The 57,880-nt window shown below is 39.3% G+C and overlaps 1 protein-coding gene across 1 annotated transcript; it reads left to right on the forward strand.

The window, feature by feature from the left end:
* The first annotated feature begins 28,192 nt into the window (after positions 1 to 28,192).
* Positions 28,193 to 41,147, forward strand: NXPE4 (neurexophilin and PC-esterase domain family member 4). Its single transcript, XM_065944152.1, has 5 exons — positions 28,193 to 28,514; positions 34,213 to 34,943; positions 35,459 to 35,520; positions 37,259 to 37,468; positions 40,315 to 41,147. The coding sequence occupies exons 1-5, from the start codon at positions 28,422 to 28,424 to the stop codon at positions 40,848 to 40,850; spliced, it is 1,632 nt and encodes a 543-aa protein (XP_065800224.1). The 5' UTR covers positions 28,193 to 28,421; the 3' UTR covers positions 40,851 to 41,147.
* Positions 41,148 to 57,880: the final 16,733 nt, after the last annotated feature.

Here is a 57,880-nt window from a genome sequence, read left to right on the forward strand (position 1 = left end):
TATTCCTATCATTATCCAGAATATCTTATAAACCTTTTTAGTCTAGGTTCTTTTTCTTAGCATAGTACATTTTAGATTCATACACTGTGTATCTCTCAGAAGTTTGTTCCTTTTTTACTGTTGAGTAGTATTCCATTATATAGATGTATCTCAGCTTGTTAACACAATTGAAGGATGTTTGAATTATTTCCAGTTTTTTGGCAGTTGTAAATAAACCTTCTATATACATTCACGTACAGATTTTTGTGTGAGTATCAGTTTTCATTTCTCTTGGATAGTGGTCATTCTGAGTAATATGAGAGGTCTATTTTAACATTATAAGGCATTTTCAAACTTTTTCACAGTGTCTTCACCACTTTTGCATACCCTATTAGTAATGTATGAAAGTTTCAGTTGCTCTACATTCTTGTCAGCACTTGGTACTCTCAGGGTGTTTTTTAGACATTCTAATAGAGGTCTAGTCATATACCATTATACTGGGATTGGCCAAAAAGTTTGTTTGGGTTTTCCATAAGAGGGTATAGAAAAAAAAAAAAAACCCGAGTGAACTTTTTGGTCAACCCAATAATTTTAACTTTCACTTCCTAATATTTGGTGATGCTGAACATCTTTTTATATGTTCATTTATTTTCTGTGTATGTTCTTTGGTGAAATGTTTAAACTTTTGCCAATTTTCAATTGAGTTGTTTATTTTCTTGTCATTGAGTTTTGGGAGACAGATTTATATACAAGTTCTGGTCCAAGTCCAAAGGCTGGAGAATAAGAAGCACTGATGTCTAGGCGAAGAAAAATATAGGTGTCCTGTCTAAATTAGAAAGACTAAATTCACCCTCCCTCCATTTTTTTATTCTCTTCCAGTCCTCAGTGAATTAGATGATGCCCACCCACATTGGTTAGGGATGAGGGCAATCTTCTTTACTCAGCCTGCCTTGAATCAGTAATCTCTACTGGAAAAATCCTCATAAAATACATCCAGAAATAATGTTTTACCAGTTATCTGGGCATCCTTTAACTCAGTCAAATTAACACAAAATTAACCATCACAGCCATCAAAAACATACCTCATCTCTGTCACTACCCCTGTCATTTAACTCCAATATCTGGGTTATCTCTGAATCTGATTCTGTTGATTGCTTTGCTCTTTACCATGGATTATTTTTTCTCACTTTTTCTGTATTTCCCTCATATTTTATTCATTGTCATAAACAACATTTAGAAGAGTATAGACTGAAACAAATAGTATTTGTGCATAGAAATGATACACGTTTCTAAGTCCTTATGGTGTGTTGGAGGCCAGGGTTGTCTTAGGTTTAGTCAGTAGTTGAGCTGAGTTTTGGCTTTTTGTTGCCATGGTGACCTTGGGTTCACCATCAGCTTCAAATATCCCTGGAAATTTAGGGTGGTGGGTATCATTTATTTTATTTTTTTACTCAATGAAACATTATGACTTTATTTTTAATTAATTTTTTAAAAAATTTTATTTTATTAGTTGGAGGCCAATTACTTCACAACATTTCAGTAGGTTTTGACATACATTGACACGAATCAGCCATAGAGTTACACGAATTCCCCATCCCGATCCCCCCTCCCACCTCCCTCTCCACCCGACTCCTCTGGGTCTTCCCAGTGCACCAGGCCCGAGCACTCGTCTCATGCATCCCACCTGGGCTAGTGATCTGTTTCACCATAGATAATATACATGCTGTTCTTTTGAAACATCCCACCCTCACCTTCTCCCACAGAGTTCAAAAGTCTGTTCTGTACTTCTGTGTCTCTTTTTCTGTTTTGCATATAGGGTTATCATTACCATCTTTCTAAATTCCATATATATGTGTTAGTATGCTGTAATGTTCTTTATCTTTCTGGCTTACTTCACCCTGTATAATGGGCTCCAGTTTCATCCATCTCATTAGAACTGATTCAAATGCAATCTTTTTAACGGCTGAGTAATATTCCATGGTGTATATGTACCACAGCTTCCTTATCCATTCATCTGCTGATGGGCATCTAGGCTGCTTCCATGTCCTGGCTATTATAAAGTCTACAAGCAATAAATGCTGGAGAGGGTGTGGAGAAAAGGGAACCCTCTTACACTGTTGGTGGGAATGCAAACTAGTACAGCCACTATGGAAAACAGTGTGGAGATTCCTTAAAAAACTGGAAATAGAACTGCCATATGACCCAGCAATCCCACTTCTGGGCATACACACTGAGGAAACCAGATCTGAAAGAGACACGTGCACCCCAATATTCATCGCAGCACTGTTTATTTTTAATTAATTTTTATTGGAACACGGTTGCTTTTCAATGTTGTGTTATCTTCTGCTCTATAGCAGAGCGAGTCAGCTCTACATACACATATATCTGCTCATTTGGGATTTCCTTCCCATTTAGGTCACCACAGAGCACTGATTAGCACTCCTTGAGCTATGTGCACATGCTCAGTCACTCAGTTGTGTCCAACTCTTTGAGACTCCATGGACTGTGGCCCACCAGGGTCTTCTGTTCATGGGATTATCTGAGCAAGAATACTGGAAGGGGTTGCTATTTTCTCCTTCAGGGTTTCTTCTTGACTCAGGGAAGGAACCTGTGCAACCCATGGCTCCTGCATTGCCGGCTGATTCTTTACTGTTGAGCCACCAGGGAAGACCCCCTGAGCTATGCAGTAGGTTCTCATTGTTCATCTATTTCATACACAGTAGGGTGTATATATGTCAACCCCAATCTCCCAGTTCATGGTGGGATGAATTGGGTGTTGCTTAGACAGAGGACTTTTCCTGGTGTCCCTACTTCACTCTTAGCTTCGCCCTTCGCTTTGGGCCTGTGTCTCCACGTTACACTCTTCACCTGGCCCCTTCTCCTGTGGCCCACGGTGGTTGCCTCTCCGTTGGCCCTGCCCAGCCTGGGAGGGGAGAAGAAATGGCACTTTCCGTTGGTCTGGCTCAGCTTCTATCTTAAGCAGGCCCTGTGCTCCTGAATCGGTCCAGGGGTTGGAGGGCACATTCTCAGTGATCCTGGCCCCTCCCCACAGCAGCCCTTGCATGTATGCTGAGTCACTTCAGTTGTGTCTGACTCTGTGTGACCCTATGGACTCTAGCCCACCAGGTTCCTCTGTCCATGGGACTCTCCAGGCAAGAATACTGGAGTGGGTTGCCATTTCCTTCTCCAGGAGATCTGCCCAACCCAGGGATCGAACCCGTGTCTCTTATGTCTGCTGCGTTGGCAGGCGGGTTCTTTACCACTAGTGCCACCTGGGGAGATCACAGCATTAGGAAATCTCCAGTGGCCTGTGTCCTTCCCTCCACACTCCCCACAGGAGTCTACGGTTTTCTTTCTTCTCCGCTTCCCCAGCCAGAGTCAGTCTGCACATGTGCTCTGGGAAAGGGTTCACTGTCCTCCCCCAAGGCACAGGCTTTTGTTCTTAGGAGAGGAGGATGCAGGGGAGACTTTCCCATCAAGAGGCTGCCTTCTCCTCCGGGCCTGCGCCACCAAGAGAGACTTCATCCAGCCTCCTGCCCTGACCCTCATCTTTCTCATGAGTACTTGGGGGAGGCCCACAGAGAAGAGCTGGCAAGTAGGTACAAACTCTCCTGTTTGTACAAACTCTCCTGTGTCTTCAGCCCCAGAAACTCTCTACCCTTACACTAGCTCATACTCAGCTTTCAGCAATTTGTTTAAAAATAAATTTTAATTCTTAACCCATCCTTCACCCCACCACCCAGCCACCAAAAGTGAATCACTGTTTGTGTCCCTTCTGCTCTTGGACTACTTTGCTTTTCTTAGATTTTTAAGTTAGAAAATTGACCCGTGGCCCTTGTTTCTGAGAGTTATGCAAAAGTCATCTTTCTGTAGATGATCTGGAATTTCCTATCACTGTGGGAATGATGATGTTCCTGGTGGTCAACTCCACTGCAAGCTGATATTGTAAGTCTTCTGGGATTTATTTCAAAGGGGAAAAAAATGGCTTTAGGAAGACAAAGATCTTTGGATCAGGAAAGAAAGCCTTAATTTAAGAAAAGCACATGTTCAGTGTGCTGACTGAACATTAACTTTCTACAACTAAAAGTAGTTGTGTGTTATACTCCCTTTTGATTGAGAAAGATATTAAAAGAAACTAAGAAGTTTTGCTCAGAATGCAAATTTGAGATGGTATTTTAACTGAAAATAGTATATTTATCTAAGTGTGAGTCACTCAGTCGTGTCCAACTCCTTGTGACCCTAAGGACTGTGGCCTGCCAGGCTCCTTGGTACATGGGATTTTCCAGGCAAGAATATTAGAGTGCATCACCATTCTCTTCTCCAAGGGATTTTCCTGACCCAGGGATTAAAGCTAGTCTCCTGCACTGCAGGCAGATTCTTCACCGTCTGAGCCACCAGCGAAGCCCATATTTATCTAAATTAGTGGGAAGATATACTATAGAAAGTATAAGGACAGTTGTTCTTAAGCTTATTTTTTTAATGCCATAGAAAGCTTTTAAAATCAATGAACCTTTTCTCAAAACAATGTTAAGTGCATGAGTTAAAAGATACAGGATTAAAAAGAAATTAATTACACCAAATTTTAGTGTTCAGAGCATTTTAAAATATGATACAGAAGTTTATACCCTTCAAAGTTACCACATTAAACAACAACAGTTTATAATAATTTAAAAGTAGTAGTGTGAATAACTGCTGTTTTCTGAAATTTGCAACAACTGGGACACAATATGAAATATTTGTGACTTTTAATAGCTTCAATATCAGATATTACTCATTCTATTGAGCTTTATTATCTACATACAAAATTCTTTAAATGCAGACTTTCAGTGAGATGTTAGTGAAAATAAAGATGCAATTTCTTCCCATATAAATTCACAGATGCCTCTGATTTCCATCTATAGTTCCCCCAAGGGGACCCTTGGATTAAGAAACATCTGTGCTGGAAACAGAAACCCATCAAAAACAATCAGAGATAGAGGGAGGAAAGTCAGAGAAAGCTTTTGGGAAACTCCAGGTAGAGATCACAGTATCTTCAAAAACATGTAGATGAGGATGAATGTAGTACATTCAGAGAACTGAAAGTAAATCAGTATTTTGGGACACAACCCTATTACTACTCCTAGTTACCACTTACTGAGGACTCTTTAGGTGCCAAATACATACTGTATTACGTATGTTATAAACATTTTTCATGTAATTAGGTCCTCACAACATCTCTTTGAGATAAACATACTTTATTGTCTTTTTAGAGGTGAGGAAATTTGGGTCCAAAGATTTTAAGCAACTTTCCAAAGATCAAGTAGCTTGTATATTGCAAAGCATGTATATAAACCCAGATCTATATTATTCAGAGCTCGTGAGGGGCTTTGGATGTGCCTTCATCTGTGTGAGAGGGAAACATTTCAGTCTGCAAATTCTCCTGGGTAAAAAGTCTTGAATGCCAAACTAAGGAGAAGGACTGTACCCTGAAAGCCAGTGGGGGCTGAAGAGTGGCCTCTTCTTTCAAGCTTCATCTTCTACCTCTTCACATGCACCTTAGTCACCTTGTACCACCGCCATGCCCGAACATAATTTAATCTTCGCATCTTTTTGCTTTGTCCATGCTTTCCCCTCTGCCTGGTACGCCCTCTTTCCGGGTATGCCTTTGTCTCCTGGGTAACTAGGACTCATCTTTCAAGACTTCATGGGGATTTCCTCTCTAGTTCACAGACATAGATACCATCCTTATTTAAGAAAGCTAGAATCATAAGCTTTCTAGAGACGGGTGGAAAGAGAACCAGGATAAGGGCAACCCTATTAAGAAAAGAGAATGCAATACAGTGTCATGAGCAGCAAAGGGTAAAACATGTTGAAAGATATTTTCTAGGTCAGGGAAAAAATGTGACATCAAATGAAGAATCATGAGGAAAATTAGATGGTTTATTGCCGGTGTAAAAAGACTGTTGAGCTTACAGGGACATAAAAGTAGCATATGCTGACTGAAGAGACTACCATTTCTTTGAACAACCCTGTCTGGACTCAGTCCTACATAATATGTTTATAATGTTTGCTTAAGATTCCTTTTGCGTCTCTAATCTTCAAATGTTAAATCTTGAACAGCAGTGTTCTGTTTTAGTATCCATTTCTCTCAATTATTTTACAAATTTATAAAACCAGGAAGCATTGGTATACAAGCTTCCTAGAAAATCTTTTATCAAAAACGCATTCATTTCACCAGCACTTAATGAGAACCTAAAAATACGCAGAGCATGGGACAGGCATTGATGAGTTCTACAACAGAGGAGCCTCTGAGATCCTACACAGAAGTTGCAAATTTGTACCTCATGGTGATGCTTTATTTGCTCTAGATATTTAAGAATATAAAAATTCAGAAGATTTCACATAATCATCTGGATTTCTGGCTTCAGCTGAAAAATTGGTGAATTGACATCACTAGGCTTGCAGTCCTAAATGGAAGAGGCTGGAGCTGGATGGTCCACCTTTTACAGAAGAGGCACATGGTTTGCAGTGTACCATGGACACCACCATACTGCCAGCCTTGGGGGTCTCAAAATGGAGCACCTTTCTTGACATTGCCCTCTCTCTTTCAACCATCACATTTAATGAGGAAATAAGTCAATTCAGTCTCTACAATATCCTTTGCTTCCAGTCTTCCTTTTCACTCTAACATCAGAGATTTTATTACCCACCTAATGAGAATTATAATAATAGCAGCTAACAAACTTAGACAGCATATTAAAAAGCAGAGATATTACTTTTCCTACAAAGGTCCATATAGTCAAATCTATGGTTTTTCCAGTAGTCACATAGGAAGAATTGATGCCTTCAGATTGTGGTGCTGGAGAAGACTCTACAAATACTGTAAACCATGAATATAGCTTCAAGCTTGGGTACAAGGCGCCCTGGTACCTTGAAGCCTTTCCAAGATGTAGAAAGAAACAGAATGCTTTAAAGGGATCGTTTGCTATTCCAGATCCTCAACTGCCATAAATATTCTTTCTTAAAATAGGTCTCCTTGGTAGAAAAGCTATGACCAACCTAGACAGAATATTAAAAAGCAGAGACATTACTTTGCCAACAAAGGTCCATCTAGTCAAAGTTTTGGTTTTTCCAGTAGTCTTGTACAGATGTGAGAGTTGGACTATAAAGAAAGCTGAGCACTGAAGAATTGATGCTTTGAACTGTAGTGTTGGGGAAGACTCTTGAGAGTAACTTGGACTGCAAGGAGATCAAGCCAGTCGATCCTAAAGGAAATCAGTCCTGAATATTCATTTGAAGGACTGATGCGGAACCTGAAGCTCCAACACTTTGGCCACTTGATGCAAAGAACTGACTCATTTGAAAAGACCCTGATGCTGGGAAAGATTGAAGGCAGGAGGAGAAGGGGAGAACAGAGTATGAGATGGTTGGATGGCATCACCGACTTGATGGACACTGAGTTTGAACAAGCTCCAGAAATTGGTGAAACACAGGGAAGCCTGGCATGCTGCAATCCATGGGGTCACAAAGAGTCAGACACGACTGAGTGACTGAAGCTGAACTGAACTGAAAATGGGTGTGCCTGGTAACTCAAGTGATGTCTCAGCATTCGCCTTGACCATCACCTTTGTCTCACAGACTATCACCCATCCTCAATCTGATGAGGGCACATGGCCCCACAGTATAAAACACTCTAGGAAGTAAACAAAAGGACAATTTGAAATATTGGTGCAGGCACTGGGAACAGTCAATAGCTCTTTCAGCTGGGTAACAAACATTTTGAGGCCCAACCCAGTTCCAAGTTCCATTCCAAACGACATAAAGATGGAGTGCCATTGCTGTCTAACAGCACCTTAATAACTTTCCCTTACTGTTGTAATTAATCTGCAGTGTACCACAGGCTTCAATTTCTTTGTTGCCCTGTACTTAGGCTGGGGGCCAAGATGCAGGAGGGTTTTTCCTCAGTGTCCCTTCCGCCCTCTCTGCTGTCGGCAATCTCTGAGGCCAAGGTGACCGTGCTTCCCCGCCACTGGTTGTAGATGCCGCTGTGCCCTTGTTCCTGAGGACTAAGCCTGGGGGGGACTAAGCACAGGAGAGAGTCTGTTCTCCTAGTATAGGTTCTGTCTTAGGCAGGTCCTCTGTGCCTGGGTCTTTGAGAGAGCCTTTCTCAGAGTTCCTGCTCTTCCTTCCTGTAGCAACCACTCTCGGCCGTGTAACCAGGATTGGTCTCACAGGGGTTCCTTCCCTGTTCCGGGTGGTAGCAGACTTCTACCTACTGTCAGTATAAGTCCTGAGTCCATGATGGTTTCTTTTACCTTCCCTAGATGTAGGGGTCTTATTCTCCTGTCTCCTGTCTTTGCATGATTGGATCTTTGCTTGTGTTCTAGGAATGTGAACGTTACATATTCTACTCTCAAGGCAGAACAGTTTGAATTTCTAACCTGTTTGTGGCTTCTCCTCAAGTGATGGAAAGCTTCTGCTGAAGAGCCTGGGGAAGTCTGCAGGGCTTATTGCCAATCCCTTAGTGGCTGCCAATCCCTCCCTTCATGCCTGCACCAAGTAAGGGTACTCTCTCATCTCCTACCTTGCCCCCAGTCTTCCTCATGAGCACTAGTGATGAGCCACGAGGAATGGTTTATAGGCGACTGTCCCCACTGTTTTCTGGAATGCTTATCTATTTCAAACCAGCACATAAGCCCCCATTTGTGTGTGTGTGTGTGTGTGTGTGTGTGTGTGTGTGTGTGTATGTGTGTGTGCGCACGCGCGCACTCAGTCGCTCAGTCATGTCTGACTCTTTGCAACCCTATGGATTATCCTGCCAGTCTCTTCTGTCCATGGAGTTTTCTAGGCAAGAGTACTGGAGCAGGTTGCCAATTCCTCCTCCAGGCGATCTTCCCAACTCTGAGACTGAACCCACCTCTCCTGCATCTCCTGCATTGGCAGGCGGATTCTTTACCACTGAGCCACCTGGGAAGCCCAAACCCACACTTCGCCTGTAACATTTCATTTACATTTTTTCTGGCTTCTTCTTTCCTTTTACTAATGCTCTCTTCTCTTTTTCCTGTATGAAACCAAATATGAAAGGGTCTGTGTATCTCATCTCTTCTTGATGGAGATTGTCCCTCCTTGGAAGTTGGATCATTTGGTTGTCTTGCTACTTGAGTTCTCTGATGTACTCAAGAAAATTACACTTTTGTAGATTATCTGATCTTTTCCCATTGTGAAGATAAGAGTGTGTTTTTTGCAGCTTACAACATTTTCTGTAGAAACAGATGTCTTTGTTGACTTTTAAAAATAGTACTTTATTGAGGCATAAAAACATTACACATAATATAGTTCACTCATTTCGAGTGTCCAGTTGAATCCTCTTTCCAAATGCACACACCCATTCACTGCCCCACCTCAACTGCTGTAACTGAGACAGTGTCATGACCCTCAGAATTGCGTGAGAACATGGACATGACTCGGTAAACATTAGCCAGGGACAAAAGGTGTTGTGTGCACCTGGATTCACCTCTCCCTTCAGTCAGTTCAGTCACTCAGTCATGTCCGACTCTTTGCGACCCCAAGGACTACAGCATGCCAGGCTTTCCTGTCCATCACCAACTCCCGGAGCTTGCTCAAACTCACATCCATCAAGTCGGTGATGCCATCCAACCATCTCATCCTTTGTCATCCCCTTCTCCTCCTGCCTTCAATCTTTCCCAGAATCCGGGTCTTTTCAAATGAGTCAGTTCTTTGCATCAGGTGGCCAAAGTATTGGAGCTTCAGGTTCAGCATCAGTCCTTCCAATGAAAATTCAGGATTGATTTCCTTTAAGATTGACTGGTTTGATCTCCTTGCAGTCCAAGGGACTCTCAAGAGTCTTCTCCAATACCACAGCTCAAAAGCATCAATTCTTTGGTACTCAACTTTCCTTTTAGTCCAACTCTCACATCCATACATGACTACTGGAAAAACCATATCCTTGACTAGACGGACCTTTGTCAGTTAAGTAATGTCTCTGCTTTTTGATATGCTGTCTAGGTTGATCATACCTTTTCTTCCAAGGAGCAAGGGTCTTTTAATTTCATGACTACAGTCACCATCTGCAGTCATTTTGGAGTCCCCCCAAAATAAAGTCTGTCACTGTTTTCATTGTATCTCCATCTATTTGCCATGAAGTGATGGGACTGGATGCCATGATCTTCATTTTTTGAATGTTGAGTTTTAAGTCAACTTTTTCACTCTCCTCTTTCGTCTTTATCAAGAGACTCTTTAGTTCTTTTTAACTTTACTTTGTCCCTCCCTTGGGATCCTCTAATTGTTTCCTCCTAGCTGCTTCCCTGCCTCTGTTTCAACCTATTTTGCATTTCATAGCTGTGTGCAACCATCATCATAAATCAGTTTTAGAATATGTTCATCACCCCAAGATGGGCTTCCCTGATAGCTCAGTTGGTAAAGAACCCTCCTGCAATGCAGGAGACCCATGTTCAAATTCCTGAGTCAGAAAGATCTGCTGGAGAAGGGATAGGCTCCCCACTCCAGTATTCTTGGGCTTCCCTTGTGGCTCAGCTGGTAAAGAATCCACCTGCAATGTGGGAGACCTGGCTTTGATCCCTGGATTGGGAAGATCCTCTGGAGAAGGGAAAGGCTACCCACTCTGGTATTCTAGCCTGGAGAATTCCATGGACTATAGTCCATGGGGTCACAAAGTGTCAGACATGACTGAGCGACTTTCATACATCACCCCAAAATGATCCTTCATGCTGATTTACTCTTAATCCCTATTCTTGTCTCATCTTCATCCCAACCCTGAGCAACTATGGATCTAGTTTCTATCTCTACAGCCTTGCCTTTTTTGAACATTTCAAATTTCATATTGCAAATAGAATCAAGAAATACATGGTTTCTTGTGTCCGAGTCTTTTATTGAGCATACTAGTTTTGAAATCATGTGGAAACTGGCATGTATTAATAGTTCATTCCTTTTTACTGCTAAATTCTGTTTCATTTTGTCTGTTTCATATTCACCAGTTAAAAGACAATCAGGTGTCTCCAATTTGGAAGCCACTATGAATAACATCACTATGAATATTTTTTTCACTATGAATATTTATGTGCAAATCTCTGTGAATTTCATTGAATTTTTTAGCTATAACTCTTTGTTTTATTATCAGTGGTTGCTCAGCTCTAGTAAGCTATGGTTGGGCCCAAAATGATCCATAGCTTGTAATTTCTAAACAAAATTTTTTTGAACACAGCCCTTCATAGGTTTACATGTGGTTTATGGCCAATTTCACATTGCACCACAACAGCGGAGTTGAGCACCTTTGACAAGGACACTCTGGCCTACAAAGCCTTAAATATTTACCATATGGCCCTCTACTGGAGAAAAAAAAAAAAACCCCAACCTGCTCTTGAGTTTATAAGGTACGTATTTAACTTATGATTCAAATAATATAGTGCTCCAAAGCTAATATAGGAACTATACAACAGTATAATTCTATTTACACTCTGCTACCCTTTGTACTCTTGTTATCTCATAGTTTTATTTCTATCTCTGCTACAAACTCAGTACTGTATAATAGATACACAACCTACAGCTTATGTTCCTCTGGAGAATCTTGACTAATACATCATTTTTGTCATGTGTCTTTTTGTTAGGTTTCTTACAAGAGTTCTCATCTTTGATTCTTGTCAGTTTAATCAAGATATGAATAGCTGAGGAAGTCTGTTTTATTGCTTTAGGGATTCATTAAGCTTCGTAAATCTGTGAGCTGATATCTTCTCTCAGTTTGGGAATGGTTAGTCATTATCTCTTCAGATATATCTACTACCCTGTTATCTCTCTTTTCCTTTTATGTCTCTAATTACTTATATATTGGTCCAGTTGATATTGTCTCACATATTATAGATATTCTGGCCTTGGATTTTTGCCTTTTTTCTTTCGGTTCTTCATTTCATACAAATGCTACTGGCCTGTTTTTCAGTTTGTTGTTCCCTTCTTCTGAGTCCAAGTCTGTCATAATACAAATAAATTTTTCAGGTCTGCATTATTTTTTGTTTCATTTTTAACACTTTCATCTTAAGCTCCATCAAAAGAGCTCTTTGAGTTTTTTAAATAATTTTTATCTCTGGTAAAATTCCTCTATTACATTGTCCATTTTTTTCCCCTAGAGCCTTTAATATGTTTGCCAAAGTTATGTTAAAGTCTCTATCTAATAACACCAGTAACAGGACCATCCTTGAGTCTTCCTTATGTGACTTGCAATTTTTGACTCTGTGTCAGACATTCCATATAAACAACTAGTAGATATTGAAGGAAATACTACTCCCCTGTCAAAGGGCATACTCCTTCTTTCAAGATAGCAGAATGCAGGATTGAGTCAACTTAATCTCTCACTGAGGTGTGTCTAGACTTCGTACAGTTTTAGCTTGATTCAGTTCGTCACTGGCTTTAAACATTTTGAAGACAGATTTGCAGCAACATGGATGGACCTGGAGATGGACCAGAGAAAGACAGATATCATGACATCACTTACATGCAGAATCAAAAAATATGATACGAACGAACTTATTCACAAAACAGAAATAGACTCACAGACTTAGAGAACGAGCTTATGGTTACCAGGGTAAGGGTAGAGGGAGGGATAAATTGGGTGACTGGGATTGATATATACACATTGCTGTATTTAAAATATAACCAGCAAGGACTTACTGTATAACACAGGGAACACTGCTCAGTATTCTGTAATAACTCAAATGGGGAAAGAATTTGGAAAAGAGCAGATACATATATACAATGGAATCACTCTGCAGCACACCTGAAACGAACGCAGCATCATTAATCAGCTGTGTGCTAGGTCGCTTCAGTCGCGACCAACCTGTGTGACCCCATGGACTGTAGCGCCCCACGCTCCTCTGTCCATGGGACTCTCCAGGCAAGAGTACTGAAGTGTGTACTAACGCATATATATGGAATTTAAAAAGATGATAACAATAACCTTATATGCAAAACAGAAAAAGAGACACATGTACAGAACAGACTTTGGGACTCTGTGGGAGAAGGCGAGGGTGGGATGTTCTGAGAGAACAGCATTGAAACAAGTATACTATCAAGGGTGGAACAGATCACCAGCCCAGGTTGGATGCTTGAGACAAGTGCTCAGGGCAGGTGCACTGGGATGACCCAGAGGGATGGGATGGAGAGGGAGGTGGGAGGGGGGATTGGGAAGGGGAACACATGTAAATCCATGGCTGACTCATGTCAATGTATGGCAAAAACCACTACAATATTGTAAAGTAATTAGCCTCCAACTAATAAAAATAAATTTAAAAAAAGAGTACTGAAGTGGGTTGCCATGCCCTCCTGCAGGGGATCTTCCCAACCCAGGGATCAAACTCACATCTCTTATGTCTCCTTCCTTGGTAGGCAGGCTCTTTACCACTAGCACCACCTGGGAAGCCTAAATCAACAATGTTCCAATATTAAATAAAACTTAAAAAAAAATTTTGGAAGGCAGGATCAGAGAGTCCCTCCAGTAGAGCTTAAGTCTGATCAAACATAAGACTCCATAGATCTTTTTAAGCTTACGAGGCAGGCACCAGCTTTCCAACTCATGATGATAGCTTCTTCGGGTTTTGAGAGATTTTTATTTGCTCTCCAGTCTCACTTTCCACCTCAGTAGATTCCTTGTCTCTAACCTTTGGAAAGTGCTGTAGTACACCAGAGGAAGGCAGCCCAAATGCTTTGGAAAGATTTCTGTTAGGTCTCCCCTGTTTCCTCCCCTCTGGCCGGCCACTTCAGTAAATGGTGAGAGCTCAGACTGCTTCAGAGTCACGTGGCACAGCTCTCCTATTCTGTCCCCGGCTTCAGCCGTACACTGCCTTTCACCTGAAAGACGCTGCTTATCTCAAGAGAATTCTCTTAGCCTTACCCTGAAACCTCAACTGTAATGTAAGTAAGTGTGATAAAAGCAGATATCCTTGACTTGCTCCTGATCTTAGAGTGAATGCATTCTATCTTGCTCCACTAAGTATGGTGTTAATATTGTTTAGTACAGTCAGACAGAGAAGGAGAAATATTATATGACATCCCTTATGTGTGAAATCCAAAAATAAATGATACAAATGAACTTACTTACAAAACAGAAACAGGCTCACAGACTTAGAGAATGCAATTATGGTTGCTGGGGGAAGGGTGAGGGGAAGGGATAGTTAGGGAGTTTGGGATGGACACTCCTATATTTAAAATGAATAACCAACAAGGACCTACTGTATAACACATGGAACTCTACTCAATGTAATGTGGCAGCCTGGATGGGAGGGGGGTTTGGGGGAGAATGGATACATGTACATGGATGGCTGAGTCCCTTTGTTGTCCACCTGAAACTATCACAACATTATTAAGTGGCTATACTCCAATATGAAATAAAAAGTTTAAAAAAATATTGCTTAGTGTAGATGACAGCAACCTTATTACATGTCAAAATTTGTAACATACATCTAAACAGAACTTGGGAAGAAATTCACTTTGAATGCATTTATTAAAACAATAAAGTTTTAATTAGGTAACTCCCCATCTTAAGAAACCAAAAGAGACAATCTCAACAAACAAATCAACAAAGGAATCAAAAACTTTGAAAATCAAACAGCAATAGGAAGTGTGTGGTTTCATCCTGACACCAACAGGATGGTGGCTATCCACATACCAATCTATTCTCCAACACCAACTAGTTGTCCAACAATTCAGTTCAAGTCTATCATTAATTGTCCAGAGGTAGCACAGACCCCACAGGTTAAAATTTCAGTCTCACAAGACAGCCCCCATATCACACACTAGTTGAAAGTCCCAGAGGCCACTTGTACTTCTGATCAACCAGCTAGAAATATGGATTCCCACAACCCTTTCTTCAGGCTTGATCACTTACTAGAATGACTCACAGAATTCAGGAGAGCATTTGATTTAGTATTGCCTATTTATTATAAAGGATGCATCTAAGAAACAGTCAAATGATAGAGATACAACGGACAAGATATGGGTGGGCGGGGGGGCACGGAGTTTCTGTGTCTGTTCTGGGCATATCATCCTCCCAGCACCCTGATGTGTTCACCAACCCAGAAGGTCTTCAAATCTTGTTGGTAAATCTCCAGCCACACTTGCCTCCCCAGGGGTTGGGAGATAGGGCTAGAAGTTCCCACGCTTTAATCATGTATTTGGTCTTTATGGTGACCAGACCCCAGTCTAAGTCAAGTCACCTCATCAGCTTAAACTCAGCTGAGGTCTAAAGGGGCTCATTGTGAATAACAAAAGACACTCCTATCACTCAAAAATAATTTAAGAGTTTTAAGAGCTTTGTGTCAAAAACCAGGGACAAAAGCCAAATATACTTTTTATTACACCACAAGGAGTATTGACACAACTAAAATCTAGTCTTTGAAAAGACTAAAAAGGAAGACAAGTCTCTTAAAGATTGATTGAGAGAAAATTAATGGACAAAATAGAGGATGAGAATAAGTGTATATACTCCAGAAGCTAAAAGAAAGAATGATATAAAGCTGATGAACCAACAAATTCAAAAACTAAAAGAAATGAAGCATTTCTGAAAATATAAAATGCCAAATTAGCTTAATAAGAAAAAGGAAACTCAGAGTGGTAAGAATTAAGGAAATAGAAATGATCATTAAAGACTTCTCCTTGAAATCAGCACTGGATTTAGACGGTTTTACAAGAGTCGGTGGTTGAACTTTTATGGAAGAGATACCCTATGTTATATAAGTTTTTCCATAAAACAAAGGGATAGGCTGCAATTCATTCTATGAAATATTATGCCAAAGCTGATAAAGATAACACAATCAGAAAAAATTACAGGCTCATTTAACTTAGGAATATAGATATGAAAGTCCTAAGTGGAACATTAGTTACCTAAATCTAACTGTGTATAAGGTAAATAAAATACCCATTTTAGTGATCAGTAACCATTCAGATTATGAGAATCCAATTAAAACAAGAGTTTATTTAATATCAGTGCTTCAACTTACATGGCCTCATGTTTGTTTTATAAGGGTCATTTTTGACTTAGGACATCTTGCCAGCGGGTGCTCCCTATGAAATGAGATCCATCATGTAGCCTACATTTGCAGGAGTGCTGTTGCTACCTTTCCTCTTAGGGAACATCAGCTGGTTTACAACACTAATAGTCTAAGATTCAATGCCCCCTTTTATCAACTGTTGCAATGAGTGTGGTATAAATTTGCTTTGTCTTCATCAAGTTCTTTTGCTCTATTTTTTCTCCCTGAATTTTGTTCTCTTTATCCTAAAGACTGAATCACACAAGCATCATATATAACACATCTTTGTGAGCATAGTCTTAGAGTAAGATGTGTCATTGCTTAAAAAGAAAACTCTTTAATGAGAGAAGATAAGACTTATCATACAGTGTGATTAACAAAGAAAAATGCTTTGGCAGGTTGTGTTCTCAAAAATCATTTTAACTATTGAAGTAATTGTGCTTATTTTGGTGGTATTTGGGGTTGTTATAGTAGAAATAGATGTTATTTTGATGCTGAGATTACTTAAAATATTTTCCTATTGAAATTAATAATAACCATACTTCATAAGAATTCACTTTTATAATTCAGGTTTTTTCAAAAACAGGTATATTACTCTTATAAGGTGAAGTAATCTTAACCTTATGATCAAATTAGATTTATCTAAGGAGTGCCATTACCCTTTTAAAATAGAAAATCTGTAAATGTAATTAATGAAATCCCATTAAGAAGAAAAATTAATGTTTATTTCCATAGGTGCACAAAAGTATTTGATAAAGTCATTTAGATTCATATAATAGATATCTCTTTTTAAACTCCAAAAAAATGAGAAATAGAAGGGAGCATTCACTTTAAAAAAAGACTCTAATGGAGTATAGTTGATTTACAATGTCGTGTTAGTTTCAGGTGTATAGCAAAGTAAATCAGTTATACATATATGTACATCCACTTTTTTTTAGATCTTTTCCCATGAAAGCCATTCAGTTCAGTTCAGTAGCTCAGTCGTGTCCAACTCTTTACGACCCCATTAATCACAACATGCCAGGCCTCCCTGTCCATCACCAACTCCCGGAGTTTACTCAAACCCATGGCCATCAAGTCAGTGATGCCATCCAGCCATCTCATCCTCTGTCGTCCCCTTCTCCTCCTGCCCCCAATCCCTCCCATCATCAGGGTCTTTTCCAATGAGTTAACTCTTCGCATGAGGTGGCCAAAGTACTGGAGTTTGAGCGTCAGCGTCAATCCTCAGTACCGAATAGCGTTACTGTGCTATTACAGCAGGTTCTTGTTTGTCATCTATTTTATATACAGTAGGATGTGTATGTCCATCCCAATCTCCCGACTTATCCCTCCCCCTCGTATCCCCTGGTAACCATTAGATTGTTTAAATGATTATCTGGAGTCTGCACAACGTAGGGTAGGAATCTTATTTTATAACGTTTTCCTTTGTTTTCAGGACAAGAAGTTGTTCATTAAACTGTGTATCATGTTCATCAACTTCTAATGACAACTCTGCTATTTTTCAAGATTTCTTAGCAGGTTGATTTATGGGCTTTTTATTCTATCTCTGTGATCAATCTGTTTAGATGTGCAAATACCAGACTATCTTAATTTCAATTGCTTTTGGTCCTTTATTTTGAGCTGCTTCTGCAGATTTGGTTACTTACTTTTGGGCTGTTGCTCTTCCATATAATAATTAGAGTCAGCTGATAGGGATCTGACAGAACCTGGGGGAGAGTTGCAATTGACATGATATTAAACTTTTGTATTCATAAACATGACATGCATTTCATTTATTCAGACCTTCTTTGATGTCCTTCAGTATTTTATAATGTTGCCATAAAAATGTTTTATGTCCCATGTTAATTTTAGATGTTACTGCAAATAGAAATTTTTACTATTATATATTTAATTGGTCATTATTACTGCTTAGAAAGAAATTGATTTTTTATGTTGATTAGTTTCCTAGGGGCTGCCATAACAATGTATAATAAACTATATAGCTAAAACCATATGCATTTATTCTGTCACAGAGGCAGGAAGTCTGAAATCAAGGTGTGAGCACAATGACACCCCCCCCCGCCCCCGAAGACTCCAGGAAAGAATCCTGGCTCGCCTGTCACGGTTCCTAGCGAGCCCAGGCTCGCTTGTGCCAGGCTTGGCTTGTACCAGCGTAACTGCAGTCTCTGCCTCCATCTCCACCTGGCATTTTTGCCTCTGTGTCCTCTTTATTTTCACAAGGACATCAGTCACTGAATCTAGGGTCTAACCTAAATTGAGAATGACTCCATCTAGAGATCCTTACATAGTTATATTTACAAAGACTCTCCTTCCAGATAAGGTCACAATCTGAGGTGCCAGGTGGACTTGAATTTTGGGTGGGCACTATTCAACTCACAATCTTACATCAAACAACTTGATCAAAGTTTCTTATTATGTCTAATAGTCTGCAGCTTGTCTATGTGGTCTTATATGTCATCAAACAGGAAATTTTCTCATCTTCTGTCACTCCCCACCGAATACCCATCCCCAGTTCAGGTCTTCTGACTTTCATTATAACTCTAGGACAGTATTGAACAAAAGTTGTAGTGATAAGCAACTTTAATTTGTTCCTAACTTTAGCAAGAATTCCTCTAAGATTTCACAGATAAGTGTAATGTACTCGATGAAGGGCTTTAATAAGTATCCTGTATTATACTAATTGTTTCCTTCAATTCCTAGTTTGCTGAGAAGTTGCTTTTATATTGTGTTGTTTTTAAGTTGTGAATGAGTGTTGCATTTTTTTGGCTTTTCTTTTTGACGTCAGCTGAAATGATCACATTTCTTTTATCTAAATGTTAATGTGGTTATAGGGAGGAAAAAAGTGGTCCTCTGTCCTCCCATGTTCAGTAGCTGGAGAGTCCTATATAGTTTATCTTTTCCTCTTGATCAATTTACTAGAAAGTTGCTTGTTTCTAGTTTCGTTCTAAGAATTAGCTTTTTATTTTGTTGATTATTTCTATCACTTCTTTGTTTCATTTCCTATAGTATCTGCATATATTTATTATTTCCTTGCTTCTACTTTTTTTAGGTTTACTATGCTCTTCTCTTCTGTTCTTGACTTGGACCTCTAACTCATTTAGTGTTCATTCTTACTGCTATTTAATAGTTGCATCTACAGTTAGATATTTCCCCCTGAGTACAACTTGGAGGCTTTCTATAACGTTTGATATAAAGTATCCTCATTGTTATTCACTGTCAAATATTTTGTGATTTCATTATGCTTTATATATAAATGATGAATTTAAACATTATTGAGATTTCCCTTGTGACCAGTAATTTTTATTTTCATATGTACTTAAAAATAATGTAGTGTTTCTGTTTCCTTAATTTTTACCCTACCTTTCTGGGATTCTTATTAAGTATGGACATTGACATTTTTACTTCTTTGCTCCATATCTTTTAACTTGTCTTTCACATTCTTTCAACTCCTTCTTGATGATTTCTGGAGAATTCTTCAACCTGATCTTCAAACTCACCTGCCAGGTTACTAATTTGATTTTTGTATACATTTTGCTCTTTCACTCAATTGTTATTTATTTTGGTTATTATATATTTTAATTAAAACATCAATATATTTCAGATCAAGACTCTTCCACTCGTTCTTCTTAATGACTGCTCATTTCTGTTTTACAATCAGGCAACTGGTATCTCTTCTCTCTCTCGAATGATATTTGTTTTGCTTAATTCTAATTCTTGGCTTATGTGGCTCATTACTTTTCTCCTGTTTTATATAGGGATTGTGCTCTTCAGATGTCTCATTATTTTTTCCTGTGAGGTCACATTTCCCTGGGATTAGTGGAATCAACAATCATGTCTTCCTAGGAGAATAGACCAAATTCCAGGCCTTAGCTTGCACCACTGGCAGGGAATTTGCAGGGGTTCTTAAAAGGGTTCTTTGGTGCTAAGAGCTTGTTTTGCTCTGTCCTTATCAATTTCTCTTTCTGTTACTCACACATCCAACCCGCCGTGGCTTTTCTGTAACTCCACCCAAGTGCCGCTTTCCCAAGTGCCGCTTTCCCAAGCGCTGGAATCCTCTTGTGATCTAGTCAGGTATCGGGACACATGTGAGGGAAATTCAGGGGCTGCTCTAATGACGCTTGTTGCCACAGGTATTTAAGGCAAGGGACTGGGGATACTAAGCATGCATTATTATAATATATAGGGAAATCCCATACAATGAAGTACTACCTGAAACAAAAGGACAGGCGTGCCCCCACAGCGACGGAAGAGGTTAAAGTTTAGCACTAGCTCGTTCCCTTGCACAAGCAGGGTTCACCTCTCTACAGACCTCAGGGTCCCCTAGCGGTGCCGGATGTTACTACACCGCCTCCCTATTAGGTGCCGGGAGAAGTTGCGCTGCAGAGGCAATCTATGTTCTAAGCACGGCCTTGTAAGGAAATTAAAAGGGGTCAGAGTGCTCATCTGAATCTTTACCCTGTCCATAGCTTCCAGGTTTTTTCTGCCCTAGGTTTCCTTCCTCTCCCTAGACCTTCACCTCCATCAGGCACATCAGAACCCAAAACCTAGGGCTATCTCACAGTTTTCATTAATATCTGAAATAGACCACCTCTTCTCACTTCTGTGGCATCTCCAGCGCTGAATCAAGAGAGAGACTCAAAATTCTCTGTTAGTATCCCATCTTCCTAACTCACAGGAACACTGATTATTAACAATGGGGGGGGGGGGGGAGGAGTACCTGGAAACCTAATTTTGAAAAATGAGAGCAACAAAAGGAGAGTTATTCCAGCAGATAAGATGTCTGTATCTTTATATTTGTATAGAACCATATTTTTCTACAAGGAAAAAAAAAGCAAAATAAACCCTCAAACAGTAACATTTACAGATGAAAAATAGACCAAACAGGATGAAGAGCCCAGAAATATACCAGGTATAGGTGGCAATGTGAAATGATAGAAGTGGCAGCAACAATCTGTGTGAACATGATAGACTATTTGGCAAGTTATTTAGTAGATGACATGGCAGGGAATGAACCATTTCATGGAAAAATATATTATTTTCTCCACTTGAAAAAGTTTTTAAGCTTTTAATTTTGAAATAATTTTATAATTACAGAAAAGTTTAAAAATAATACAGAGAGTTTTCATATACCCTTCAGCCAGATTCTCTCAATGATAACATCTGGTATAATCGTTATAAAATGTTTAAAATCAAGAAATTAACTTTGGTACATGAGTGGCTAAACTAGGCACTTTATTTGAATTTCACCAGTGTTTCCACAAAAGTCCTTTTTCTGTTTCAGAACCCAATTTAAGAATCCCACATTGCATTCAGTCATCATGTCTCCTTAGTGTCCTCCAATCTCTGAAAACTGCTTAATTTCACATTATTTTTCATGATCATGACACTTCTGGAGAGTATTTGTGAGTTATTTTCTCAATTGTCCCTCCATTTTGCTCTATCTGATATTTTCTCATAATTAGATTGGGGTCATGCATTTTTCTCAAGAATAATATAGAAGTGGTATGTCCTTCTCAGTACAATATCATGAAAGGAAATTTGCCTTATTACTGCTGATATTAATCTTCACCACTTGCATAAGCCAGTGCCTGCTGATTTTCAACACAAAGTTACTATTTTTCACTTTGAAATTAATAAATGTATTGATGGAGAGCTATTCTTGTTTCTCCTCAAACTTCCACCCAGTGATTTTAGGATTCATCAGCAAATCTTGACTACTGCAATTATTACTACAGTGTTCTCACACAGAGAAATGATTTATCTTAACAATGGATCTATTTATTGTGTGTGTGTGTCTGTGTGTGTGTGTGTGTGTGTGTGTGTGTGCACACGCGTGCACTCTCAGTCCTTCAGTCATGTCCAACTCTATTGCACCCTCATGGACTGTAGCCCACCAGGTTCCTCTGTCCATGGAACTTGCCAGGCAAGAATACTGGAGTGGGTTGCCATCTCCTACTTCAGGAAATCTTCCTGACCCTGGGATTGAAGCCATGTCTCTTGCATCTCCTTCATTGGCAGATGGATTCTTTACCACTGTACCACCTGGGAAGCCCTATTTATAGTAGAAAATTGAATACTTTTCATTCTTAAATGCGTGTTTGTCACTCTACTTCATTCACATCTTCATAAGAAAAAATACATACACTTCTTTTACAATCTTATAACTACAAAAAAGTCTTGGGTTCCAGTCAACCCTGAAGGGCAAGACTGCATGTAGATTTTTAAAATAAGTTCCTCTTCGTTCTGTCTTGGAGTTAAAGTGTCAACCGGGCAAACCTGTTATTCAACATTTGGTCGAAAACTGACTAGATGGCCAGATACCCATATCCTTCTGCTCCGGCTATGCAAATGCATCCAAGTTGTTTAGGAAACTGGTCACATCACTCCCTGAACAAGCACATTCGTTTTGTCATCCACAAAAACCCTTGGACACATGCTGCTAGGATCACCAAAACTATCAGAGTTGAGGGCATTTGAGAAAGATATTCATGGTTTTCTTGTGTTTTATTTTTTCATCTTCATGAAAAACATTTTTTCTGTTGCCAGTGAATAAAAAGCTAACAACCTACATTCGCAGTATGGGTAGCTGGTTTCATGTAATTTGGACAGTTTCTCACGTTTCAGAATTGAATCCTGTCTGAGAATCTGGCAGGTGAGATGAAAGTCTTCCGCCCAGCCTCCCAACACACTCCAGCTCCTCACAGCGATGAAAAACATTGATGAAGACCTACCTGGAAGGACCTTTAGGACAGTGGTCCCCAACCATTCTGGCACCAGGGACTGGTTTAATAGAAGACAATTTTTCCAGAGACCAAGGGAACAGGGGAGAGGGAGGAGAGCTTGGGGCTGATTCAAGTACATACATTTATTGTGCACAACTTTTTATTTCTATTTATTATTTTTATATTATCTATTTATTATTCTTTATTTCTATTGTTATTGCATTAGCTCCACCTCGGATCATCAGGCATTAGATCCTGAATGTGGTGACCCCTGCTTTAGGACACAATGCGGGCCCTCGTCATGGACTGGGAGCAGCCTCATTAGCAGGAGCAGTGTTTCCTTGTGTGCCACCAGGTAGTGACTTTCTGTCTCTGCCTTTCTTACTGCTGTGAACATCTAGCTAATCTCTACTTTCGCTCTCTGCTGCATGGATTCCGGTGTCTCACGTCTTCTATTTTCATGACTGTTGGCCGGACCTTGGAGTGAATAAAAAATGCAGCTCTGGAGATCTGTCTTCATGGCCTGCCTCTTCCGTACACTGATTTTGTGATCTTAAGCATCCTGTGCCCCAGCGTCCCCATCTGAAAGTGGTGATGTCTTCATAGTGAAACTCTCAGAGTTAAGTGGATTAGTGCATAAAGACAGGCTTCCCCAATGGCTCAGCAGGTAAAGAATCTGCTTGCAATGTGGTTCGATTCCTGAGTCAGGGAGAATCCCCTGCAGGAGGAAATGGCAACCCACTCCAGTTTCTTGCCTGGAAAATCCCATGGATAGAGGAGTCTGGTGGGCTAAGTCTATGGGAACACAAGGAATCGGACAAGACTGAGCACACATGCATGCTAGTGCATGAGGAGCACTAGAAACATGCCTGGTAGGTAACAATTCTTCACATAAATATTAGCCATTATTTGACCCAGGGGTCTCTCACAACTAACCCACCAACTGCTTCCTTCTCCACATATATGTGTCTCTTTCAAACTGCAGCAAATAGGAGATGTGAATGCAGGCAGTGACCATCAAAAGGGAGCACTCATATTTGCAGGGTTCTCACCTGTTGCCTTTGGAACAATCAGCCATCTATGATACAGGTGGCCAAGTAGCAATGACTTAGGCATAATGAAGCAGATTATGCCACTATTTCACTACCTTTTTGGAGAAGGAAATGGCAACCCCCTCCAGTATGCTTGCCTGGAGAATCCCATGGGCGGAGGAACCTGGCAGGCTACAGTCCATGGGGTCACAGAGTCAGACATGACTCAGTGACTGAGCATGCATGCATGCACCACCTTTTAAATTTTTTTTATTTTTATAGCATTTTTAATGGATACTTTCCATTTACAGTTCTTCCAAAATATTCATTGGGTTGTACAATACATCCTTGAGCCTATCTTATACCCAACAGTGTGTACCCCCCACTCCTCTACCCCTATGTTGCTCCTCCCTGCCCCTGGTAACCACTTGCTTGTTCTCTATATCTGTAAGTTTACTTCTTTTATGTTACATTCACTAGTTTAATTGTATTTTTTATATTCCACATATAAGCTATATCATACAATATTTATCTTTGTCTGACATATTTTACTTAGCATAATGTCCTTCAGGTCCATCCATTCCATCCATGTGGCAGCAAATGGCCAAAAACTTTTTTTATGGTTAAGTAGTATTCCATTGTGTGTGTGTGTGTGTTACAATTTACATCCAATTATACCAATTTACATCCCTACCAACCATGTAGGAAGCTTCCCTTTTTTCCACATTTTCACCAACATTTATAATTTGAGGACTTTTTGATGATAGCCATTCTGCCAAGTTGGAGGTGATATTGTGATTTTGACTTACATTTCCCTAGTGATTAGTAATGTTAAGTATCTTTTCATGTGCTCATTGGTCATCTGTATTTCCTCTTTGGAAAAATATTTATTCAGTTCTTCTGTCCATTTTTTAATAGAGTTGTTTGGTTTCTTTGACATTGAGTTACATGAGCTGCTTATATATGTTGGATATTAATCACTTAGTGGTCATATCAATTGCAAATATTTTCTCCCATTCAGTAGGTTGCCTTCTCATTTCATCAATGGTTTTCTTTGCTGTGCAAAAGTTTTTAAGTTTAATTAGATCCCATTTGTTTATTTTTGCTTTTATTTCCTTTACTTTAGGGGAAGGAGCCACAATAAAACATTGCTTTATGTCAAGAGTGCTCTGCCTGTGTTTTCCTCTAGTAGTTTTATAGTATCTGGTCTTACATTTAGGTCTTTAATCTATTTTGAGTTTATTTTTGTATATGGTATTAGAGAATGTTGTAATCTATTTTTTTTACATGTGACTGTTCAGTTCTCCCAAAACCACTTACTAAAGAGACTGTCCTTTCTCCACTATATATTCTTGCCTCCTTTGTCACAGATTAATTGACCATAGTATGTGGATTTATTTCTGGGCTGTCTATCCTATCCTATTGATCTGCGTCTGTTTTGTGCTGGTACCATACTGTTTTGATTACTGTAGTTTTGTAGTATAGTCTGAAGTCAGGGAGTTACCACCTTTCTCAAAGAGTGTTAGGTGCATAGCAGTCACTCTGAATTTCAGATAATTTTCCACAATACCTGAAAATGGAAGAGAGGCCATGACCATCTGTTACTAGTAAATCTGGGGTCATAGTGAATTGTCTACCCCTATATCTACCTCAGTGTTAACCTTTCCCCTCCACCAACAGGGCTAAGCTGCAGTCCGTGCCCTCCACCATTACACTGTAACCTGGAGTCCGATGTCAAGTACTCATGTCTGGAACCTTGAGACTTGTTGACATTACATCTTCTGTCATCCTTCCAGGCACAAGGACTCTCCCTTTGTACTCAGGTCCCATGGACATGAGACTTCCCACCTTTCAGTGTGGGCTCCTTAGCCAATAGGTGCATCTTGTTTGATTCCTGAGGCCACAGCAGCCACTTCTCTAACTTGTGGCTCAGTACTCACTACATGTTCCCTGGACATCTGCTCTTTGCTTTGCATGATTCTGGGCTGTCTACCCAGTTTGCCTGGGCTCCTTTAGACCCCAGTCAAGGCAAAACTACTCTTACTCTACTCACACCTCCAACAAACTGATGCTTTCCTGGGCTATACTTTATTGTATGAACTCATGGTTCCATGTTCCTGCCTTTGACTGAGTTCTCATATTCTGACTCCTCATTTAGACCCATAAATGTAGGGGAAAGGAAACTATTCAAAGATGATGAGGAAACTACATACTAACTGCAAAAAGAGCAATATATTGTGCTCACACCAGGTTTTTGAGCAAATTAAAAGGTGGTACAAAAAAAGAGAGAGAGACATTTCTTTGAAGCATAATGGAAAATAGACATATGAACCTCAGGATCTACCTGAACTGGTCCTACTGTATGTGTTGGAGTCATGATGAGTATTAGAAATGGCTCTGAATCAGAAGTTAAAGTGGCAGAAATCCTGGCCTCAACTCATTTCTAAGCTCATTAGATGACCTAGACAAATCATTTAAACTCTCCTGACTGAGCTCCCTTCAAGTCAAACGTATCTATTATACCAACCTCAGGTTAACATTAAATATCAATATTGATGTGACTAAAGCAAATGAAAATCCATACATCTACATGTCTCAGAGAAAGCTGGGAACTTGGATGGTTACTGGCACCAGTCTCCTATGGAGAAGCCAAATCAGATTGTCTGTAAATATTTATCTCTTATTAAAGGCTTTATCTCTAGGAAAGAAGTGAGCAACCTGGACCCAGTCATACAAGGTTAAAACAGTGTTTTTCAACAGTCATTATGTAAAGACATAAGAAGTATCGTTAAGGCCAGTTTTACAGAGTGTAATCAAGGATGCTGGGAGAATTATCAAAATCCTGAAGATCCTTGTGAAACAGGTCTTGATTTCTTGCTTATACATATGACTGAAAGGATAGAGTAGATTTTTAAAGAGGTGTAACTTCCTGGGTATGACAGCATAAATGAAAGTGTAGAGGGATCCACAGTGCAATTGGCTACTGCTTCTATGAGCACCAGTGCATTTGACACGGGCACCTGCTCTTTCTGGCACCATTTCTATCAGTTCAAAAATACAAATCCCAGGGACTTCCCTGGTGGTCCAGTGGCTAAGACTCTGCATTCCCAATGCAGGGGGCTCAGGTTCAATCTTTGATCAGTGAACTAGATCCCACCATGCAACTAAGAGTTTGCATGCCACAACTAAAAGATCCTTTGTGCTGCAACTAAGACCCAACACAGCCAAACAAGTCAATAAATAATAGATTTTAAAAAGGAATACAAATCCCAGATGGATTCAAACCCATGACTATAAGCTGTCACTCTGTTGGTCTGAGAGTGAGTCAATATCATTGTCTTGCCTGTGTGGTATGTGAGGTTCTTTTAAATTTATTCAGCAAATTTTATTGAGTACCTATTCTGTACTAGACAATATACACTTGAATTCTGGCAGCTGGATCTTGATGACAAGGCTCAGATGGAAGCTTCCCAGGGAAGACTATTCATTCAAACTTCCAGAATCATTCACACTTTTTGTTAGATATTAATTGTATACCTACTAAGATTAGACTAATCAAGTCTAAGAACATGAAAACTGTCTCATCTAAGCATACTGAGAATTTCATTTCTCCTCCCCACCTCTGTGTGAACTGAGAACAGTTGTGCTCCACGTATTTCCTTAAGGTGGAGCTGGCAAATCACCTTACCTGAACCGAGAAGAGGGCTGTGGATCTAAGTTCAAAGCAAGCAGATTGCAGTGTATACCTGTGATTTGCCTTGGCACAGAGGGCAGGTACCCCAGTGATACACCGGTGGCTTCAGAACAAAGCCTTACCACCATAGTTCCTGTGTATGGAGTTATGCAAAGTCTTCAGACCGAAGGTATGAAAATATTTGCAAAATTGGGGAGTGAGGGAAAGGGGCAACATGTATTCTTGGGTGCAGAAACTTCTAACCTCTGTGTTTAAACAGGGTATCAGGGTAGGAGTTGCTTCAATGGGAGAGAAAATTTTGAGACATGGAAATTTTTCAAAGGGCAGTGTTGAAGTCAGCTGATATGAAAAGACAACTTGAAATTCCAGGGCAAAGACAGAAATGAAGATGTAACCATAGGAAAACATGGAGAAAGCCCGAAACATTTCTTAAAGAGAGAAATCTGAATTTTAAAATAAATCTTCTCAAGCTTGAGGGGTGCTAGAAAGGCTAGTAAGACAAGAAAGGGGGAACCTACTAACACATTAGTAAAAAGAAAGCTGAAAAAAATCAAGTACTTTAAAATGGCCACAGAATAATGTGATTATCACAGTCAGTGCTTATTGGGATGTTTTATGTCTGCTCTTTGTTTTTAACGGAAGAGAACAGGAAGCCTATTAGATGACACATAGCCTGGAAACTCCTCCTAAGAACAAGCACACTTGCTTCAGGATCTTAGTTCCTCAATTTTTAAAGACTCCATGATGGGCTCTGTTCTCAGAACAGTGCTTCTCTTGAAGGTACAAGCTGATAAATAAAGGAAGCCAGAGCACAGCAAGAGCAGCGGGAGGACCAAGTTTCCATTCTGGATGTAACATCTGAGGACAAAAAGAATCAGGAGAACTTTTCAAGTATTTCTGCATTTCTTTTCTGGTGCTGTGTATTTGGGCCTGTTTTCGCATTGTCCCTTTTAGGATCCTGACCATGATGATGAGAATAGCAAATCACAAGTCACTGTTGGTATTGTTTATAACAGCCTCTTGGATCACTTTTGCAGTTATCCAAAACTCCACAAAGGTAGGAATTGCTTTCTTTTTGTGTTTCACAAAACTATATTTTTATGTGACACTTCACTAGTTTTAGAAAAGTCCAAACAAGCAAACCTATAGAGTCTAGAAGGGGAGTTTCAACAGCTGACACAACTTTTAAGAATACACTCACACTCTTCATCACTTATCTCTGTGTTGCAACTGTCTCCTCCCAATGTTTAGCTTGTCTTTACACCATCTCTAAGGAAATTCTGTGGAGTAGGAAATGGCAACTCGCTTAAGTATTCTTGCCTGGAAAATTCCATGGAGAGAGGAGCCTAGTGGGCTATAGTCCACCAGGTTGCAAAGAGCTGGACACAGCTGAGCATACATGCACAAGGAATTTCTGAACAACAGAATATTTTCAGGTGTATATAGTAAAATTTATTTGTGCTTTTTCACTGTTAATGCTTTTTAACTTCTAATAAACCTTTTTCTACACCTGTGTCAAATTTTTATCCAAATATTCTACTTACAGTTTTAAAGGTTGCTTTATTTAGACACTGAACCCTTAATATACCTGGATTTTTTTTGGCTGATTTTTCTTTTATTTCTGTATGGATAACCACTTTTTCCAGCTTTTTTCATTTTGTAATCCTTTCTTTCCAAGCTGATTTACCAGGTCATTTTTATTGTATATAAAATTTTTTAATAAGCACAGGTCCCTCTGTGGGTTCTTCGTTCTATTCCATTGATCGATTTGCCTTCCCTGTATCAATAACACATGGCTATATTTGACAGAGTTTCATAATCAGCTTTGAAAACTTGGAGGTCAAGTTACCCTTGCTTAACCTACTTTAGGAGGTTTTCAGCCAGTCTTGGCCCTCCTTCTTATATGTTTTGGAATCAGTCTATCAAATTTAGAATTCTACTTAAATTATATGTGTATTACATTAGCCATATAGACCAAATTGAGAAAACTGACATGCTTATAATATTACTATGCTGTTTATCAACATGCCATCTCTCTCCACCTGCACAGGTCTTCTTCAAGATCTTTCACTAAATTTTATAACTTTTGCATTCAGTTCTTACACATCTTTTGTTAGATTGATACCTTGGTACTTCATGTTTTTTTGTTGCTATTGTAATGACTGTTCTTTTAAACACATTTTCTAATTGCTTGCTGCTGGAATAAAGGAATCTTACTGATTTTGCATAAGGAACAGTAGGGGCTTACTTTCCAAGATCTCAGAAGACTTATTAGTTCATAGATCCAATATCACCTAGATCTCTCTGAGGCCAAAAAAGTATGTTTGTTCTAAAGCTTTGTTTTTATTTTTGTATTAATTCTGTTCCTTCCCTTGGATGTCTCCCCTTTGCTGAACTTGATAATACCTCTCTCAGAGTTACTTTTATTGTTTGACCAAGCTGTTAGTTCTGCAACCAGGAATTTGGAACCTGTGCCCCTTGCAGTGGAAGTGCAGAGTTTTAACCACTGGACAGCCAGGGAAGTCCCTGTCATGAGTTACCTTCGATGCAACTTTTTGCTAATTCTTGGTTGTGTGCATTCTTACACCTGAAGTTCTGTCGTGGGGCGCCGTTGTTTCCTGCAGCATGTTTGTGGCATAAATGCTCCCTGTTTGTCGAAAGTGTTGCCAGGCACACTGGGTCCTACTGACCTCCCCAACTTAAATATCCACAGCTTTTATTCTCCTGAGAGTACAGAATTCCCCGTTCCTAGCTGCCTGACCCAGCACAGGTGGGGAAATAGGAAGGTATCACCCTGCGTGGTTTGTCCTCCTAGGGGCCTCCCCTCAATCGATCCTACTCCAGCTGCCAACCTCCTCCACGGTAGCAATGTCCCCGGAGAGACTTCCTTCTCTACCGAAGCCTCACCTATGTGCGTGTGCAGCCATGGGTTCTTCCTTCATCTAATCTCACCTGCCTTTCAGTTTTCAGAAGACTGCTTGCAAGTTCTGGTCCATATAAGGTGTTTCTTCCTATTTCCCAGAATAGTTAGAAAATTGTTAAGTTCTTTTCTGCTATTTATAAGATCTTATGGTGGGAAATCGAGGCGAGGAAAGAAAGGTAAGATGCTAGTCACTCAGTCGTGTCTGACTCTTTGCGACCCTATGGACTGTAGCCCACCAGGCTCCTCTGTCCGTGGGATTCTCCAGGGAAGAATACTGGAGTGGGTTACTATGTCCTTCTCCAGGGGTCTTCCCGAGCCAGGTATTGAACCCAGGTCTCTGGTTTTGCAGGCAGATTCTTTACCATCTGAGCCACCAGGGAAGCCCAATCAAGGTTATAATACGTGCTTATTCCTCCACCTTGAATCAGAATTTTCCTGTTGTTTTTCTACCAAAAAAGCTTGCACAGAGAATATTATTTTACTCCACTGAAAATCATTTACAATTTTCACATGAAGTGGTAGCAATTTAAAAATATCTGATAATGTGCTGTGATAGTTAAAAAATGTTACTATAATAATGTCCTTCAGATCCTCTAGGTACTTAGTCATTTTTTAATTTAGTTCCTATAGCATCTACTGAGAGAGACTTTTCTAATTTTTAATTATAATTGTGGCTTTTTCTATTTCTCCGTTTAGTGTTGATAGTTTTTGTTTCACATATAAATACATATATATGTAGGCATGTACACATTTAAGGTTGTTATGTTTTCAGACAAATTGACCTTCTTATCACTCTAGGATGTCCATTTTTATATCTGGTGATACTCTTTGCCTTAAAGTCTATTTTAACATTAATATCAGCTTTTTTATGCTTTAATGACATACTGTTTTTTATCCATTCACTTTCAACCTATAGGTATCTTAGTACTTAAATTACATTCCTCATAGATAGCAAGTAGTTGGGTCTTGCTGTTTTATCTCTGCCTTTAAAAAAAATTTAACACTCCATTTACTAAAAATCATTCTAGTAAAACTTTTTTTTCTGCAAGGATTACTAATCATATACCTGGAAATATAACAGCTTCACCATTTTATAAATGAATTATCTCAAATACTGAAATAGTGATCACAAATTTATTTAACAAAAATTCTTCCAAAATTTGATAATACCATAAATTTTAATGTCAAACTATAACTTTTAATATCAAGGTATTTTAAATTTTTTAAATATTTCAAAATATTAAAATACATACAAATGAATGCATTGATAACAAAACATTATTTTATGCATACATACTGTCTTTTAAAAATCTGCAAACTCTACTATTCTACTATTTTATTTCCTGTAATATATACTATAATATATAATTAATATACTATAATAATATATAGTTATTATATAATATATAGCATAATATAATAATATAAAATATATATAATTATATAAATAAAATATAAAATACAATATTATTATAATATATAATATGATATATAATAATTATATATACTATAATATAATAATTATATATACTATAATATAATAATTATACAATATGTAATAATATAATACATAATATAATAATAATATATTTACTATAGTATAATATTTACTATAATATTATAAAATTATAGTTTTTAAATAATTATATGCATTTTAAAGAAATTAGAAGATAAACACATAGTATTTTATGTTAATCCATGTATTTACCATTTCTGAGGCTTTTCATTCCTTCCTAAAGACCTATGTGTCATTTTTGGTATGATTTCACTTCAGGGTGAAGAAACTCAGTTGGCACATGTTTATTACGCAGATTCAGTGTAGTTCCTTCTTTCACATTTCAACTCTCCTCTGGCGTCTGTCAGTTTGTGGTCACTCTCCAGTGCTTTTAAGAGATTTGCAGAGGGGAAGGGGAGTGTCAGAATTTATCATTGTTATCTACAGGAAAGTTAGTCCAATACAAGCTACTCTGCCTTTATTGGAAATTCAGAGGTATTACTATGATTCAATGAGTTCTCAGAAATAGAATTATTGATAAATGCAGTGAACATTGTTAAAGGTCTTATTATATGCTATAGACCTGTTTTCCAGATATGTGGTGCCAATTTGCACCTAAACCAGCAGTGAAAGAGAATTCTAGCCTTATTGCATACTCACAATACTGGGCAGCTCATGTGTATGTAGGCATGTATACATATATACATGCATTTTTATATATGTAATTTTTTTCATTTATTTAGTTGGCTGTGCTGGGTCTTGGTTGCAGTGTGTGAAATCTTTCAGTTGCACAATGTGAATCCCTTAGTTGTGGCATGTGGAATCTAGTTCCCTGACCAGGGATCGAGCCCAGGCCCCTTGCATTGGAAGCATGGAATCTTAGCAAGCAGACCACCAGAGAAATCCCTGGGTAGCTCATTTATAGAGATACTTGCCTGGGATTAAAACTTGACTCTCTTGTTGACCAACTGTGCAGGTTTGGCTAAGTTTCTTAACTTTGAGGTGAACCAGTTTCATCATCTGAAAACTGGGTTATAAAAATAAATACCTCATATATCATTGTGAGGATTAATGAGTTAACATATGAAAAGCATTTAGAATAGTACCTGGTTGCTAATCCTGGTTGCTAATACCATCTCTGTAATTTGATAAATAAAAATGTTTTTATTTTTAGACAATCAGAACATGTCAAATAATAAAAAGTAAAAACATTAACCACAGTAACCTAGTCCAACACAAGATACTCTGCCTTTATTGGAAATTCAAAGCTATTACTGGGAAGATTTATACCAAAAAGTGTCCTTTACAGAACTATAAGTAACAGAGAAAAGATGAATACAATAAATATCTAAAAATGTAGGAATAGGTGAAATATTAAACTACGTCCATAGGCTGGAATATTATTTGGACATAAGGTGGAAAGTTTTTAATGACACTATTTTTAATCAAAATTAATTGGTAAATATTAAGTGTGTTCACAATCATGTGAAATGGTTACACAGGATAACCAAAGTTGTTAAGAGTGGTTGCTGTGATCATGACTGGTTTTTATTTCCTATAGTGTTGAGCCATTCTCTCACTTTTAATAATGTCAGTGTTATCTTATGATTAGAAAATAAATATTTTATAAGCTAACAGGACATGTCTCTCATGTCCTGTTAGCTAAAATAGTAATCTGAGAATTACTAGTAAATACCACAGACTGTTTAATCAAAGTATAAAAGTGAAATAGAAAAAAATAGATAATAGTATATTACATAAAATCTCCATGCTTCTTGAAAATTTTCTTAAAGATTTATTTAAATGACTGAACTCTAATTTTAAGATAAAAATAATACAACAATAAACATCTGTTCTCTGCTATGCAGTTAAAATGCATTTTCTCATTTGGTCTTCACAATTGCCGAATGAAAGTATATTCCATGATCACCACTTTAAGAAAGAAGATCCTAGGGTTCTTTGCAGTAGAATGGTTCACTCAAAATAGATTAGTCAGTGATGTGAATTCCTTGGCAGTCCAGTGGTTAGGACTTGGTGCTTTCACTACCAACAGCCCAGGAGTTCAATCCCAGGTTGGGGAACAATCTCGCAAGTTGAGTGGTGTAACGAAACAACAACGAAAGAGAATAACCAGTGAAAAGTGAAGTTCCACCACCAGATTTAAGGAAAATCATTTTTCCTATGACACATTGATGATAATGTAATCTCAATATCATTTTATTTTTGATTTTTCTACCACTCATCATTTGATAAAAGAGACATTGACTAGCCTACCATAATTATCACATTAAATAGGCACACTTTCTGCCTTCTCTATTGTATTCCTTGTCATTTCAGTTACAGACTGTACTCAAGTTACCCTTGTCCCTCCATCACTGGAATTTCATCATGAAAACACATTCTGAAGCCCCACTGAATCCAATAGTTTCACCAGCAGAGACTGAGCTGAGGATAAAGAGGATCGTGGAGAAACTAGACCAGCTAATCCCACCCAGACCCTTCACCAACGTGAGCTCCACCAGCAGCGCCGCACACAGCAGAGCCACCCTCCTCAGCCCCCGGGACACATACTGCAGGGGGGACCGGCTGGACGTCCTGCTGGAGGTGAGGGACCACTTGGGGCGCAGGAAGGAGTATGGCGGGGATTTCCTCAGGGCCAGGGTGTCCTCCCCAGCCCTGAAGGCGGGTGCTTCTGGAAAGGTGACAGACTTCAACAACGGCACCTACCTCGTGAGCTTCACCCTGTTCTGGGAGGGCCGGGTGTCCCTGTCTGTCCTGCTCATCCACCCCAGCGAAGGGGCGTCGGCTCTCTGGAGGGCCAGGAACCAAGGCTACGACAGGGTGACCTTCACGGGCCAGTTTAACAGAGGCACCTCCCAAGTCAGTACTGACTGTGCCCTGGTTTTAAATTCAAGTGCTGAACTGTGTGAATACCGAGATACCCGAGGCCAAGAAGCCTTCTACTGCGTGAAGCCTCCACACATCCCCTGTGCTGCACTCACCCACATGCACTCCAAAAATAAGGACGTATCTTATCTTAGCAAACAAGAAAGAAGCCTCTTTGAAAGGTAAATCATTATTTCTGGAGACTATCTGGGTAAATACAGTAATGATTTGGCCTATCTGTTGATCCAAAGGAAATAGCTATTAATTGTGTATTAATATATCAACTTTGGGACTCTATGAAGAGCCATTTCAGAAAAGATAAGTGAAGTCATCTGGGGACAGTGCCCACTCTCCAGTCATCCCTATATATTTTGGATATTTAACCCTTACCATTGAAACAAAAAAAAAATGACTAGAATAAAAATTAAAAGAGAAGGAGAAATATACATGTGTGAATATGCCTAGGTGCTAATATATTCTTTCTGAATCTTAAAAAATTACCTAGTACACCTTCTGGGGATCTATACTCCCTGAACTAATAGGCCAAGAAATGGAAATTTAATAAATGGTCTGGAACTGTGGCCAAAGTAGTCAGTTATTATCATAAGAAATAACTGAAACAACAAGTAATGTGACTTCTTGTGTTTCCTGATCTTGGGGCCACTTGCCAATTAATTTTTGTATTTGTCTCTTTAAGGTCAAATGTGGGTGTAGAGATGATGGCAAAGTTCAATGCCATTACTGTCTCCAGGTGTAACTGTAAGTCCTCCCTTTGCGTGACTGATGGCTGGGGCTTCCCAGGTGGCTCAGCGGTAAAGAATTCACCTGCCAATCCAGGACACACGGGTTCGATCCCTGGGTCAGGAAGATTCCCTGCAGTAGGAAACGGCAACCCACTCCAGTATTCTTGCCTGGAGAATTCCACGAACAGAGGAACCTGGTGGGCTACAGTCCATGGGGTTGCAAAGAGACGGACACAACTGTGCAACTGAGCACACACACACTTAGCACTCACCCCATTTACAGCGTTTTTCCTTCCTCGGAACTTGTTCACCACTACCAATCATATGTTACTCTGCTCATCAGGCTTGCCGGTGGTGGGCCAAGACACCAATTACCTAAATGAATAAATGAGTGGAATCCTAAACCTGATTTATAACCCTCATCATCAATCTCATCATTATCTATCAGGCAACGGATTACTTGCCCATCAGACACAGCAACATTCAAATGTCAAACCTCTCTCCCAGCTTGCACTTAGGTCTTACCTCCCCCAACCACCACCATTAGCACTTCTCTCATCACTACAAGCACAGTAATCACCATCTAGAAGTTTCTAACCTGCCATCTATAATTCAATTCATTCCAATTTCCCCCTCTTTGTCTTTGCCACCTTTCAAACCATTTGAACATATAAAATAGCGCTTCCATACTTTTATTAATTTCTCTTCAATTTTTTTGGCTCAAAGTGTTAGTTGCTCAGTTGAGTCCGACTTTTTGTAACCCCATGGACTGTAGCCCACCAGGTTCCTCTGTCCTTAGAATTCCCCAGGCAAGAATGCTAGAGTGGGTTGCTATTTCCTACTCTAGGAGATCTTCCTGATCCAGGGATCAAACCCAGGTCTCCTGTACTGCAGGCGGATTCTTTTACCATCTAGCCACTAGGGAACATACTAGGAAATCCCTATCGAAAATGATTTAATACAGGAACTTTTGTGTCCACTTAAGTTCAGTATCAACAGCTTGCTAATTGCTACTAAACTCATTGACACTGAAGTGTGTTTATGTATCTACAGATGGAAATGGCATTTTTCACCCAGGATACACAAAGATACTTATGCCAGTTATTAAAATATTAAACCACTTCCTTTGGTTGGTGAATAATCACAGCCCCAAGACTGCCAAGGATAAACACCTCAGTCCATCATATTCCCAGATTCTTCAGAAACCTGTGAATAATGGTCAATACCCAACCTATCCTGGATTCCCATGAGTCTGCTTCAGTCTACAGCCATATCCATCCTTGTGGATTGTCCAGGACTCAAACCAAATTAATTGTTAATTTTTTTATATCTCCTTGCACTTAAAGCATTAACAGTTTGATGGTAGCATTTAACACACTATGACAGTATGTGATCAACTTTGAGGTAAATTGGGCTAAATGACAAGATAATTGAGTTTTCACTACTAAGTAAGAATTGATGTCTTTTCTCTCCTAAGAAGGCAAACAAATATTTAAATTTTACCCAGAGGCCTTTTTCTCTGGAAGAAAACATGTTATCTATAATGAACGTTAATGAGTATCACTTATGAAATTCTTATCAGAGAAAATTTTTTTCTGAAAACTAACTATTCCATTAAGAGAATGATGCTTCAATAAGGTTTTTCCTCCCCCTCACACTCTATCAAAAGGATACCTAAAAAAGACAGTGGTTTCTTATTAAATATTCACGGATAAAGTGATACTTTAGAAGACCCTATCTTGTTGATTCTTTAGCAGAAAAGACAGTTCCGGTGAAAAGGCAATGCAAGTTTGGAATGGCATCCTCAATGCCCAGTGGACATGTCTGGAAAGACACGTGGAATCCTGTCTCCTGTAGTCTGGCTGCAATCAAAATGAAAGAATGCCTGAGAGGAAAATTTATATATCTGTTGGGAGATTCCACGATCCGCCAGTGGATGGAATACTTCAAAAGCAGTATCAACAGTATGCCTCTGTCTGAGCTTTTACTCACATCCCTTTCAGAAACTTCTTTTTCATTTCAAGGGGAGAAAGGAATATGGGGAATGCCTCTTTCATATTTCTTAATCACAGAACATCAACACTTTTCCCAAGGTATTATCTTCTCTTTAAAAGAATACACTTATTGACTAGAAGGGAGACAGGATAGAAAAACGTTTGCTCCATTCCTATTCCTGCAGAATTCAGACTTCCAGGATACTCAGAAAATCACACACAGAGCTGATGATAACAAGATCGTATACTACGTACCTTCTACAGATGGCATGATGATTATGGGTGTGGCTTCTACATCCAGATGTCCTGGGATCAAAATAGGGCCTCTACTGTCCTATCTGATAGCCTTGGGCAAGTTGCATAACTAGGATTTGGTCCTTGGTTTCCCCATCTGTAAAATAGACATGAAAACAGTACCCACCTGGTAAAAATGAAGTACTATACACAACGTATTTAGAATAGTGCTGGCTACAGAGTTAGTTCTCTTTGGTGTGAGCCGTCATCAAGAGTCTTGTTTCACAGAAGGACAGATGCTACAGTTGAGGTAATAGCTTCATATCAGGTTGGCATAATAGTTAAATGCGGGGGCTTTGGAGCTTAACAAACCTAGGCTATGACCTTTGGCATACAGCTTATTTTCCACATCAGTGAACTAAAAATAACAACAGCATCTGGTGATGGTTATGAAGATTAAATGAAGTAATGGTTATAAAATATTTAACACATAGCAAGGCACATAGCGAGGCACTTAGAAAGTGCCCAGAAAACAATAGCTATTGCCTTATTACCATTGGTTCATATTAGAGTTGGGGCTAGAACCCATTTGCTAGAAGCCTAGTCCACTTGCTCCTTTTACTAAACAAGGAATGCATCAGTAATAACTCAGAATCCGCTAGTAGATCTTAGCACTGTTATCTGGAAAACAGTCACTGTTCTGGGCCTCTATGTTCTGGGCCCTAGTTCTTACCACTGGGGACAGTGTAGCTTTAGTGTGGCCTTCCTAACATCAGGCCACTCTTGTGGTCTCCAATTTAGAGAGTAAGCTGATTCGCCCAGTAAAAATGGAAAATCAGTAGGACCTTGAACCCCCTGCAACAGAAAGGGAGAGTTTTTTCTTTCTTTTTTTAATTGGAGAATACTAGCTTTACAATATTATGTTATTTTCTGCTGTGCAGCAAAGTGAACCAGCTATCTATGTCTCCCCTCTTTTTTGGATTTCCTTCCCACTTAGTCCACCACACAGCACTGAGTTCTGTAGGAACTATAGAATAGTTCCCTGTGCTATACAGTAGGTTCTCATTAGTTATCTGTTTTGTACATAGCAGTGTATATATGTCAATTCCAATCTCAAAGGGGAGAGTTTTAAGTTGTGACCCCTGGTAAATGACTAATCTCCAGATTTCAGTCTCCTCATCTATAAAATTTAGGATCTAGTGACAACTTCTAGCATCACATTCTGCAATGGCGGGGTCGGGGTGGGCTCTTAATTTTTGACAGTATGAATTATTGACTTACCTACTTTCTTGACTGACCTTTGAAGCTTTGATAACAAAACATCTGTTACACGTACTGTCAAAAGTTAAACTGTGTGGTTATTGTGTGCTTTGGAAAACAAAATTGAAGTATGTTAGAAACAGAATGAAGCAAACATTCTGCCATTTTCTTCCACCCAACCCTCCAGCATCACCATTTTCAAACCTCACTGGGTTCAGACTTTAAGTGTAGCCCTTTACTTCTAAGTTGGTACTTGTTACAAAGCATTAATAATCATTTCCCACACGTTTTCCTCAGATGTTCTAGCTATGAAGAAACTGGCCTTGATAGTCTAATTAATATAGTGAAAAATAAAGCGACTTCATTTTCTTCCATTCATATTATACTTTTCAAAAGTTTTAAGACTGGGTAGATTACTTTCATAAGAATTAGGAGGAACTTCAAGTTTAAGGTACAGAGTCTGTTACTTACTAGTTGTATAATCTTGGCAGGTCATTTCATCTCTTGGTTTTCTTTTCCATAAGATGGTAATTATATATATAGGGTTTCCCTGGTAGCTCAGTTGGTAAAGAATCAGCCTGCAATGCAGGAGACCCAGGTTCGATCCCTGGATGGGGAAGATCCCCTGGAGAAGGAAATGGCAACCCATTCTTGCCTGAAAAATCCCATGGACAGAGCAGCCTGGCAGGCTACAGTCCATGAGGTAGCCAAGAGTTGGACAGGACTTAACAACTAAATCACCACCACCATGCATATATATGGAGTTTTGAAGTAAATAAATATATCAGTCCTAATAAATTTTTTGTAAACTGTTAAGTCCTTCACGAATGAATAGCAATAATATTATAGATGATGTATGCAGTACCATTTCGTGCATATGTAAAAGAAACACAGAAGTATAGAATACAATTCCAGTCTTTTTTTTTTTTTTTTTTTTCAATTCCAGTCTTAAGTGAACTTACAAAGGACTTGGGGAAGTAGGTTTACTTGTATTTTGAAATTTATAGACATCAGCTGGCACCTTTCTCTATCTTCAAAGGAGTTTAGTCTGTAGTTAATGAAGTGTCAAAACTAATACCCATGAAAGTGACTCCATCACTCGGCGGTCCATTTGGTTCTACATGGTTCTACAGAGGGGCAGATATAATTTATTTGTATAACACTTTTTGTTGCTCAATAATTTTCAAACTGGTCTGTCATTTAAACCTATAATAAATTAGTCAGGATTAACATTTAATTATAAACATCAAAATTTTTCTTCTATTTTTATGAGCTTTATAACTTTATTATCCTTTCATTTTGGGATTTCTATTTGTCATCAGCGCTGAAGTCAGTGGATCTGCATGAATCTGGAAAATTTCGAAAGCAACTTGCTGTGGACTTGAACGAGAATATCAATATCCAGTGGCAAAAACATAGTTACCCCTTGATTGGATCATTGACCTATTCAGTCAAAGAGATTGAGTACATCGCCCAGGTTATTGACAGAATTGGAGGAGAAAAAAATACTATCATTGTTATTTCTCTGGGCCAACACTTCAGACCCTTTCCCATTGATGTTTTTATCCGAAGGGCCCTCAACATCCATGATGCAGTTCAACGCCTTCTTCTGAGAAGCCCAGACACTGTGGTTATCATCAAGGCAGAAAACATCAGGGAGATGAATGTTGATATGGAGAGATTTAGTGACTTTCATGGTTATATCCAGTATCTTGCCTTGAAGGATATTTTCCAGGATCTCAATGTGGGCATTATTGATGCTTGGGATATAACAATTGCATATGGCACAAATAATGTCCACCCACCCCAGTCTGTAGTCAGAAATCAGATTAATATATTGTTAAACTTTATTTGCTAGATAACACATATCTCTGAAATTTATTCAGTTAATTAAAAACATCTATTAAGTGTTTGCTATCATGCCAGATGCTGTTGGCTCTGAACTCTCAATTAGCAAGAGAAAATCTGCACTAAGGCTGATTTATTAACCAGCAATTCAGCCAAATCAGTTATTTCTAATTTGGGCTTCTACTTACAAATAAACACAAAAACAGTTACGAAAAGGAGCTACCCTTCTTGATCAGAGTCAGGCCACTTTTCACAAACAGGAAGTCAAGATGTCTAACGGTTAAAAGCTCTCTCTGATTAATGGAAATTCACAGCAATAAAGTCATTATAAGATAAATATTTGGAGAAAGTAGTCTCATTTTCTTATCCCTCATAGCTCAGTTGGTAAAGAATCTATCTGCAGTGCAGGAGATCCAGGTTCTATTCCTGAGTCGGGAAGATCCCCTGGAGAAGGAAATGGCAACCCCTCCAGTATTCTTGCCTGGAAAATCCCATGGACAAAGGAGCCTGGCAGGTTACACAGTCCAACACAAGAGTTGGACAGGACTTAGTGACTAAACCACCTCCATCACCAAAACAAGTTCCAGATGATTTCCAGGACTTCCTTGGTGGTCCAGTGGTTAAGACTCTGCATTTCCAATGCAGGGGACATGGGTTCAGTTCCTGGTTGGGGAAATAAATTCCCACAAGCCGTGAGGCATGGCAGAAAAAACAGGATGACTTTTAAGTAGAAGGGCGATTTCTTTGGTGGCTCAGTAGTAAAGATTCCACCTGCCAACGCAGGAGACACTGGAGACACAGGTTCAAGCCCTGGGTCAGGAAGATCCCCTGGAGAAGGAACTGGCAGCTTCTCTAACATTCTTGCCTGGGAAATCCTGTGGACAGAGAAGTCTGGCAGGCTACAGTCTATGGTGTCAAAAAGGACTCAGACAGAACTCAGTGACTAAATACCAACAAGTAGAAGAGAAGTCTTATGAGACCATGCTCCATGTGCAGAGTCCTGAAGGAACAGAGGAACTGCAAATTCTGAAGTAAAGTCTTTGACTTTTCTCTCCCTATAGAGACTCCCCTGCTGGGAATTAATCCATTCTATAGAATATATCCTTCAGAAATACAGGACAAAACAGTCAAAGGCACCGTGCTCTAGGATTCGGGGAGCTGGGCTTCAGTCCTTGCGTTGACAATAAGTTTATAACTTTGGATAAGTCACTTCAGCTCTCTGGGCTCAGTTTCTCAGATGAAGGGGTTAATGTGAGATTTGTGATTTTCAAACCTTGCTCTGTACAGCTTGGGTACCATAGGTGGTCTCCAGGTGCTGCCTGGAAGGACAGGAGTTGGGAGAAGTGCTTGGTGAGCAGGGTACCAGTTTTTCCATGCCACTTCAATTGGAGCATCAGCCATTTTTACCAAGCTCTGTATTGGGCTTCTGCATGGCCTTTGATTTGAAAAAAGTTCCACTGCTTAAAATATGTTAGGAAACCATTATGATCATCAACAACACTGACTTCTATAATCTATACATATAGGTTACTATTTCAGTCACTCTCACTTGCATTTTAATAGGCCTTCCCAAAATTTGACCCAAAAAGAATGATATTGAATTCAGCTGAGTAGAATTCAGAGAATTTCAGTTGAATGGGGCAATAAAATTATTACAAAGCAACTTGGTATTATATTCTTCCTTAATTTTTTCCTCTTAGCCATGCCCCAGCTGTCACTGGGCCCCTGACCTACTCTTGCTGCATCTAGGAAAAGACAATTACAATAGGAACATCTTAAATCCATTTATTCAGTTTCCTCCAGGAAAGGGATAATAATTTTTTTACTTGTTTGCCCATGAGCCACAATTCACAGTTCAGCGCACGGTAAACAGATGGTCAGAAATATTAAGTCTCTTATCATGTGCCAGGAACTATTCTAATCTTTAGGGATACACTAGCCAAAAGGCATGTGAATTCTCTGACATCAAAGAATCCTTATGGTAACAAAGAAAAAGATAAACCAAAAAAAAAAAAGATATAAAAAAAAAATCCATAATACCATAGTAGTATGAACAAAGTATATGGTATACTACAAAATAGTATAACAAAGTATATAATAGGGCAATATGACAGAGAGTGATGGCATGCTGGTGAAGGAGATGACTAGCTAGAGCAGTTAGAAGAGGCAAGTCAGAGGATAAGGCATTTCAAAACAATGGAAAGTAGGCATCCATGAGACCAAGTGAAACAGTGATCTTTAAGAAAGAATGGCAAGTGCCAAACCCTTGAAACATGATAGAGCTTCGCTTATTAGAAGACCATTATGTCTGGAGTATTGTCAGCAGAGGGAAAAGAAGTTAGAGAGGAAGGCACAGGCCAGGTCACATGTGGCCTCTGTAGCCTATGGCAAGGAGTTCAAATTCTATCCTAATTACAATGGGCTTCCCAGGTGGTCCTCGTGGTAAAGAATCCACCTGCCCACGCAGGAGATTCAAGAGATGCAGGTTCAATCCCTGGGTTGGGTCAGGAAGATCCCATACAGTAGGAAATGGCACCCCACTTGAGTGTTCTTGCCTGAAAAATTCCATGGGCAGAGGAGTGTGGTGGGCTACAGTCCATGGGGTCACAAAAAATCAGATGTCACTGAGCACTCCTAATTATAATAGGAAGGCAGTTGATGGGGGGAGAAAAGGAAGGAAGGAAAATAAGAGAGAGGGTGGGAAAGACAGAAGGAAGAAAAGAAGGAAAAAAGGAACAAAGAGAAGGAAAGAAGGAATGGGAGGGAAGGAGGGGGAAAGCAAGAAATACAGGGAGAGAGGGAAGAAGGAAAGGAAGGAGGGGAGGGAGTGAGGGACTGGTAACTCAACCCAGGCATCACCACAGACTGCTATAGTTGCCAAGGTCAGAATGAATAAGAGTTGTGAAACTATGGAACTTTGGAACAGCATCTGTTTTCTTCTATTAATAAAGTGACTTTCCATTACCACTCTCCAACTGGGTAAGGCTGGATAAGGGTCACTGAAGGTCTTGCTAAAAGGGCAGATTTTTTTTTTAAGAACACAGAGGACTATCATTTTAGAAGAAGGACAAAAATAAGAAGGTGACCCACAGATTTTTTTTTGAGAAAGTAACAAAGGAGAGATATACATTGTAATGTGTGAACCCTAAGAAGAAGTGTAAGCTCAGGATAATGCATTTGGAATGACATCTCTCAGAAGTTGGCACTTCCTGGGGAAATCCATGAAGGGTGAGCAGTTCTTCCCAAAATGAATCATTATAAACACAGAGGTAACTACTGCCATGTCTGCTTGATGTGTGATGGTCATTTCCTGTCTGAGATGATCACCCAGACTGTTTATAGCAAGCACAAGTTGACCTTCCAACAGGAGAAACAAGTAAAAAAGACTGGCACACAGCCTCTTGGACAGAATGGACTTAGACAAGACAGATAAATATTCCTAAAGGAAACAAAGAGGTAAATATTTCCAAGGGAAATTATTATCACAAAGCAAGGATGTTAAAGAGCAGACTGAGAAGAAACAGACGATTAAGAATTACATGTATAAGGATCTTTCCAAGGAGGTTTCAAAAAGTGTTATATTCCAAGTATCCATGGGTGCTGAATTCTTGAAGTTATAATATCTCATGTCATCCTATGGATTCAGATAGGACATAGAAACCACATAGTGGGCTAAGCAGGGAAAATCTGATACAAAAAATTAATAACTCAGATAAACAAGTGACTAAGATAGAAGGAGTTTTTTTCTGGTTCCCTTAGGGAAGAATGAGGGTATCCAAGGAAGAAACAACTTGTATGGGGCTCTCCCTGAGGCTGGAATTCAGACCTTGCTGGGGAAGGTGTAGTTCAGCCCAAAGGGCAGCAGAAGATGACTGGCTTGTCCAGGTCACAGATGGTCTGCAGTTGCTGGGCAAGCAGAAATCGACCCTCTGTGGTGTGAGGGGGGGTACAGGTGACCAGCAAGAAGGTGTGTGGACATGCAGAGCAGGACCAAGACAGCCAAGCTGCCCAGTGACCTGCAGAGGGAACCAGTGCCTGTGCAAGCAGGAAACTTCCACCAACAGGAAGCCACAAGGTGTCATTCTCCATGTGGCAAAGGCCAGGGAAGGTTATCGCAGGGCCAGGACAAGCCTACAAGGTCACCAAGAAATCGCTGGTTCTAGGAACAAGACAGGAAGGGCTCCACCGGAAGTCTCCACACCCATAACACCCACTCAGCACGGCCACCAGAAGAGGATAGCACCTTCCTCCCGCAATGTCCCTCCAGTGCCCTCTGCTGACAAAGCTCGACAATGTGCTCACTGTAAGGAGAGACGCTCAGAAGAATCCTGTCTAGCATAGCAATGCACTATCATGGGGGCTTCCCTGGTGGCTCAGAGGGTAAAGCATCTGCCTGCAATGTGAGAGACCCAGGTTCGGTCCTTGGGTCGGGAAGTTCCCCTGGAGAAGGAAATGGCAACCCACTCCAGTATTCTTGCCTGGAAAGTCCCATGGATGGAGGATCCTGGTAGGCTACAGTCCATGGGTTCACAAAGAGTCAGACACGACTGAGCGACTTCACTTCACTTCATCATGTGTTACATAGATAGCCAGTGGGAAGCTGCTGCATTGCACAGCGAGCTCAGATGGGGCTTGGAAGCAGCTCTCCTCAAGGCTGAGATGACCTAGAGGGGTGAGGTGAGGTGGGGTGGGGGTGAAGGCGGGACAGGGGATCAAGAGGGAGGGGATATATGTACACATGTAGCTAGTTCACTTTATTGTACAGCAGAAATGAACACAACATTGTAAAGAAATTATACACCAATAAAAAATATATATTGAGGGGTGAATTTGGACTTGAGAGGCAATACATTGCTAACTGTCACAGTCATCAACCCACTCCTTTTATTGGGCCATTTTCTTAGGAAAACAAACATGACCATGCTCTAATAATAGCTATACTAGTTTGCATCTTTAAAAAAACAAAGGTAAATAGAAATTATACACATCCTCTGGTATTATTTATCTCTTCGAGATTGACACATGTATCTTCTTCTCTTTCCATAAAACTGTCTTGAAAATGTCTGCAATACTTCTTCTTCTCTGTTAACACATCTGAGTTGGGCTTGTGCTCTACACTGCTAACCTATTTAGAATTAGGAAGATAGATAAAATGACATGGGCTTCCCCAGTGGTTCAGCAGTAAAGAATCCACCTGCAATGCAGGAGACATAAGAGATGTGGGTTCCATGCCTGGGTCGGAAAGTTCCCCTGGAGATGGGAACGGCACTCTGCTCCAGCATTCTTGCCTGGAAAATGCCATGGACAGAGGACCTGGCAGGCTACAGTCCATGGAGTCACGAAAGAGACACGACATAGCAACTAAACAACCACGTAAATGACATGGCATGTAGTAAAGACATGTTTTCTTTTAGGACAAAGTATCCATGATACGACAGAGAGTATCCAAGATTAATCATATCTGCCAAAGTCCACAAGATTAGCGCATCATAAAATATTTTGATGCTCTGACACAGAAATGAAGAATTTAGGGACCGAGACTGTATTTTTCATCTTTATCTACTGATGACTTCAGCTTTAAAAAAGAAAAAAGAATATAGGCATATGAGTTGTACTCTTTGTGTTGCCAGAGAAGATGTCCTCCTTTGGAACATTAACAATGATATTAATACAAGTGGTTCCCGTAAAAGGCTTAACACACTTAGAGAAATGGGAAAGAATAAGATTTGATGCCTGACCAGAAAGAACTCGTAATAGAACTAACTTACAAATGAAATCAGGGTCTGCCAGCATAGCCTAACCTTCCATAAGAAAGTGAAAGAAAGTGAAGTCGCTCAGTCGTGTCCGACTCTTTGTGACCCCATGGACTGTAGCCTACCAGGCTCCTCAGTCCATGGAATTTTCCAGGCAAGAGTACTGGAGTGGGTTGCCATTTCCTTCTCCAGGGGATCTTTCCAACCCAGGGATCGATCCTGGGTCTCCCGCGTTGCAGGCAGACGCTTTACCATCTGAACCACCAGGAAAACCTTCCATATCTCACAGTAAATCAAGCTCTAAAAGCAGCCCTTTTTCATGGATTTCCCACTTCCAAAACTACATAAGGATCATATTGACTGTAATATATATTCCTGCCTTCACTTTATTGTGCAAACCATTCCTTTTAATGGAAAGAACAGCTTTCATAGCTTTCTCCAGTAAAGAGATCTCAACCATCTTTCAAGTCCCAGATCCGTAGAGTTATACTCAATCATTCCCTCTTCTGTACACTCATAGCAACATTCTCATAGGGCTACCATGTTAGATTGTGTTAGAAATAATTCTGTACGTGTCTGATAACATACTGAAACTAAATCGTATATTTTAAATTCAGACTGCACCAAAATAAATTGTATGTTTTAAGAGGGCAGGGAATATCTTTATCACCTACGAACAGTCCCAGATCTTCAAAGCTGACAGACTATACTCGGACTCCAAGTTATTTCTAAGTTCACAACTGCAGACATGTAATACATGAGTGGGGCTAAATAAATAAACAAATGAGTGAATAAATAAGCGCCCTATTTGACTCATATGGGGAGAAGGCAAGTTTTCAGGTAAATCTTTCATCAAGATAAAAAGAGAGACAATGGATAATGATAGAAACATGATTCCCTCTCTTTTTGCCTTCATCTGTATTGTCTCTTATACTGAAAATCTGCTATTTCTGTCCTGAACAATACTCCAAATAACAGAGCCCCTCTTTTCCAGGAGAACTGCAGCTTCCCAACTTTGTATCCTATGAGTGAAACTGTCAACCACGTGATTCTGCCCCTCTGGATCGTACTCATCCAAAGGACTCTTCACCCTGCTAAGTGATTGGTCCTAGTAGAGTCTAAGACTTGTTTTTGGAGTGACTTAATATAAATTTTGAAGCGATATGGGTGTCTCTCTCATTGCGAGAGCTTGAACACAAGATTATGTGTGGCTTAAGCTTCTTGGAAACAGTTTGGAAAGGATCAGTCTGAGAACAGATCCAAGGAAAGAGAACAGTAGAGCCTCGAGGCTTAGAGAGTTTGATTACCCTCATTTGAACCCCTAGATGAGTCATTAAATGTTTTTCTTCCTTGAGTTGGCATGGAAATGACTAGCATGAATTGGAAACTACAACTGGAAGAGTCTTGGAGGATGCGTTTCTGTGAAGTCAACTTGCCTGTGGATAGTAATAAATATGAGAGATCACAGATGCAGTTGTGACTCATCACAACATAGGAAATTAGCAGAATTAAACAGTCCCAGGATTTATGTTTGACACCGAAGAGAACTTTCTGCATACCCTGATGGGAAGTAATTGAAATGAGAGTGTTTGTATCTTTTGCTATGAATCTTACAGAAATGAGTAAAGATGGACACAGAGTTTGTAAGGTGACTGAGTGATTTTATTTCACAGATTTCTTCTGACAGAAAGTTAACGAGACAGATTAAAAGAACTACTAAGCACCTGCATATATGTTTTTACATTTAATCCTCCCAAGGCCTAAAAAGTCGGTATTGTTAAAACATTTCATTTTATAGATGAGTAAATTCTGCATTGGCCTTCCTAGGTGGTTCAGTGATAAAGAACCCACCTGCCAATTCAGAGGATGCAGAAAATGTGGGTTCAATCCCTGGATCTGGAAGATCCCCTGGAGAAGGAAACAGCAAGCTTCTCCTGTATTTTTGCCTGGAAAATCCCATGGACAGAGGAGCCTGGAGGGCTACAGTCCATGGGTTCCCAAAGAGTTGGACACAGCTGACCGACTGAGCACACACAGGCAAGTTCCACTTTAGAAAGTTAAGATCTTGTCTAAGATTCTAAAGCCAATGTATTGAGAACATTGTTTATCAGCCATTGGGTAATAGTATCAAAGAGATTCCAGTAATAAAAGATAAATAAGTGATTAAGAGTACAAAGAGACAAAAAGAGATTAACAGTACAAAGTAGAAAGTTGGGGGGGAGCGGGGAATGGAATTTATTCAAAACTGTAGAGCCTTACCTCTCAAATAAGTCCACAGAAATTTCTGGAAGGAGACAGATAAAACTTCATTACAGTGCCTAAGGAGAAGAACTTCCTTCACCAGAGCAGAGAATGTGCATGCGTGCTCAGTCATGTCTGACTCTTGCAACACCATGGATTGTAGCCCACCAGGTTCCTCTGTCCATGGGATTTCCCAGGCAAGAATACTGAAGTGGCTTGCCATTTCCTTCTCCAGGGGATCTTCCTGCCCCAGGGATCAAACCCGCATCTCTGGTACCCCCCTGCATTGGCAGATGTATTCTTTAGCACTGCGCCGCCTGGGAAACCCACAGAGAATGGGAGAAAATCTTAAAAGACTGAAATTGAAAGAGATTAAAGTATGCAATTATGGTACAAGATGAATCCAGGACTGGACTGCCACAGAAATTTCATACTCCAGGGTCAGGAGGATGACTGAGAAGCAAAGAAGTCTGACCCCCCTTCACATCTCATACGAAAGCACTGAAGGTTTGTGCTTGAGTCAGAAAGACAAAGAAGCATCACGCATGACATCTAAGAAGAAAGGGCAGCCTGGACTCTTTGAAAGATGAGGTGTTAGCACACAGCATCAGACAATACTTCTAACAACTCTCCCAGAAACAAACTGCAGCAAACAAAACATTTACAGGGAGGCTAGCAGGGAACCTCAATTTCAAAGATGAACACATAAACCAAAAATAAAATCATTTGAAAATGGCTAATACTTGAAAGAAAGTCATTAAGCACAACAGTCAGAAGAAATTTATACACCTAGGAAACAAAGCAAGTCAAATAGGAATTTAAAATAAATATAGTTAATTTCCAGAGTGACATGAGAAGATGTTGCAGCTATACTTAGAGTTAACCAGATGCTTGTTAAACTAAACATGGGATGGATGAAATCAGGAAAAACTCGAGGGATACACTGAGAATCAAAATGAAAACAATAAAGTAGTGGGATGAAATAATAACTCAAGACAGAAATGAAATCAAAACTATGAAAAAAGCTCACAGATATTAGACCTCAGCTTTAAAGGGCCATGAGTCCTTAAAAGCATCAGGCAAGATGAAGATAAAAAGATCTACATACATTTCGTAAGATCAAGGATGCAGAGAAAATCCTAAAGAGTTCCAGAATGATGTTAACTTTGATATCTAATATTTTATCAGCCACTTTAGATACAAGAAGAAACTGGAACGTTGTCTTCAAAGCTAGGAGAAAAATATTTTTCACGTTAGAATTCTATACCACACAAACTTAACTATTTGTGGGGACAAAGCAAAACCATAGTCAGTCTATAGTGTCCCTTTCCGAAAGAATTACTAAAGAATTGACAAGATGAGAAAGGAGTCCAGTATGTAGGAGTGGATTTTAGAAGCAATATAGGTTAAAAAAAAAAAAAAACAGGAAAACAAAGAATATTGCTATAGTTGTGAGTGAAGGAATATGTGAAACTTACTCTTAACTACATATAGTCATAGTATGACTGGTGAATGTAGTAGGTGGTGATAACTGCTGAGCTTAAGTGCAGGACACTGTTCTAAATGTATTCATTTAATCCTTATAACAACCCTGTGAGCAATTGGAAATTGATGATACTAAAGCTTAGATAAGTTGAGCCAATTACATTTGTCACAGAGCTAGTAGGTGGGAGAGCCGATATATGAAACTATAAATAGCACATCTATAAATAGAAACTCCAGATAATATTAGCATATTAGTCCATGTAGTATTATAGACTCAACTGTATCCCCCCAAAATTCATATGTTGAAGTCCCAACTCCCAGGACTTTAGAATGCAGTGCTTGGAAGTGAAGTGAAGTGAATTCGCTCAGTCGTGTCCGACTCTTTGCAACCCCATGGACTGTAGCCTACAGGACTTATCTGTCCACGGAATTTTCCAGGCAAGAGTACTGGAGTGGGTTGCTATTTCCTTCTCCAGGGGATCCTCCCGACCCAGGGATCGAACCCGGGGCTCCCACAATGCAAGCAGACTCTTTTACTGTCTGAGCCACCAGGGAAGCCCCAGACAGAGCTTTAAAGAGGTGAGTAAGTTGAAGTGAGGCCCTCCGAGGGGGGCCGTAATCCTACAGGACCGCTGTCTTTATAAGAAAGGAAGAGACATCAGGAACGCACAGACACAGAGGGATGACGTGAGGAAATGGTGAGGAGGTGGGCACGTCCAAGCCAAGGAGAGAGGGAAACCAAGCCTGCTGAGACTCTGATCTTGGACTTCCAGCCTCCAGAAATGTGAGAAAAATTATTTCTGTTGTTTACACCACTTAGTCTAGAGCATTTTGTAATGGGAGTTGTAGCAAAATAATACAGATTTGATGATAACAGTGTAGCAACAGGGAAAGCATACATGCTATTAAGTTCTGTTGCTGTTGTTCAGTCACTCAGCTGTGTCCGACTCTTTGCAACCCCGTGGGCTGCAGCACTCCAGGATTCCCTGTCCTTCACCATCTCTTGGAGTTTGCTCAAACTCATGTCCATTGAGTCGGTGATGCCATCCAACCATTTCATCCTCTGTCGTCCCCGTCTCCTCCTGCTTTCAATCTTTTCCAGCATCAGGGTCTTTTCCAATGAGTCAGCTCTTCAGGTCTTTTACACCAGGTGGCCGAAGTATTGGAGCTTCAGCTTCAACATCAGTCCTTCCAATGTATATTCAGGCTTGAGCTCCTCTAGGATTGACTGGTTGGATCTCCTTGCAGTCCAAGGGACTCTCAAGAGTCTTCTCCAACACCACAGTTCAAAAGCATCAATTCTGTGATGCTCAACTTTCGTTATGGTCCAACTGTCACATCCATACATGACTACTAGAAAAACCATATTTGACTATTTGGACTTTTGTCAGCAAAGTAATGTCTCTGCTTTTTAATACACTGTCTAGGTTGGTCATAGCGCTTCTTCCAAGGAGCAAGCGTTTTTTAATTTCATGGCTGCAGTCACCATCTGCAGTGATTTTGGAGCCCAAGAAAATAAAGTCTGTCACTATTTCCATTGTTTCCCCATCTATTTGTCATGAAATGATGTCATGAAATGCCATGATCTTCATTTTTTGAATGTTGAGTTTTAAGCTAGCTTTTTCACTTTTCTCTTTCACCTTCATCAAGAGGCTCTTTAAGTTCTTCTCTGCTTTCTGTGAGAAGGGTGGTGTCATCTCTACTGAGTGGCATATGGTATCTTAGTTCCCTGACCAGTGATTGACACCTGTATCTCTTGCAGTGGAAGTGCAGAGTCTTATCCACTGGACCACCAGGGAAGTCCTATTAAGTTCTAGGTGTACCTTTTACATTATAAGTTTAAACATACTGCTCTAAAAGAAATTAAGAGCAGCCCATAAAGAAATAGTAATTTTAAAACAAAAAAGAGAAAAATCTAACAAAGGAAACACAATCAATTTTTTAATGGGGAGAAACTAAGACTTACAAAATAAGATGGTAGAAGTAAGTTTGTACATATTATAAATTTTTCCTCTAAAGAGAGAGTAGTTTAAAATATAAAACTAAGCATGTACTTACTAAGCAACCCAATAACTGCCCTCCTGAGCATTTAGCCCAGAGAAAGGAAATTTTATGTTTGCACAAAAACCTATATATGATTGTTCTTAGCAGCTTTATTTGCAACTCCCCAAAAGTGGAAAGAATCAAAATGATCCTCAATAGATGAATGGTTATCCTGTGGTACATCCATACAGCAGAATGCTACTCAGCAGTGCAAAGGAGCAAACTACTGATATATAAGACAGCTTGGATAGATCTCAAGGACAGTGTGTTGAGTGAAAAAGTCAATCTCCTAACAGCACATAGCGTATGATTCCACTTAGATATAGCAAGTTTGAAATGGCAACATTGCAGAGATGACAAACAGTGGCGATCACCAGAGGTGAGGGATGGTGGGAGGATGAGTGGGATGATAAAGGGGCAGCACCAGGGAGCTTTGTGGTGATGGAACCGTTCTGTGTCTCGGTTGTAGAGGTAGTTACACAAATCTACACATGATAAAATGACTTAGCTCTATACATGGGACACTTGGTTTTGATATTGTCATGTAAGCTGTAACTACTATGTAAGGGTTATGTAACTATTATGTAACAGTTATGTAAGCTGTAACTATTAGGGAAAACTGGATGAAAGACATAGAGGACCTCTCTGTACTATTTTTACAACTTCCTATGAATCAGGGCTTCAACTAAATGCAAGGCATTGTTCTAAATATTGTACGTGTATTAATTCATTTAGCAACCCTATGAGTTATATAAGCAGAAACTAAGGACACTAGGACACAAAGAAGTTGCTTTCACATATGTATGAATAATGCCTGGCACTTGGTAAGTCTGTAAAAAAATTTGATTAATGAAATGAAATTAGAAAATTATAATAATAGTGCATAATTAGGAGAATTTAAAACAAAGTTAAGTAAATACTACAGATAAACAATAAAATGCAATATACATAAAATGGGAACTAAGTGGTTTTTTAGCTAGAAGAAACAGAAAATTTTAACTTATGTTAAAATTTAAGATACATATTTTAAGTTTTTAAAATATGGGTATTACATTTCAAAATTCCATTAATTATATATGTAAAATATATATAATATTCCATTAACTGTATATGTATATAATATATATATAATATATATTATACATAAATATAAAACTTTTAAAACTCTGAAGAAGATAAAAGGACAATGAAAATACAATCATCAAGAGAATAAGAGGATAAGCCACAGACTGAGAGAAAATATTTGCAAAAGGCATATCTGATAAAAGGTTATTACCCAAAATATACAAATGATTTGTAAAGTTTAACAATAAGAAAAATACTCTTATTTTAAAAATGGATCAAAAAACCTGAACATACACCTCACTAACATATGAAAATATGCTCAACATGGTATGTTATCAGGAAATTGAAAATTAAAGAAATAATGAGACACCACAATATACCTATTAGAATGGCCAAAATGCAACATTGACAACATCAAATGCCAAGGAAAATGTGGAATAACAGGAATTCTCATTCATTGCTGGTAGAAATACAAAGTAGTATAGCCATTATGGAAAAGTTTAGTAGCTTCCTGAAAAACTAAACATACTCTTACCATATGATCCAGCAATTACACTCCTTGCTATTTACCCAAATTATCTGACAACATATGTCCACACAAAACTCTGCACATGGATGTTTATAGCAGTTTTATTCATAATTGCTCAAATCTGAAACCAACCAAGATGTCCACCAGTAGGTGAATGGATAAATAAACTGTGTGCATTCAGACAATAGAATATTATTCAGAGTTAAAAAGAAATGAGTTATGACAAGACATGGAGGAAACAAATGCAAAATTGCTAAGTGAAAGAAGCCAATCTGAAAAGACTATATGATTTCAACTATGTGACATTCTAAAAAAAGACTTAACTATGGAGACAGTATATATATATATATATATATATATATAATGGTTGTCAAGAGTTAAGGCGAAGTGGGTAATGGATAATTGGAACACAAAGGAGTTTTAGGACAGTGAAGCTATTTTGTGTGATATCATAATGATGAATATACATCATTATATATTTGTCAAAACCCAGAGAATACACTATACCCTGATGAAAACTAACATAAACTATGGACTTTGGGTGATAATGATGTGGCAATGCAGGCTTATCATTTGTTGCAAAGTATCACTCTGGTGCATGATGTTGATAGCAGAGGAGGTGTTGATAGCACACCTGTGGATATGAGGCATGTGGAAAATGTCTGTACTTTCTGCTCAGTTTTGTGAATATAAAACTGCTCTACTTTTTCAGGCATTCCAGTAGGGCAGAAAAGAAGAGAAAAAAAGAGTAAGGTAAATATTTTTTATTTATTTTTATTGGTGGAAATAAATTCAAATATATCACAATCATAACTTTAAATGGACCAAATTTCTCATGCTAATTGTCAGTGACTTAGAACTTAAAAAAAAAATTGTTTTTTTAAGATGTTCAAAAGATACATCAGAAACGTAATGACACAGAAAGGCAGAAAGCCAAGGAGTGGAAAACTAGTAAATATAAACAAAAACAATGCTGAAACATCTATGTCAACATAAGACGAAATCTTGGGAGAACATAATGACTTATTAATTTTGCTGTCCTCTAACAGTTTCTTCCACTCAGACCATATTCCTGGATCAAGGACCAAGACTAGAACATCTGCCATTCTGGATCTTGTATCTGAAAGATGAGTCACCAGAGGGTCCACTGTCCTCAGGAATTGTCTAGACACAAGAATACGGTGCCCAGGAGGCAGGTGAAGCTCTGGGTAAGATGGGATGTCTTAAGACAAGCTTGTTAATACTCCAAAGATTACAACCTTGGGATCACTAGACCATGATATTCTTAAGAGCAACAATAGTGTTTTACACACTTATGGTTGCCAGTGTGAAAAGATGGAGGGATATGACAATTAGGGAGCTTGGGATGGACATGTACACATTGATACATTTAAAATGGATAACCAACAAAGTCCTACTGCACAGCCCAGGGAACTCTGCTCAATGTTATGTGGCAGCCTAGATGGGAAAGGAGTTTGGGGGAGAATGGATACATGTATGTGTGTGGCTGAGTCCCTTTGCTGTCCATCCGAAACTACCACAACATTGTCACTCCAATGTAAAATAAAAATACAAGAAAAAAGAATAGTGTTTTATTATTCATGCTTGAATCCCTAGCACCTAAAACATCATAGGTACTTAGTAAATGTTGGATGAATAAATGAGTGAATTGATTCATCACATAGTACAGTGTAATAATTTAACTCTTGATTATCACTGTCAAATTCATCAATACAAAAATATTGCTGTGTTCTCTCTACCAGAGGCCTATGACTAGCAAAGGAATATAAGGTTATCAGAGCACCCAGATAAGCGCCGCCCTGGCTTCTCATGTCTGCACTTGTTCACATTTCCCATTTTTCTACTGTCGTCCCTTTCCTGAAATATATTTCTACCACCTCTTTTCTTACATAGCCTCTTCTCTACAGCAATGCTTCTCAAAGGATGTTCTACCGACATATACATACAGACCATGTGCCAGAGCATGGCCTACCTTCTACCACTCCTCATCAAGATACATACAGACACTGAGAGTAAGCATTTGAAACTTTCTGGACAGTTTCACATTGCTGTAACATTCATGCAGGTTTTTATTGTGTTTTTATAAGCCATGGAAGGGACTTCCCTGGTGGTTCAGAGGTTAAGAGTCTGCCTTGCAATGTGAGGGATGTGAATTTGATCCCTGCTTGGAGAACTAAGATCCCACATGCCATGAAGCAACCAAGCCTGTGGATGGACCACGACTAGAGCCCACACACCCTGGAGCCCACGAACCACAAGCAGGGAGTTCATGTACCCCACGGCAAGATCCCACACGACGCAACAAAGATGCTGCCTGCTGCAACTAAGACCCAACGCAGCCTAATTAATTATAAACAAATAAATCTTTTTTTTAAGGTCATGGTAGATGACAGTTTGGAAAGAAATAATTTGTCCTTCATCACAGGTAGTTTGAGGGGATTTACATCAAGGCTGTTTGCTAAATAAATGTCACTTGTGATCTTTGAAACCAAATCTTAGAAATTGGCTTGTGGTTTAAGCACCCAGGCATATAAAGAGAGTTGAAGTAATCGTCACATGACAAAACTGAACATACTAAGGTGGGAGGGTCTGAAGCATGGGAGAGGGGCCTCCTCAGCAGAAAAGTGAACTACACTCCCCCTTTCACTAAGCTACAGAGCAAATAATCCTTCCCCTTTTATTCGGTCCTTCTCAAACTGGTAGAAATATCTCAACCATCCATCAGTTTCTGCATGGTGTCCACAGACAACATGTCCTCTTATTTGCAGTTGTCTTAAGACTCAGGTTTTCAGGGGACTTCCCTGGCAGTCCAGTGGCTAAGACCCCATACTTCCACTGCAGGGGCAGAGGTTCAATCCCTGGTTGGGGAGCTAAGCTCCTGCATGCCACAGCGCAGCAAAAGGGAAAAAAACACCCCAGGTTTTCAGAGGAAAGTCTACTCACGCAGTAGAACCACTGGGAGTATTTTTACACTATGACCACAAGGACCTTAGCTGTCTTAGAACTAAGAGATTTCCATTCTCAAGGGTGTCTGGTCATATATGAGGAGAGAAACAGGAATCTCAAAGAATTTCTGGGAAAACACCCAGTTAGCAGAGCCTGTGGAATTATACTGCCATCTATGTGTGACATTGTCTGGGTGGAAAACATACAATTATGCCACAGAAATTCAGAATATGGGAGAGATCAATGTGGTCTTAGGTTATTCTGGAAAGGTTTTTGTGGAGATGGGTCCTAAGTTGGGACCGTGTGACTACAAAGTTTGAATGGGTGCAGGACAAGCCATCCCAGGTGGGAAGCTGGATACATCATAAACCAAGTCAGAAAAGCAGGAAGTTTTTTTTTTTACTGTCTGAATATGCATGTCATTTATGTAAACAGTTTTATAATAAAGATTTGTAATATTTCTTATTTTTTTCACTTGATACTGATTTTAAAAGACCCCACCTAATTTTGTAAAACTACACATACAGGTATACAAGCAACTGAAAAAACTTCTGTGCACGATTCTTTGTAGACCTAAGAAGTCCTCTGCAATATGCCCAAACTGAATTGATTGAACTTAGGACACAGGTATACATAATTTCAAACAGAAACAAAAACTACTGTCATGTTGCCTTCAGAAATGATCCTGCACATTTGTATTTTCATCAGCAGTATAACAGAATTCCATATAAAAATGCAATATATATTATGACTCAGCTGGGTGTAAACCAGCAAGGTAGTGTGGTTTAGCTTTAAATATATTTAAAGATGAAGGAGAAAAATTATATAACCTCAATAAATCATAAAAAGCCTTTGACAATTACTCAACTTCTATTAATGACCAAAAAAAAAAAAAAAAAACCAGCAAACTGATTTTTAGAAGACGGCTTCCTTAATCTACTAGAAGACATTTAAAAA

This window comes from Muntiacus reevesi, chromosome 9, assembly GCF_963930625.1.
Source record: "Muntiacus reevesi chromosome 9, mMunRee1.1, whole genome shotgun sequence".
Classification (NCBI taxonomy): domain Eukaryota; kingdom Metazoa; phylum Chordata; class Mammalia; order Artiodactyla; family Cervidae; genus Muntiacus; species Muntiacus reevesi.

Excerpts from the sequence above, each read along its gene's own strand:
- NXPE4 (XM_065944152.1), top strand. The coding sequence starts at position 28,422 with ATGATGATGAGAATAGCAAATCACAAGTCACTGTTGGTATTGTTTATA. Across the intron at positions 34,944-35,458 it reads GAAAGAAGCCTCTTTGAAAG|GTCAAATGTGGGTGTAGAGA; the intron begins GTAAATCATTAT and ends TGTCTCTTTAAG. Across the intron at positions 35,521-37,258 it reads TACTGTCTCCAGGTGTAACT|CAGAAAAGACAGTTCCGGTG; the intron begins GTAAGTCCTCCC and ends TTGATTCTTTAG.